The 72,089-nt window shown below is 36.1% G+C and overlaps 1 protein-coding gene, 1 non-coding gene and 4 pseudogenes across 3 annotated transcripts; 3 read left to right on the top strand and 3 right to left on the bottom strand.

Moving 5' to 3' along the window:
• The first annotated feature begins 3,313 nt into the window (after positions 1-3,313).
• On the top strand, positions 3,314-3,385 carry Trnah-gug. Its single transcript has one exon. It is a non-coding gene; the product is annotated as a tRNA-His (tRNA).
• A 5,116-nt stretch (positions 3,386-8,501) lies between these two features.
• On the bottom strand, positions 8,502-9,771 carry LOC6653625 (annotated as a pseudogene).
• Positions 9,772-39,573: 29,802 nt separating this feature from the next.
• Positions 39,574-41,604, top strand: LOC124461010 (annotated as a pseudogene).
• A 633-nt stretch (positions 41,605-42,237) lies between these two features.
• LOC6649364 lies at positions 42,238-44,112 on the bottom strand (annotated as a pseudogene).
• A 498-nt stretch (positions 44,113-44,610) lies between these two features.
• On the top strand, positions 44,611-49,266 carry LOC124459671 (annotated as a pseudogene).
• Positions 49,267-51,361: 2,095 nt separating this feature from the next.
• LOC124459661 (MAP/microtubule affinity-regulating kinase 3-like) lies at positions 51,362-55,092 on the bottom strand. 2 transcript variants are annotated; one of them, XM_047012599.1, is made up of 4 exons: positions 54,948-55,092; positions 52,487-52,636; positions 52,308-52,426; positions 51,362-52,238 (listed from the first exon to the last, which is right to left on the bottom strand). In XM_047012599.1, exon 4 carries the CDS (start codon positions 52,081-52,083, stop codon positions 51,421-51,423), a length of 663 nt encoding a protein of 220 aa, XP_046868555.1. In that variant the 5' UTR covers positions 52,084-52,238; positions 52,308-52,426; positions 52,487-52,636; positions 54,948-55,092; the 3' UTR covers positions 51,362-51,420. The 2 variants fall into 2 exon arrangements, with proteins under 2 accessions (XP_046868555.1, XP_046868556.1); XM_047012600.1 differs by lacking the exon at positions 54,948-55,092.
• Between the last annotated feature and the right edge of the window lie 16,997 nt (positions 55,093-72,089).

Raw genomic sequence — 72,089 nt, 5'->3', positions numbered from 1 at the left:
GAAAAAACGATTAATTTGTTTAAAGAAAAATATTATTTTCCCAATTTTCAAAACCTAATTCAAAACATTATTAATGAATGCTCAGTATGCAATATCGCAAAGACAGAAAATAGAAATACAAAACTAACTTTTGAAATAACACCAGAACTTTTTAATATCAGAGAAAAATACGTCATGGACTTTTACTCGAAATTTGCAACACTTGTAGAAGTAAAGTCTAGAGATTGGTTAGAAGCCAAGAGAGCATTATGAAAGTATTCACTGAAATGGGCAAACCGATAGAAATAAAATCAGACAAGATTCAGCATTTCTGTGTATAGCACTAAAAAATTGGCTACAAGAAGAAAATGTAAAGTTAGAAATCACATCAAGTAAAAACGGCATCTCAGATGTAGAAAGATTCCATAAAACAGTAAATGAAAAACTCAGAATTATAAATAGTGAAAATGACATCGAAGATAAATTACTTAAATTTGAAAAAATTCTCTACGTATACAACCATAAGACGAGACATAAAACAACTAACCGAACACCAGCGGACATTTTTATCTATGCAGGATCCCCGACTATAATACCCAAACAAGAAAAATACATCAAATAAACAATTTAAATGAAGATAGACACGACTTCGAAATCGACACTAGATTTAAACAAGCACCATTAGTAAAGTCAAAAACGACAAATCCATTCAAAAAGACCGGAGAAATAAATCAGTTAGACGACAAACATTTTGAAGAAAGAAATAGAGGACAAAAAGTTACACACTACAAATCAAAATTCAAGAAGAAAAAGAAAGTTAATAAAAGCAAATACGACAATTAATTAATTACAGGTCAACAACTCAAGATGACTTTTTTATGCATCATGCTATTCTTAACATTAAAATCAACATGCAGTCAATCCATTGACATAAACCCAGTAAAAGCACCAAACGGTTACTTAGTATTTAAAACAGGAACCATGGACTTACCGACAAACTTTGAATATCATTATTTAAAAGTGAATTTAACTCTAATAGACATTACATATAATAATTTAATGCAACAAGCACAAGAATTTAAAGACTTAATCCATATTCAATACTTAACAGAAAAACTAAGTAGGGAAATTAATGGAATACACATTGTAAAACGTAATAAACGAGGACTAATTAACGGAATCGGTTCAATATACAAATATCTTTTTGGTACTCTTGATCAGGAAGATAAAGATGAATTAGAAGAAAAAAAAATAATCTTGAAAGCAATAGCGTACAAACAAACGAACTAAATTACGTAATAGACACTGTTAATAAAGGTTTAGAAGTAATAAACAGCCTCAGGGAAGAAAAAGAAAAATCAGTAAGATTAGAAGTTCTAATCTTTAATTTTGAGCATTTCACAGAATACATTGAAGACATAGAAATGGGCATGCAGCTCACTAGATTAGGAATTTTCAACCCAAAACTTTTAAAACATAATCACTTAAGTCATGTTAATTCGGAAAAACTATTGAATACAAAAACTTCCACCTGGCTTAAACCAAGTTCAAACGAGATATTTATCATTTCAAACATTCCTCAAGAAGTAATAAAAACCCCTATCTTTGAGATACTTCCTTATCCAGACGAGAATAAAAATATTTTGACAGAAAATTCATACGATAAATACTATTTAATAACAACACTTTGTTCAATAAAAACACAAAACAAATAGAAACTAACGAATGTATAATAGGCATTTTAAATCAAATCCCAACCACTTGTAAATACACTAAGACATATAAGAATTTTCAAACTAATTACATTGAACCAAACATAATTGTAACATGGAATCTACCAAAAACTAAACTTAATCAAAATTGCGTAAACAACGAATTATAATAGAAGGCAATAACATAATAAAAATTTACGATTGTGCCTTACAACTAAACGAAATATCAATAATAAATTCATTGCTTGACTATAGCCAAAGCATTTATGTAACAAACAATATCACCAGGCTAGAACCTATTTCCTTTATCCAAACAAAAGAGATAATTAACGAACATACGAAATATTATACTGCATTTCAAACTATTACATTAACCACTTTTATACTTACTATAATAAGTTTGATTACATACTTAATCTATAAGTTTAAGGCAATGCCACAAAAATTAATAATTAAGCATTTTCGATCGAATAACAATCGTGGTCCCACAGACATAATCGAAACCCCAATTGTTGAAAAAATCGAGTCCCAAATTATAAACAAAATTGATACTCCAATATTTACAGCTGAGAAAAACCCCTCGCTATATCCCAATGTATCCGCCTGAGGACAGGGTATTTTCTTTAGGATGGGGGAGTCATATATCCGACTCCAATACCCAATAACATATAAATATTTCGGCCCCTCAAAACCAAAGCGTATGAACGCTAATCCATAAAAACTAACATAAACAATTGAACACTTGAAATAATAATTGTCCCCCTAACAACCAAAGGCGTGAGAACGCTAACTCAGCACTTAAAATCGGACCAATCAAATCGTCGAAATATCAACCACGCCACCAAAGGGCTCCCAAATTTAGCTATAAATATAACCATAAGACATTTTTGTAATCAGTTCTAAGTTTTCTTTCAAATAATAAAGTACGTTGCTTAACTCACGAAAAATATCTTTTTTTTCCTTATCGAGAAAATCGAATATTTAATTATATATAGAGAAGCTTATACTTGCTGTCGATTGTCACATTTAACTTAAAGGTTAAGGTTAATCTTTCAGAATTTACTATATATATTATTCTATTATTTCATATGTCATCATAAAGAACGAATATGTATAGAACACAGCAAATTTCATCTGTTCTCCCCCTCCCTCTAGTTGGTCGCTTTCGTTTGAGCTCGAGTTGTGTTTGCATAAATCGCTGCTGATAGCAAAATTAGTTGAAACCCCACCAGCACCGCTTACCCCTCGCCAGTCGTCAAACCGCATTGGTTTTTTTCATAAAGCAAAATCTTGTTTATTGGCTGGCTACCAGAGTTGGTCTATATTTATATTGTTAGCTTTGCTTGGGCGGTTTTTCTAGGATGCTTTTCACCGGTGAAGGGCTATTGCCATTACGAGGCTTTTGGCTGGCTGTGGCTCCAGTTTAATTGTTATTGTTTACTACAACTTTTGGGAGAAGTAGGACGAGGAGGAGGAGGATTAGGAGGTGGTACATACATAGTAACCTCCACAAAACAAGTCAAGTTGAGAAAGAGACCAAGAAATGCAATCAAGTTTGGGTGGGGCTGCTATACATTGCTTTCGTTCGATATTTTTAGACTGGCTAACAAGCGTCTTCAATAGCCGTGATCGTCTATTGGTTAGGACCCCATGCTGTGGCCGTGGTAACCCAGGTTCGAATCCTGGTCACGGCAATGCTCCATTATAAGGAGGCATTGTCACGGAGACGATTAATTTTTTTTTTAAATTGTATTTTTTATAGAAAATTTACATTTTCTTTACAATGGATGTGATCCAATCCCAATGAGGAAAAGGCTATATCAATGAAATCAAATTTTAAATATAGAATAGATTTAAATTATTTCATTTACGGAATTTTCATTTTCAAAATAATTTGATATGTTTAATTTATTTATTTACGATGTTAGATAAATTATTAATACTACACCTAAAGAAAACGTACTTCTACAAATTTTCAGTGTTTTTAAATTGCCGTTTTGTACCGTTTAGATTTTTTTCTAAAATTCCATACATTAAAAAGAAGTTTTTTACTTTAACCAAAAAAAAAATTGTATGTTTTTTGACCTAATTTTCGCTCAGATTCTTAGCAGCAGTAAAGACATTTTTTTGGATCCTTCAAAGACATTACTTACCTTGTCTTTTTCTCAAAAGTTACTTTTGAAAATTTTTATATTATATAGTTGAAGTATTCTTTTTGTGGTTAAAATTTAACAAATTTCATTTCACTTTAAAATTTTTTATACTTTTCTTTCAAAAAACGTTCTCAAAAATCATGCAAAGTTTCAATTCAAATTTCAAAAACATTTAAAGAATCCAAATTTTTCATATTTGTTAACTATGTATACAAACTTTAGATATATCCCTAAATAAAACATTTACAAATTCCAGGTTTTAATTATTTTTAGCATTATTAGTTCAAGCGCATCAAAAAAATTTCAATATCTGTCTCTTTTAACTCTAATTGTAAGACCGATATCTATATTTTATAAAATCAGTAATACGGACGATTCTTAAAATAATTTGAAATATTAATTGAGGTTAAAAAATTTCATATTTTTAACTCTAACTTAAAATTTCAAAATATTCAAAAAACCATAAATTTTTTTAATTTTTAATTAAACACTCAATAATCTAAAATATTCCTTCTGTATCTTTCTGCATCTTTAAAATGAGTACTACTAATTGAAGTTCCTCATATATCTTATAAAAACATTTCGTAATGATGGTGAAATTACATCCCATTTAATACGGTTTTTAAAAACATATGTATATTTTGAGTTATTATAAAATTTTATATACTTATATACTTAATAATAATAGCAGTATAGACATTCTTAACATGCAATAACATTCAATGATTTCTTTTTAAGAAATCTTTTTATGTTGCATAAGTAAAATAAGATAAGATTATTATTCTGTCATTGATTCAAGTCATTTCTTTATGAACTAATCACCCCCTTGAAACCTGCCCACCCCGCTCGAACCCACCACAAATTGTGGTATTCCCAATCCCTTTATATTGCCAAAACACCTTTGGGTCTTAAATTGGTTTGTGGTTTCTCATTAGGTCCTTCGTTTTGGCAGATCCGGGCTGTGACTTGAATTTTAATTTAATTGTAAGCAATTGACAGAAATACACAAAATCCACTTCGGAATCTCTGGCGAAACGATATTAAGACGCCAGCAGCTGGTGTTGACATAAAAATGCAATAAAAAATAAGGACGTTATTCTTAAAATTGATAAACGAATATGGAATACCTTACAAGGACAGCTTAATATATTGATTCCAATCTTAAAGAATAAAAAATGGTTACGAAAAGTCAATGAAAACCCAAGGTGAGGATTAAGTAACGTTTCTATGTAGTTTCTTAGGTCTTATAGTTTAAGATTCCTTCTCAAGAGCAATCTCTAGATCTGCGATAAGCCATCAGTATCCATCTGTTTTGCCAAGTATTGCAGGGTGCTCCTTAAGAAAAATCACTCAAAATCAATTGAATGTGGGCAGCCGTGTACCCATCGAGGCAAAATCAAGGTGGTGGTGGTCGCAGCGACAATGCGCTTTTCTCTAGATCTGCGATAAGCCATCAGTATCCATCTGTTTTGCCAAGTATTGCAGGGTGCTCCTTAAGAAAAATCACTCAAAATCAATTGAATGTGGGCAGCCGTGTACCATCGAGGCAAAATCAAGGTGGTGGTGGTCGCAGCGACAATGCGCTTTTCTCTAGATCTGCGATAAGCCATCAGTATCCATCTGTTTTGCCAAGTATTGCAGGGTGCTCCTTAAGAAAAATCACTCAAAATCAATTGAATGTGGGCAGCCGTGTACCCATCGAGGCAAAATCAAGGTGGCAATCGCAGCGACAATGCGCTTTGTTATCAAGCGGTTGCTTATTGGATTTTCCAGTGAAAAGCTATTGACAATATATGGCCATCATTTGATGGATTTAGAAGGCTTGTTTAGGGGGAGCATGGGGCGTGGCGCTTCTTAAGAAATGTTACAAGAATTTATTGTTCAACATATTCACAAGTTAGTGGATTCACTTGAAATACTTTTCAAATACTTACATTTGCACTGATGAGTGTGACATAATGTAACATATCGTAAATTTTGGTTAAATAAGTTTGTAATAAATTATTACTTGAACAAAGCAGCTAAAACAATTAAATAAATCCATTATTCTTGTTTATTTCTATATTTTCTTTGTTGAAATTGAACTCCGAAAGATAGAGAATTAAATTTCCCGTCGAATTATATATATATATTTTCAGAAATCGGAAATAGTTAGAAATATTTAGACTTTTTATATGCAAGCTTTGCCATTCTTTTTTCGCTTCATTTAGTTGGCAATGTAATTCCCAACTAGTTTTAGCGTTGAAGATATGGTATGGCCATTACAATTGTGGATTCTTTAGCGAAGTCTGCTGATGATAGAACTTGGTGGTTCTTGAAATAGCTATACAGACAACCTGCTCACCTTTTGTGCTGCCTATGATTTAAAATCTTACAAATAAACCAGTAAGATTGACCTGAAGCCCCGCTCAAACAAATTTTTTGATTAACTTCAATAAGGTCAAATTCTAGACAAATAAAAAAAAAAAATAAAAAAAAATAAATAAATATGATAATCTGATGCTATATGTACAACTGATTGAAACAATTTTGACATAAGAATGGATACATTTGTTAATTTTTCTATAACATTGAAAATTTATAATGTACATATATTGTGACACAGTAATTTTCTTTTCAAACTTTTTTTCAAACTTTTTAAGACATTTTGATTACCAAAATGCACTTTCTAGAAAAATATCTGATGCTTGAAGTATATAAGTACATGAATATGTTCCAATCAGGTGAATTTGTAGGTTCTACATTTCTTTAAATTTAAATCGAATCGACTGCAATGACTGCATGTCGTTTCATTGAAAATAAAGGAAAAAAAATTTACAAATATTAACCACAAAAGCGTTGCTCGCATGTTGCTGTCTATCCGTGTGTCCGTCCGTCTGTCTGTCCGTCTGTCTGTCTGTCTGTGTATAGGTCCCAGTCCTGGAACTGGGCCTGGTTCGGTGTCCGTGTCCTAGTGCGTATGTGTGCAATCGTCTGTATTTATGCATTTACATATATTCGTTTAAATGTATGCATATTGAATGGATAAAAGGGATTTTGCTATTTTTTTGTGTTGGCCAGCCTGAGTTGGGGGATGATGTGGAAGATGAGGAAGAAAAACTGGTGTAAAGTCTCCCACATACATTCACACTTAATGGTATCTGTCTGGAGGCCGTGAGTCATTTTTTTTTTTTTTTTTTTGAAAGCCAACGCTCCGGAATCTCAGTGTTAACTTTTAGCCATTGTTATACATTTTTGTTTAACACTCAATGAATTCATTATATGTTTTATAAATTGACAATTGTTTGAAATGGCTAAGCGGAATAGTCACTTGTCAGAGTTTATTCCAAAGGCGATCCTCTGCGAGAGACAATTTATCTGTCAGACATTTTAATGCCTGATGATGTCATTTAGTTGACTTTGGCATACTTTTAACCATTTTTTATAATACATTCTAATTATATTCAATTAAAGCACATAATCTTATCTGCTGACAGGATGCTTAATGTTTACATTTCTTTGACATGATTTTCGATATGACTGTTAGAAATATTTTACCAAAAGGACTAAAATGCTAGAAGGACTAATGAGATTTAAAGCCCGAGAATACATAAATTATAATTAGGTAATAAATGTACTATCCTGTAACAATCCAAAAAACTAAGTTAGAAAAAAAATATAAGTTAGATCACTTTCCAGTGGAGTTGTGATTTCACTTATTTTTCTCTATTTTCATTATAACTTTTTGCAAATATTGGCAAAATTATAATATTATAATCCAGATTGAATTTTTAGTTAACTTGAAAATAAAGACATGAATTTTTCAAATACTCAAAAAATTTACTAAACGAGAATTTGATAAAATTAAGGTTCATTAGAAAATTTTCCGGTACATTGTTATTTTTTGTCTCGATTGAAAAGATAATTAATAAAATCTATTCAAATTTACCAACAAAATTCGAAAAATTAAGAGATTTGAGGAATTGAATAGTGTCATTAAAAAGATAATCTTTAACATGCTAAGGAAAATATAAGGCATTAGTTATTAACAAGAATTATTCTTTTTTTATGTTAATAATTGTGTTTTAGTTTAAAATATTTATGTTATAGCTGGCACAAGATTTTTAAAACCCAAAACATAGTTTTACCTGCAATCTTTTGTCAATGTTTACAAATTGATTGAAAAGTCGAAAAACTTTTGCAACTAGCATAAAAATTTTATATCATTTGACATTGTATTTGTAATCGAAATTAAAAACTATGTGACACTGCTCTTAATTAACTTATAAATATGACTCGGAAAAGAAAATCCACTTAAAGTTTTACTTAATTTGAAATGGTCAGATTATAATTGCGTCTAGGGCAGCTTGGTTAATTTATTTACTATAACTATCTTAAATTATTCTTTTCTAACATATATTTGAAAAATTTGAGTACCGCCATGTACATAATTCAGATGTAGGCGCCCAACAGCACACAAATTGAAATAATATGGTCACCTTAATCCGCTGCCATTTGAATTTGAAACAGCTTTAAACGGTTTATTTAAATATCAATCCCATTGCAGTTAAAATCTATTATATGTCAATTTATTTCATTTTATTGTTAAGTTGTGCTACAAAATATTAATGATTTTCAATTTGCTTTGTTTTTTGCATTATTTTTTTTTTCAAACAATAGAGTATTTTGGGGGCGCGCCCGCACTCACCGGAAATACTAAATTGCAATCAAATTTATTAGCACGGAGAATGAGTGGCGTGGTGTTTGAACAATTATGCTCAATTTACAGATTCTACATTTGTTTAATTTAATTCGTGGCCTAATTCTGCTTAGTCTGCTTAGTTCCGAATTGTGTAAGCTTACTCAAGATTAGCCGAATAATAAAATGCACTAACTGACAGTGTTTTGTTGCTTAAATGACAACTTGACTATCTTCAGGGTCGCCGTTAACTGAATAATTTAAAACTAAAATAAAAACAACTATTAGCACGTAAAAACATGTAGGAGAAATGACTTTTGGTGGCCAGCTACTTGGTCTTTTTGCTCTCTGTCGTTACTGGGGCAACTGGCAGCCGTTCCACAGCCTGCTTATACAGCTGATTAAGGCCAAAGGTCGCACGCACATTGTCACTGGAGAAGAAGAACTTCTGCAGTTTGCCCTTCGCATCCACGCAAGGACGACGATCCACTTCCTTGCCCTGTTGGAAGAGAATCACAGTGGGCAATTGGCGTGAGAAGCTGCTATCGTTAATGCCATATTTTTGTGCAACATCCGGATGGCGTCCAAAATCGATTTTTCCGAACTTCAGATGGTCCGTTTTGTATTCCGCCGAATGCTCAGCAAATATGGGCGCAAAGTTCACACAGGTGGGATTCCAAACGGTATAGAAACATATTAGCCAACTGGTGCGCTTGTCACGAACCAATTCCTCCTCAAATGCTTGAGAGGTACGGAAATAGGTAATGTGTTCGGGTCCCTTGTATGACGGCTCCGGCAATATCAGACCCACCAGAACACACACCAAAAGAAAGCCAAGACCATAGCGAAAATCAGCATAGGCCCATAATATCATATTGGCCACTTTTGTGTAGAGGAACGATGACGACAGATAGTTAATCATGGTGACGCTGCCGATTTTGCGGGAACGTATCATCACAACGATTAGCAAGAAGAGAATCTCGGCCTCGCGGCTATCCAGATCGCATGTGTCCTCTTCCTCTCCGTTATCATGGCGAAAAATGCGAGTACAAACGAAGGTAGTCTTCTTGGATATCAGATATGAGATGGCTAATAATATGTATATGTATTCACCCAGTAGTAGGGCTTGGCAAGTATTGCCAATTGCTTCTGCCACGTCATTGCAACGACCCCAAATCGAGTATGATGTTGAAAATTTTGACTTTAATTAACAATTTCCCGTATCTTGACTTTTTACTTTATTTTTAGTTTTCTTTTTAACAGGGTGTCGCTAATTTTTTTGTTCTAATTAGAGATGAGCCATAAAACAGTGATTTTGTAAGAAATATATCGCTTGTTATCACAGTCACGGTTTTTGACTGTTGTGAATAATTTTATAATTACTTTGACTGAGAAATAATAAAAAATTTAATATAAATACTGTAAACACCTAATTATTGAGTAAAAATGATAAAGATTAGTTTGTATTGTTCGGATTTAATCTTTGGCTTTTGCGCAGATGCAACTTGCTCGTTGCGTCGCCGGAAGAGAAGAGAGACGCCGTCTCTCAACCTATCGATGACTTATCGCTAACAATCGATACATAGTACTAACAATCGATACTTATTACTAACAATCGATACTTATTACTAACAATCGATTTTTATTACTAACAATCGATACTACAATACCGGTTTCGGTATATACATGAGCATTTAACAGACTTTGTACATAATTGGAATCTTACAACTCGGCCATCCTGACGAGGAATCACCTCGATTCCAATTGTTAACAACGAAGGGGGTAAATAAGAATCTTAAGTGGCTGGTGTCGCCTTTGTTTGGCTATTAGAAGTGCAATCTTGATCAGGGGCAACCCATAGCTTTAATTTGGAGGCTTCTAGGACCCCATCATATGGTAGTTGGGTGATTTGGGAGCCCTCTACATCCCGGATAACATATCGGTCATTCGGAAGTTTTTTATGAACCACATACGGACCACGGTACCGCCTGATAAGCTTTTTGTTCGTGCCTGCCGAAGTATCCACATTCTTAATAACTACGAAATCCCCCTCCTCAAAACTAACGGCAGGGAGGTGATGCTTCGAATAATATTCCGAATTATATTCTTGGGAGTTAACAATGTTACGGAAGGCTAATCTCCGGACGTCTACCTCTGAGACATCGACCTCCTCCGTTCTCTCACCCAACCGTTCGGTTAGTTCATCTACTACCACACCTCGTTGTTCAACACCGAATAGAAGTACGGAAGCGGCAAATTTGGTTGTGGAGTGGACGGAGTTATTCAATGCAAACTCTATGTTCGGCAGTTGTTGGACCCTATCTGCGTGGTCCACAGGTTCCGTCAGTTTACCTAACATGGGGCCCAACACACGGTTAACCCGCTCGACTTGGCCGTTGGCCCGGGGTGAGGCAGTGGCATTCAGCACATGAATTATATTATTGGCCTTCAGAAATTCTTCAAACTCGGAGGAAGTAAAGCAGGTACTTCGATCGCTGATGATTCGCCGGGGTCTACTGTAATTTGCGAAATACTGAGATTCTAATGTCTGGCATACTTCACGTGAATTAGTCGTGGCGGCAGGGTACAGCTTCACAAATTTGGTGAAAGCGTCAATGACAACCAGGAGATACTTTTTCTTAGAACGTATGGACGGGAGGGGCCCAAATGGTCAATATGGACGGTATCAAACGGAAGGGCACTTCGATACTATGTAGGTGACACGGTGGTCCGAGCGGACGCGGAGGTAGATACACTGAGGCAATTTTAATGTAATGTTAACATAAGACTCATACACGGAACCAGTAATGCTTCTTGATCTGGCACAACATTTCTCCGGCCATATGCCAAGCTTCTCGTGCACTACTCGTATGACATGATTTATCATTCGGAAGGGACATAAAGTTGGGTACACTCGTCGAGGACAGGCGGTACACTACTCCATCTCGTAGTTCGAAATCCGCTATCTCATATTTCTCTAACTCATCTCGGAGTTTGACAATCTCAGGGTACCGGTTCTGGGTTAACTGCAGTTGGAAGTCGAGGTTTATATCGTCAACGTATGCGGCAGTTTCTATTCTGCTTAGAGCATCAGCATGGGGCATACCAACCCCAGAGCGGTGTACAATCGTGTAGTTATAGTTTTCCAACAGCAGGGCCCAACGAGCAATCTTGGCGGAATGTCCACCATTTCTCAGTGTCAGCGCAAGGGAATTACAATCGGTCACGATTTTGAACGGGATGAACTTAAGGTATGTCTCAAAACGTTTTAAGGAATACACTATAGCTAACGTCTCTAGCTCATAACTGTGTAGTTTCGATTCAGCGGCGGAGGCCATCTTAGAGAAGTAGGACACTGGGTGTAATTTACCGTCTGTTTGTTTCTGGAGGAGCACTGCTCCGAAACCAATTGAACTAGCATCGCAGTGTAACTCTGTTTCAGACTTCGGGTTGTAAATAGATAACACGGGGGATTCGATCAATTTCAACTTCAGTGTTCGGAAAGCTTCAAGGCATTCATCGGAGAAGACATAAGGGGTATCTTTTCTTAACAATCGGGACAGCGGACACGCAATCTTAGCGAAACCTGATACAAATCGGCGGAAGTATGAGAATAGGCCTAGGCAACGCTCTAATTCCTTGCTATCCCTTGGAATGGGCAAATCCCGTATCGCCTGAATATGAGCTGGTTTAGGCGTGATACCGGCGGAATTGGCTAAGTAGCCCAAGTACTCTAGTTCCCTATACGCAAAACGGCATTTCGTCAGCTTCAGGCATAGCCCGTTCACTCTTAACACATACAATATTTCCTTCAGAATCTCAAGGTGGGTTTCAAAGTCGACGCGACTAGAATGTCGTCCATATATATCACCAGTTGACCTCGGTTTATAAATTCCTTAAGGACAAAATAAACGAATCTAGCGAACACGGAAGGGCCATTACAAAGTCCGAAGGGCATGCGTACATATTCAAACTGGCCATCAGGGGTTACAAAGGCAGTATATTTGATGGAGTCTGGGTGCATTTTCACATGGTGGAAACCGTTCTTCAAGTCCAAGATAGTGAAGAATGATTTGCCACCCAGATGTTCAATGCAATCATCTAACAGAGGAATCGGAAAATGATCTCGAACTGTTATTTTGTTTAACGGCCGGTAATCATTTCCTCATTGTGTTGTCCTTTTTGCGTACAGGGACAATCGCGGCAGCGTAAGGGGAACTACTGTGGCGAATAATGCCAGCTTTCAAGAGATCGTCACAAATCTCACGCACCTCGATGCGTTCGTGGTGCGACAGACGGCGGGGGCGGCAGAAAATCGGAGTTTGGCTAGTCATTCTATTCTATTCTATTTTCATCTCATAGTTCATGGGCTTGATTAAATCTGGATCAACTTGTACATACGAAGTGGAAATAATAGACTTAAGGGCTGCGGTTTGCACTTCCCGTAACGCGGGCTCTATATCAAAGTCTAATTCACTGACAGCAGGGAGCTCAATGGCATTTATCGCCATAAGTGCATCGTTCTATGTTTCCGAAGGTACAGCAGAAGTTTTCGGAAGGGGAGAATCAGACAACAATTCGGCAGATATAATCTCATTCCTATCATACGGCAGTACCACTCTCTCTTCCATAAATATGTCAAAGGACTTCAGAACAGCAGTAAGTTTTGGATTTATACATTCAGTCGGTTTATTCATGAGTATCAACGATTCTATTTCATATTTCAGTTCTTTCAGTTTACCGAGTCTAATATTAATTTTATACAGAAGATCTCTACCTATAATCATCGGCAGTTCGGTTGCTTGGTTCGTCAGGACTTCAAACGTATGTATTGTATGTGTGTTGCGGAGGCGAACCCTACACTGGACTTGGCCTAAGGACAGAAGTTAGCTATTTCCTAAACCACGGCAGTTCAATGTACGGGGGCTAAGACGCCAGTTGGAGGGGACTTCAGATTGACGGATAAAACTCTTTGGACTGCCCGAATCAAGGAGAGAAAACATATCTATAAATCTCCTATCTTGCACTTCATCACAAACAAAAGCAACACTCACCAGTTGTAAATGGTCTAGTCGATCTCCCGCTTCATCAGCGGCGGCGGCAGCAGTGATTTTGGTGGCATTTCCAATTCGAGACGGGCAGTTTTTGTGGCTGTGGCCCACTATGCCACACTTGAAACATGAATTCGGAGGTCTCATTGGTTTCGGGCATTGACTCTTGTAATGCCCCCATCCTGAGCAATTGAAGCATCTGGTCTCACTCGTGACTGTGCCTGACGATTTGTTTCCAGCCGCCACGGCAGTTGTTGTTGGCTGCGCCTTCACACTATTGCGTTGCTCTGGAGGCAGCGGCCTGCATACGGAGGCGCTCGTAGCGTTCCAGTAGGGGCTTCAGTTCAGGCATTGTCCGAGCTGAGTACAGCATGCCGACTCGAGTAGAGTTGTCCCGCAATCCATCAATGATCAGGTCGACCAGCTCGTTCTCCGGAATCGGAGCATTCATGACAATCTCCTGCATCTCGATTGCGAATCTTAAACATCCCTCGCCTGCCTTGATGCGCCGGCCACGCAGAGCGTGGTACACTTCCTCGATGCTACACGAGCGTCCAAATTCTCTCAAGAGGATTGCCTTCAATTCTTCGTAGCTGTGCACCGATACCGTGCGCAGCAGCACCGCCGCCGTACCTTCCAGCATACGACGGCATGCGACCAACCGTAGGCGGTCGTTCAACTGCAGAATTTCAAATACGTCTTCCAGATCGTTCAGCCATTTCTTCACATCGTATGCGGTTTCCGCTGAAAATCGAGCCACCATGCTCTCAATGACATTCACGTCACTGACTTGCTGCCTCGGTGCTTGGGATTCGTCCATCCCCTGCTGCAGTTTGAGGATTTGATGCTGTAGCTGTAGCAACTCAGCGTCACCAGTTGCTCATCCAGGCTGGGGGAGGCGGAAGTGGCCGGTGTGATGGCGGCCGCGGCAGTCGATACGGAGGGCACTAAAGCGGGCATCTCTTCCCATGGGTCCGCGTCGGGACCAGTGGCGGGGGCGGCGAGCGAGGCCGCAGCCCGCATGGCAGACATATAGTCGGCGGGTACAGCAGTGGCAGCGGGTGCAGCGGTGGCAGCGGGTACAGCAGTGGCAGCGGGTGCAGAGGCGGCGGGTACAGCAGTGGCAGGTGCGGCGGCAGCGGTTACAGCGGGGGCGAATATAGCCGCAGCGGGGTCGGCAGGGGCGAATGTGGCATCAGTTAGCCCAGCAGAGGCTCGTATGGCGGCAGTTGGCCCAGCAGCGGCGGGCCCGGCAGGGGCGAGTATATCAGCAGTTGGCCCGGCAGGGGCAAGTGTGGCAGCGGTTGGCCCAGCAGGGGCGAGTGTGTCAGCGGTTGGCCCAGCAGCGGCGGGCCCGGCAGGGGCGAGTATGTCAGCAGTTGGCCCAGCAGCGGCGGGCCCGGCAGGGGCGAGTGTGTCAGCAGTTGTCCCAGCAGCGGCGGGCCCGGCAGGGGCTAGTATGTCAGCAGTTGGCCCAGCAGTGGCGGGCCCGGCAGGAGCGAGTGTGGCGGCAGTTGGCCCAGCAGCGGCGGGCCCGGCAGGGGCGAGTATGTCAGCAGTTGGCCCAGCAGCGGCGGGACCGGCAGGGGCGAGTGTGGCAGCAGTTGGCCCAGCAGCTCTCGGTACTGCAGCGGCAGGCGCAGCAGCGGCGGCTCCTAGATGTGGAACGTATGGCGTGCCGTGCCCCGAAATATGTATCCTTTCGGGTGGTCATCCCACTTCTGAGTTGTAAACACCCAATTATTGAGTAAAAATGATAAAGATTAGTTTGTATTGTTCGGGTTTAATCTTTGGCTTTTGCGCAGATGCAACTTGCTCGTTGCGTCGCCGGAAGAGAAGAGACGCTGTCTCTCACCTATCGATGACTTATCGCTAACAATCGATACTTAGTACTAACAATCGATACTTATTACTAACAATCGATACTTATTACTAACAATCGATACTACAATACCGGTTTCGGTATATACATGAGCATTTAACAGACTTTGTAAATAATTGGAATCTTACAATACAGTCAGTTTTTATTATTTGTTTATTGTAACTCAATAATAATATTCCAAAAAACGATATACAATTAATCGATTAACGTTTATGTATTTATCGAGTTAACATTGCGCCAAATTTAAATAGTTTGACTAGAATTAATATATGAAGAGAGCAACGACCTCTTAAGAAATATATGTATGAACGTAAATTTTAAAAGTGTGTGACAAAGAAAAATAAAAAATTTGAAAATGACGAACGGTAATTATGTAATATACCCACTAATATATATTAGACTGGTATTTTTTCGCCGCTGTTTGGGTATATTACATAATTACCGTTCGTCATTTTCAAATTTTTTATTATATACATATGTATGTATAAATCTATACGTATTTGTGGCATTGTATTTTATTGCTCTTATTGATTATGCAAATATAGATTAATGCACACAACAATTGCAGCATGACAACAAGTAAATATAAATATTTTCAATGCATAAATAAAATTGTTTATATGCAGTCCACAAAAAAATACAAACATAATTCCCCAGCATCAGTGACGCACATGGAAATTAACAACTAAAACGTGTACTTAGATCAGGTTTTATATTAACAAACATGATGCAGAAATTATACTATATATGTATGTACATATATATTCCTTTAAAAGATCAAGCAGATTATATTAATATTTTGTTGTCCAGAGTTGAAGGCGGCTCTGAGTAAACTTCGAGGCTTGATGATGAGAATCGAGAGTATTCGGTGACAACTGTTCGAGCAATTGCGCAGTTTTTAAATCTATCCTGCAACTGTTTGGGGCAATTATCAGGCCTTTTAATGCCGTTGAAATGAAATTCAGTGTGTCATTTAAACATACCTAGCATTACCTACAGATGTATGCAAAAATGTTTGGTGGTTAGTGATTAGTAGGTGAAATCTTATCACAAAATCAATATTTCTCAACTTACTCTTAAAAAAATTTTCTGTCACCCGATGTGGCCAGATGCCCTATGTATTGGGGAAAAAACCTTTTTAATTTTTTATAAGATTCTGTCTGGCGATAAGTTTCAAAAAATGTTGAAATAGATTAGCCGTATACATATTTCACAATAAAAAAAATTGTGTATATATTCTAGCGCGGGTCGTCCACCAGATACGAAGAATTCTAATATATTTCACCAAGAAAGGGGGGACTTATAATAAATTCCCCTCCCACCCTACGAAGCCTCAAGTTTTTGGTTTGAAAAATGTTTAGTATTATTATGTAAATACCTTAAATACTAAAAAATACCCACTGTCTCAGCGCACAAGTTATGCCATTAGCAACACTTCCCATAACAGCCGACCCAAGAGGTCTACACTCCACATTAATGTAAACATAAACAATACCATTCCATTAAACATAGAGTGTCACAAGATAAGTGACAGTTTCCCTAAACATAGAGTGTCACAAGATAAGTGACAGTTTCCCTAAACATAGAGTGTCACAAGAAAAGTGACCAGAAGAAAACATTATAAACACTTAGATGTAAGCCAAACCAGAATATGATTTGATTCAATAAAGCAGTCTTGATTTAACACTCAACCAGAACAGACTCAATCTTAATTGGCGCAGTCGGTACTCGAGTTCACAGCTAAAATATTGTGGAAACTTTGAATGCAATCAAAGATAACGAAACAATATAATACTGTGGAAAACAAAACATTTAGTGACAAAATAAAATATATATGTTGTGGAAACTTTGGAGAAAATCTAAGCCAACGAAACAATATAATATTATAAAAACATTTTGTGACAAATAACGAAACAATATAATATTGTAAAAACACTTTGTGCAAACAAACAGAATTATTGTGGAAACTTAAAAAAAAAAAAAAAAAAAAAAAGTTAACGAAACAATAAAACATACACCATTAAAATGGCACAAATTAACGAAATACAACAATGCATTCAAATGCTAACATCAATAATAATATCCAATCAAGAGATGCATTCTAATCCAACAAAACGCATCGAGACAACTTGCCGGTGTTCACTGGACAGGAGGGAACGTTACATGGTTTCATTTCGGCAGTCAACCAAATCATGGAGGAGTATGATGATAACGACCAGGTCTTCACTGTTATATTCAACACCAAAATTCAAGGTCAGGCTAGAACTATGCTTAATATTAACCCCCCTACATCTTGGGCTGATTGCAAAACTCGTCTTCGCCATCATTATCGCCCAAGAACGGATCAAATGGGTCTAACCAGAAAAATTAATAACTTAAGGGTAACTACCGTTCGAGATCTTCATTTTAAAGTAAGAGCAATTGTTGAGGAAATTACTGATTTTTCGGTCTTTGAAAACAATAGCAGATTAGTTGACATATTAAGTGGTCTCTTAATTCAAAGAGTAAAAGAATTATCTTGTGGTCCAATGGCCATTGCCTTAATGAATAAAACAACATTAACAGATATAAGAATTGAACTTGCAAATTATATTGGTCTGAATTATGGAAATTTAAATCAAAAAAGAGGGCGTCTAACGGCTAGACACGATAGAAGTGAAACCTTCCGTAAAACAAACTGAGAGAGAATGAGACGAAAGCAGCATTAGGAGCGGGATAATTATAGGTTCATTATAATATTGCTATAAAGGTCATGTTTTATTTTCTTCATTTTATTATTATTCATCCTCAATGTTTTCAATTTCAACAAATGATACGAGTGGCTTATGATAGCTAAAATATGATACAATGCAAAATTTACGTTAAAATCGCCACTTAAAATCATTGGAACTTTATAGTAATCTTTTCTAAGTACCGCGATACTTCTGGTGTATACTTTATTAAATTTTCATGAATGAATTCCGTGATGCTATTTATTGATTGATTGGGTGAAATATAAATTGCCACAATTAAAACTGTTTTTCCATTGCTCAATCTGGTTTCGCATGCACATATTTCTCCCACTTTAGAGAGCTGAACAGACAGTGATTCTAGTTGCTGTGCGTTCATTCATTATATATTTTGTGATACATTTTTATTTACTTTTTATACCCTTGCAGAGGGTATTGTAAAATTGGTCAGATGTTCGTAACGCACAGAAGGAGGCGTTTACGACCTGAGAAGCTGAGTTGATATAGCCATGTCCATCTGTCCGTCCGTCTGTGCGTATGCGTTTTACTCAGCCGTCTTAAGAGCTATCGGGATGAAATCTTTTTTTGGGGTTTTTTATTACCCGGGTAAGATAAAGTATGAAAATCCTTAGGATCGGACCACTATATCATATAGGTCTAGAAGAAAACATTTTGCGGACATAGCTATATCAACTCAGCTTCTCATGCTGATCAAGAATTTATATACTTTATGGGGTCGTAAACGCCTCCTTCTGTGCGTTACGAACATCTGACCAATTTTACAATACCCTCTGCAAGGGTATAAAAAGTAAATAAAAAGTAAATAAAAATGTATCACAAAAAAATATATAAATATATAAAAAGCATTATGAATAAAAATATTTGCATCTCATTCTCTCGCAGCGAGCACACTAACTACAGAACTTGAAGGCAATTTACAAAGTGTCGCGTGGCTCTGTTGTTAGTGTGCTCGCTTGGCGATCGGGCGGCCGGGGTTCGACTCCCAGCTTGGTCGAAGTTTTTCGTAATGCTTTTTATTCATAATGCTTTTTATATATTTGCATCTCATTATCTCGCAGCGAGCACACTAACTACAGACTCGACGGCAATTTACAAAGTGTCGACGTGGCTCTGTTGTTAGTGTGCTCGCTTGGCGATCGGGCGGCCGGGGTTCGACTCCCAGCAGCTTGGTCGAAGTTTTTTCATAATGCTTTTTATTTATAATGCTTTTATATATTTGCATCTCATTCTCTCGCAGGCTAAATACTATAAGATCTATATGTGTCTCTGTTTAGTGTCGCTTTTTCGTTTCATCGAGTCTGAAATCACTCCCAACGATTCTAAAGAAGTTTTCACTTCAAAAACTATTATTAACCAAAAATGACAATGACCATAGTACTTATAACAAACAGACAACTAATAAAAATACAAACCAAAATACTGAACCTAGTCAAAATGTAAAACAGTCTCAAAATCCCAATAGACAACAGAGTCAAAATACGAGACAGTATCAAAATCCGAATAGACAAGAGAGTCAGAACGTAAGACAAAATCAAAATTATCAGCAACCACAAAATTATCAGCAACCACCAGCAGAAGCAATGAGTGTAGATAATATAAATGAGGAAGTAGTAAACAGCACAGATAATCAAGAGTTTTTTACCAACTAGCCTGGATGAAAAAAAAATTTTTATAAAAGGAACAATAGAGGAAGATACTTATATTATTTTAGTAGATACAGGATCAACCATAAGCATTTTAAACAACTAATGTACATAATTCCAAATACAAAATAATTGAAAAATATTCAAAAACCATACATACAATAAAGGGAAAAATAGGAAGTGACAGTTACTTAGTGAAAACAAAAGTGCCATATGATTTTCTATTGGGCATGGACTTCATTCAAAGGAATTTTGCAAATATTGATTTTCAAAACAAAATTATTAAACTTAACAATGGGGTCGAAATTCCATTCCTTTCCAAACAATCAGAAGATGTTTGCGTAATGGAAGTAAGTGAAATTGATGATCTTAAGTTAAAAGAACTCAATACTGAGGAAGAACAAATAATAAGAAATCTTTCAAAAAAGTACGAAAAGTTATGTTTCAAAGAAGGGGATCACTTAACCAATACTAACACTATAGTTCATAGCATAAAAACTACTACAGACCAACCTATTAATTCAAAACTCTATCGGGTCTCCCCAAAATATGAAGAAGAAATAAAGAAACAAATAATTTATATGGAAAACAATGGAATTATAAGAAAAAGCAAAAGCAAATATAGTTCTCCAATATGTGTCATACCTAAAAAAAGAGATAGCTCTGGAATTCAAAAGTATCGTATTTGTGTAGACTATAGGCGTTTAAACCAAGTAACCGTTCCAGATGAGTACCCAATACCTATCATGGACGCTGTATTAGACAAACTCGGTAAAGCCCAATATTTTACTACATTAGATTTAGCAAAAGGCTATCACCAAATTTTAATGGCAGAAGAAGATATAGAGAAAACAGCATTCATTTCACCAATGGGTTTATATGAATATGTTAGAATGCCTTTGGGTTAAAAAATGCCCCAGCCACATTTCAACGTTTAATGAATGAAATACTGAGGGATTATATAAACAAAAGTTGTGTTGTATACATGGACGATATTTTGATATTTTCAACAACACTTGAGGAACTTAAGATTGCTCTAGAAAACATTTTCAAAATACTTAGAAATCATAACTTAAAAATTCAACCAGACAAATGTTCCTTCATGAAACAATATACTGAATATTTAGGACACATTCTCACAAAGGAAGGGATTAAACCCAATCCACATAAAATAGAAGCAATAAAAGCAATGCAGCTACCTAAAACAGAAAAGCAATTGAAAGGATTTCTTGGTATGACAGGATTTTACAGAAAATTTATTAAGGACTATTCCAAAATAGCTTACCCAATGATCAGATATTTACAAAAAGGCACACAAATTAATACAAATGACCCACAGTTTATAGATGCCTTTGAAAACCTTAAAACACTTATAAGCTCACATCTAATCTTAAAATATCCAGAGTTTGATAAACCATTTACCATTACAACAGATGCCAATGACTTCGCAATAGGTGCAGTATTGTCTCAACAAGGGCAACCAGTTGCATTCCTTTCAAGAACTCTAAATAAACACGAAAAAAACTACAGTACAATTGATAAAGAATTTTTATCCATTATACATGCAGTAAACTATTTTAGACACTATGTGATAGGTAATAAATTCCAAATTATAACAGATCATGCTCCGATAAAATATCTAAACGCAAAATACAAAGGGAAAGAAATGACAGCAAGACACCAAAGATGGATTTTAAAATTACAAGAATTCGATTATGACATAATATATTTGAAAGGAAAAGACAATAAAGTGGCAGATTTTTTAAGTAGACAGGAAACAGCTGAACTAATAAACAAGGATAAAACAAATGAGTCAAACTTTGAACTATCAGATACACAGCATTCAGCAGAGGAAGGAGGATTTACAAATTTCTATATAAAAGACGATATTGTAAACAAATATAAAACTCAGATAATAGTAACTTATACAACAACGGACAATATTAATATTCAGCATGGTAGAAAAATAATAGAAGTAAGCCCAGCAGAAACAGAAATTGAAATCGAAATCAAAATGCAAAATAATATAAATAAAGGAACAGTAGGAATTTTTTCAGAAGTTCCAGACTCAGAATATTATAAGATACAATGTATCTTAATGAACATTTTTTCACACTGTAATAATATAAAATTTTTTAAATGTACTAAGAGAGCTCAGGAAATTTCAAGCGAGGAAGAGTTACACAAACAAATAGCTATTTACCACACCAAAGATTCATTACATAGCGGAATAAATGAAGCTTTTAATTCGTTAAAGAACAAAATATATTTTCCAAAGCTAGGAGACCATATTCAGTTGATAATTTCAAATTGTAAAAATGTAAGGAAATTAAATATGACAGAAAACCATTCAAACCTAAGTTTCAATTCACAGAAACACCGGATGTCAAAAATCAAATTATACATTTGGATATATGTGGGACTAGGTTCGATTCCGTAGAAATAAGTAGTCCCGTTTGATTTATATTTAGTTATATGGAAATAGGTTTTATTATACCCTTGCAAAAAGGGTATATTAATTTTGGTCAGAAGTGTGCAACGCATAGAAGGAAGCATTTCCGACTATATAAAGTATATATATTCTTGATCAGCACGACGAGACGAGTTCATATAGCCATGTCCGTCCGTCCGTCCGTCTGTCCGTCCGTCTGGATCAACGCAAACTCCTCCTAGACCGTAAGAGCTACAGAGCTGAAATTTTGCATGTAGGCTTGTATATACTGCAGGCGTTGTATATCTCGGATTCAGCCGGATCGGATCACTATATCATATAGCTCCCATACAAATGGCAAAGTCACGAACAGTGACTTTTCTCAATAACTTCGTTATTTTCTGAGCTGTTGTCATGAAATTTAATATTGGTGAGTTAATTACACATATAAACGACTGTGCCAAATTTGATCAAGATCGGGTGACTATATCATATAGCTCCCATAGGAACGATCTTTCGAAAACAGTGACTTTTGTCAATAACTTCGTCACTTTTGACGCGATTGCTTTCAAATTAAACATTTGTTAGTTTAATATATCTGTTAATGACTGTGCCGAATTTGATAAAGATCAGGTTACTATATCATAAGGAAAGAGTTACCATAAAAGTTGCAAGGGTATTCAAACTTTGACGCGGTCGAAGTTAGCCCCGGCCCTCTGGTTTTAAATTATAATTAGGTTTTAGTAACTATAAAAATGTTTGAATTGAATGGTAATTGTTTCGTCTTTAGGTTTTTTACACGTCTTCGTCTTTAACACTTCTTTTAATACCCGTCTTTCGTCTTTTATACATCTTTTCCAAAAAACGTCTTCTTGTCGTTGGCTCGTCTTAAAAAGTTCTTCTTCGTCTTCTCGTAGCAGCATTGCCACATCGTCGTTTTCGTGGGTCGCTTGCCACCTCGTCTCATATGGATTGCTTGCCACACCGTCGTTAAACAGCTGATTTGAGATGGTCTGGCCATTCGGCGTTACCAGCCCAACCCCACATCCGGCCGTCCTGACTAAGCATTCGGCCCGAATGCGCCGTCGTCATCATCATCATAGTCTGTTGACCATGGCTTCATATATTCAGCACACGTTGACATATTCTTTGGACCATCTGATCTTCCCATCTTTAGTACATCATATGAATTGTTTTGCTTCACTTTAACAACTTGGTATGGGCCCAAAAACTTTGGCTTCAATTTTAGGCCGGCGCCAAATTGTGTTCGCTTTATGGCGACTAGATCACCAACGTCGTAATGTTTGGCTGGTTTACGTCTCAAATTGTATGACTTCTTATTCTCGTTTTGCATCTTCAGGATCTGCGTCTTGGCTTTACATCGTAGTTCGTTGCGGTCGTTGTTAAATGTAGCTATGGTTTCATCATTGATTAGTTTTATTAGCTGATCGTCGTTTTTGGTTCGCATCTTTACTCCTATTAGCAGCTCGAAAGGTGTGGAATTAATACTTCTAGCATATGTGGAATTAATTGCTTGTTGGACTCTGGATACGTGTTTGTACCATTTAGTTGGATCGTCGATGCTGAGCTTAGATAGTACTGATATTATAGTTGCATTCAACCTCTCAACTTGACCGTTTACTCGGGGTAGACCAGTTGTCGTCTTCACCAATTTAATGTTTTCATCTCGGCCATACTGAATAAAGATATCTGCGGTGAAAGCAGCACCTCTATCCGAAATAATTGTTGAAGGATTACCGAAAATTTAACTCTGTGCAGACAGCTTTGCTATAACTTCGTTTGCAGTTGTTGACTTCGTCGGATAAAGCCAACAGAATTTAGTGAATGAGTCAATTACGGCTAGGATATGCTTATAATTCTTATGCGTCGAATCAAGGGGACCCTTGACCAAAAAATTTACATGATATGTGTGCAACGGGACGTCTTCTTTTTGCAATGGATGTAGCAGACCCTCCTGCTTACCTCTTTTGCGATTACTCATGATACACGGTATACAGCAGCTTATGTATTTTTCGATTTTATCCTCTGTTTGGTATATAATAATCCTTGCAAATCAACTCCTTAGTTTTTTTGATTGCGAAGTGACCTCTGTCATGTGCTCGGCTAATTATTTGTTTCTGCATACTGTTTAGTACTACAATTAATTCGACGTCATTTACAAGCTTGTACAAAATATCTGACTTTAAAAAATAGTTGTCGCTCATAACTCGAATACTTGCGCTGAGCATCTGTAGTCTTCTTACTCATACAATAAACAGGGTGTAATTCGTCGTCTTCATCTGATTTTTGCAATAGGACTGCACCAAATCCATCTATTGAAGCATCTGTATGAACTTCGGTTTCGTACTTCTGGTTATATATCTTTAAAACTGGATTTTCGGTCAACTTCTTCTTTAATAAATTGATAGCATACTCTTCTGCTGCACCTAGATAGAATTTATTATTGGATTTCAACAAGTCTGTTAATGGCTTTGCAATGATTGCGTAGTTGGGTATAAATTTTCTGAAATACCCACTTAAACCCAAAAAACTTTGCAATTGCTTAGGTGTCTGAGGAATTTTGAATTTAGAAACGGCTTCAATCTTTTCGGTTGTCGGATACAACATCTGATTTTCAATAATATGTCCTAAGAATTGGATTCGTCTTTTCAAAAAATGACACTTCTTAATGTTGAGTTCCAGTCCATAATCTTTGCAGGTAGTAATGACTTCTTTTAAATTTAAAAGAGCTTCTTTTTCATCTTTTGCTGGAATTATTACGTCGTCTATGTAGGGCAGTGCAATACCTCGGCGAGTAAGGGGTCGAAATATTGCGTTAATGTGCCGTTGAAACACACCAGGCGAATTGGAGAGCCCAAAAGGTACTTTCTTAAATTGATATTGGCCATTCTGAGTCACAAACGATGTGTACTTCTTACTTGATTCGGCCACTGGTACGTGAAAAAATCCGTTTCTCAGATCTATTGTACTGAATACCTTTGCATCTTGGAGTCTATCAAGTTGGTCTTCAATAAGAGGCAGGGGAAAACGATCTTTTACAATTACCTTATTGATGCGTCTAAAATCAATACAAAGTCTCGGTGAGCCGTCACGCTTTTTGACAAGGACTACAGGACTTGTAAACTCTGAATTAGATTCTTCAATTATATCGTTGTTTATCCACTCTTCAATTAGTTCATCGACTATTTTTGTTTCTTGAAACGGTAGTCTGCGCGGACGCGAAAATATTGGGGTTTCGGCATTTAATGTTATGTTCATCTCGATTTGGGTTGACTTTGTTTTAACCGGCTTATAGTTTTCAATTAATTCTCGCACTTCAATTTTTGCTTTTTCACCCGCAGCTTGATCTATATTTATTTCGTCATTATTCGCGATAGCTTCAATTTTCATTATATTCAATTCCGAAATCTCGATCTCATTCTCGACATATTTACGCACTGTTAGACCATAACGATTAAAAATTAATTCGGCAAGAAGGCATATCTGTTCACCAATGATTATTTTAATATCCATACACTTCATCGGAACAACATAAAAGTCAAGAACATAGTCATCATTATCGATTTTAATTGATTTTTCGAAATGTCCAATTGGTCTAATTTTATTCTCATCACGATCACCGCCAAATCCAATAAGACTTACACTGCACGACAAAAGTTTTTGCTCACTTAGTTCTTTGAATAAGTCTTCGCGCATAACATTGATTTTGCTGCCTGTATCAAATAAAGCCGAACAATTTATATTCTCTATTAACACTGTTTTACTCGTAATTTTACTTTGACATTGTAGAGTATACGCATTCACTTTTTGTTCATCTTTTTGTTTAACTTGACTGCATTTATTGGCAATATGCCCAAATTGGTTACACTTAAAACATTTTCGACCTTTGTCTTTATTGCTGCAATCACTTGCTATATGGCCTTTATGTCCACAACTATAACAGCTGACTTCTTTATTTTTTGATATTCCGTTACTTGCCAAAAACACTGCGGTCGACAGCTTTGGATTTTTCACACATTGTTTCATAGCTTCTTAGTTTTGATTTAAAATTCTTTAAGTCATTTGCACCGTATAAAACCGATTTATTAGTTTCACGTTCATCTATTCCGTCGATTATATATTGAATTAGAGCTTGATCTTCGATTCTACCGCGCGATGCAATGTCTTTCATTTTATAAAAATATTCTTGCACATTTTCACTTTTGTTTCGCTTTCTTCGCTCAGTTGTTTATGTAATTCTTTGCTCGATACGGTCTGTCTAAACTCGCTTAATAGTGCATTTTTGAGTATTGACCAAGAATTAATACCTCTTTCACAAAATAGCTTGGCATTGCCTCTTAGCGACTTTTTTGCAAAAACTAATTTTTGAAGGTCATTAAAGTCCATCAAAAGAGCCTGATCTTCGAATTCTGAAAGCCATTCCTCAATTCCAATTGAATTTGTTCCATCGAATGTTCTAATTGTGTCCTCTATGTCACGAAAATTCATACCAAAACGCATAGAAATGTCACCATAACGTTTTTCGTCTCCACTGTTTCTCTTACATCTTTGTGAATTCTCTTTCTCTTTCTGTTCAACGTTATCTTCAGCATCATTGTACACACTACTGAGAGCGGCACTTTCGTCACCCTCTTGGTCGTCAGATTCGTCGCTGCTTTCGTCGTTACGCTCTTCGTTTTCACAAAACAAATTGCGAAGTTCGTGGAATATATGTGACTGCAAATTCTCTACTTCGTGCCCTATACCGAGTATGTTACATATAGACACGAGATCACGTTCGGACAAGTTCTGTTCAACGTATTTTTTCTTGCTTTCATATTGCGCGTCATTCTCATCGAAGCTGAATCCAGAAAATTCTCTTAACCGTTGCCGATTGGTTCTGTCTCCTCTCGGTCATATACATATTTATGCAAGCAGTAATGCTTGCTTTACTGGCACTAGCAATTTTAGCATTAATAAAATTTTTTAAACACGGCATTTTGGTTATGATGGGGGAAAACAAAATTGGGTTATTTTTTACAGCATTTATTGTTTTATATTAGTCACTTTTTCCTTTAACTTCTTTATACTTTTTTTTCAGCAATCTTTTCACCGTTTTCTTTTCACAATTCACTTTTCAGCATTCTCTTTTACCATTCTCTTTTAACCGATCGCGGACGAGCGCCCAATTTTGTGGGACTAGGTTCCGATTCCGTAGAAATAAGTAGTCCCGTTTGATTTATATTTAGTTATATGGAAATAGGTTTTATTTTAAATTATAATTAGGTTTTAGTAACTATAAAAATGTTTGAATTGAATGGTAATTGTTTCGTCTTTAGGTTTTTTACACGTCTTCGTCTTTAACACTTCTTTTAATACCCGTCTTTCGTCTTTTATACATCTTTTCCAAAAAACGTCTTCTTGTCGTTGGCTCGTCTTAAAAAGTTCTTCTTCGTCTTCTCGTAGCAGCATTGCCACATCGTCGTTTTCGTGGGTCGCTTGCCACCTCGTCTCATATGGATTGCTTGCCACACCGTCGTTAAACAGCTGATTTGAGATGGTCTGGCCATTCGGCGTTACCAGCCCAACCCCACATATATTTCATATAAAACACAAATCGTTTGTTACAATCATAGACAAGCTCACAAAATTCGCAGTCGCTTATAATATAACAGATAGAAACTGGAAAACTAAAATGGAAATTATGATTGAACACTTTGCCAAATTCAATAAGCCACATAAAATAATAATGGATAATGAATTTAGATCAGAACAGATAAAACAATACTTAAACCAAGAACAAATAGAAATCCATTATACAAAGCCAAATTCACATACAGGAAATGCAGACATAGAAAGACTACATTCTACTCTCATTGAAATAATAACAGGAATAGATGATGATTTATCAATTTCATCCAAAATGCAATTAGCAATAACAGCTTATAATAACCGTTATCACTCTACAATAAAATGTACACCAAATTATGCAAAAAACATAGAAGATGAGGAAAAACTAAAAAACACTATTATAAACACAAAGAAAAAATTTTAAGCAAACAAAATAAAACAAGAGAAGATTATGAGGAGGAAAGACAGGAAGGACCAATTAAAAACTATAAACGAGTTAGGTATAAGGATGAACCTTATTTTAGAATTACAACATTAAATAATATTCATCCATGTAATATAAAAAGACCGTCAAAGCAAGAAAAAATTAATTTCCAACAAAATACAGATTGACATCCTTGAAACAAAAATTTTTTTTCTCTTATCCTCAGATTTTCATAATTTTTTATGTTATAATGTGTGTTCAAGGCAGATTACAAATTGAACCAATTCAATCAAATGCAGGATATGCACCTATACAAACTTATTCCACGGAAATAGTTAATGAAACAGTAATTATACTACACATTATTAATATCGACCCTTTAAATAATATAATAAATAAAATGGAGACAAACATTAAAAATTTTAACATCACAGGAAAAAAGGAGCTATTAGCCGAAATAAATATAATTAGAGCTAAAATAAAATCCATAACCCCAAACAACAGAATAAAAAGAGGAATGTTAAATATTGTAGGAACAACATACAAATGGCTTTTTGGAATTATGGACGATGAAGATAGAACAGATATTTTAGACCACCTTAACAATATTGACCAAAACAACCATAATATTATACAAGACATTGTAACCTTCCTATTCGGTTTCTCGTTGCGCGCTATAATTTTTAAATAATCGGTTCTCCTATCACAGCGACGATAAAGCTATTGATAACCAAAAGAAGGCGGTAGGTGAATTGCAGCAGGTCGAGATCCTCTGGTTCCGTAGCTCTTGCGGGGTGGGGGGGTTGTTTGCTGAATCTCTACCTTTAATTATAAAACTTAATTTTTATTAGGATCTCTACTGAAACTAACTTTAAATGAAAATAGAAAGACTGTCAGAAAATACTTACGAAAACAGCAGTGAATTCATGTTAATAAAAAGGCGAAAGAAATGAAGGTGTATTCTTTTGTTCACAAGCTAGCGGTTACTGAGGTCAAGATGTAGATGGACCTTATCAGTTCTATACCCTCCCAACCATGAATCTTTATTGACATTTGTAAAGATTCCCAAAACAAACTGATAGATATCAACTCATGTACCCATATCACTAGGAAAATTAATTATAAAGCTTAAGCAATCATATTCAAATTCATTATAATTTCAGATAGAAGCATTTCTTGTTGTACACAATAAATTTTAAAGAAATATTTACAGACTAATTTTAAACAGCTGGTCTAGTATGACTCAACATTTTGAGATTCTGAACTTTCAGACTTGCCAAAACAATGGAACTCAAAGTTAATTAAACTATTGAATAAGAGGGACTAAAACTAGCAGTATAAAAGAGAGCTTACTAGTTATACATTGTTAATTATTGTAGAAGATTATGGAATAAAAAAATATAGAAGGAATATTAAAGGAATTCAGTTAACATTTTTTTTTTGTAATTATTCATTTTTTTTCAAGTTTTCTTTTATCTTTTTTTTTTTTTTTTGTTTTTAAATTCTTTAAAGTTATTTTAAATTTTCAAGTCGCACAAATTCACTCATTGCTTTTGATTGCTCTTCAAGTCAAACATTATTTACGGAAATCAATTTTTTTTTTAATTTAACTATCTGATTGATCACAAAATGCTGAAACAGAAATTACATCAACAAGTCAGAGTATCAATTGACTACCATCCTCCATAGTTCTCAAAAACTTGGTTGAAAGTCGCCGAATTGATACTACTTAATACACTAGGCACTTACCCCATAGTTATTCGCTGAAAGGCCTTCCATCGATGCACTGTGGGAGGGTGTTTATATGATGATTTCTCCTTCGCGCTTTATGACCACCATTAAACTCTGTTTTACGTTACTCGCGACTTGAATTATTTAATATAACCTTAACGAGACTTTTAATTGATTCAATATTGGACTTATTTACATTCTCTTTCTTTTCTTTTTTTTTGTTTAACTTGATTAGGAATTAAAATTTAAAAATAAGATCAGAAATGAAGATATCGGGACCTAAAGATTCCGTTCAAAACGAGGTTAATTTCAAAAAAAAATTTGTAGGAGCTTTCGAGGTGGTTACAGGAATGCGCTAAATAGGGCAACAGCAAGCAGTATCCAGAATTTGGCTAAAAGACACACTTTGTCTGGGTCAGCAACGTCAGAAGGTTAGGTAGGCCACTGCCTTTAAAACCTTGCCATACAAAAATCCGGTTCACCGAAGGTTAGGACACCTTTCGGAAATGAGACACTTTGGCCGCACCGTAAGCCTTAACTTAGAAACGTTGTGGCACTGCCGGTGTTTAGTTGGCGGTGTCCTTTTAATGTCCGAATGCCAATTCCAGAAGGCAACGACAACCGAAAATTCGGATTCACGTGCTCCGGCACCAGAAATGGGTATTTGAAAACTCGCCGGTTTTCCAGAAAATAATCTTCCCAAACGAAAGCTATCAGGAATATTGGCCAGAAAAAGTAATGTTTCCAATCTAGGATATAGAGTAAGATGCAGATGGCGGCGGGGTAAAAATTCTAATTAACCTACATACCTGCTATGATTTATAACCAAAGATTTGGACTACAGCTTTTTTCTTTTTACACACTTTTCTTCTCAGAATTAAAAATGAAAATGAAGCCTAGCAAAAAATATGAAGCGCGTTGCCACCTCAAGAAAAACGATAGATCATTTATCGCTATCCCCATATTATGCGTTTATCGATCGAGCGATACCAATATTTTGATTGATCGCTATTGGCAAAGTGGCGCTTAAAGACGTTAAGTTTAAAAATTTGAAAGTTTAAACTAGCGCACGCTACAACATGAACCAACAAATTGTTATAAATACACATTTTAATAAAACAATACACAACTTAGCAGAAACAATTAAACAAGACAGAACAATAATCAAGCACATACTTACAAGCATGGACAATCAAAATCAAGAAATAGAAATGAAAATACTTCATAATGACCAAAGGGGGAAATTAAAAAATATAGAATTCAAAATAAATTATATTCAGGAAAACATAGCATCAGCAAAAAATAATATAATCGTACCAGAAATTTTATCAGAAGAGGAAATAAATAAATTTGACATTGATTTTTATAAATTAAAGCTAATCCGTATGGGCATTTTAAAATATAAGAATAATTGCATCATAATCGCAATTAAAATCCCAAAATCATTTATAACCATAGATGTTAAGTTAATTATTCCTATACCAAATATAGATTATATACAAATAGACCAAGAAAATCAGTTAATTGCAGAAATAAATAATAAAACATTTACATATGAACCCAACAAAATTTTAAAAGAATTAAAATTAAGTAAAAGTTGTACCATTAATAATAATTGCAAATTTGTATTCAACAATATAACGAGTATCAAAGAAATTGACGATGATACAATTATAATCAAAAATGCCAAGAATACAAAAATATATCAAAATTGCGATAAAAAAAATATTATACTTAAGGGAAGTAACTTAATTCAATTCGGTAACTGTAAAATTCAAATTCTAAATGAAATATTTTTTAACGAAAAAACAGAATTTCACGAAAAATTTTTTTATCCAACAGAACTATTGAATCAAACCTATAAAAACACAATTAACTTTGATCATGTAACAATAGATAATTTTGACAATTTAAAAGAAATCACAGAACTTAAATATGAAAAGAAAATGACAAATGGCATATTTTTAACACTTTTATTATTATTATTATATGTTTATCCATTTATATACATATATACTGTAAAAAGAAAAATATAAACATTAATGTAAACAGAATTCAGGAGAATTCATACTCTCAGAGGGGAGAAGTTATGCCATTAGCAACACTTCCCATAACAGCCGACCCAAGAGGTCTACACTCCACATTAATGTAAACATAAACAATACCATTCCATTAAACATAGAGTGTCACAAGATAAGTGACAGTTTCCCTAAACATAGAGTGTCACAAGATAAGTGACAGTTTCCCTAAACATAGAGTGTCACAAGAAAAGTGACCAGAAGAAAACATTATAAACACTTGGATGTAAGCCAAACCAGAATATGATTTGATTCAATAAAGCAGTCTTGATTTAACACTCAACCAGAACAGACTCAATCTTAATTCACATGTCTTGAATCTATTTTTAGTACCTACTTCTACATTTATTATTATATTATTTTATATTTATTATATTAATCTAGTTTCAGTAATTTTCGATAAAGACCATTGTCAGTATCAGGAATTTATCGAAGACATCAAATTTATCGAAACATTCTGGGGTTAAAACCGAAGAAGTGAAAAATTAATCGAATAACTGACATTTTATGTGACTTTTTTTTTAACTTAAGGAAAATGGGTGTCCCGAGATGAGAATGTCTCATTGGGTCAGATGGTTATCTTAAAGTAGATATTATAGGTATAATTTGTATTTGATCGGAATCTGATTTGAGACCTGATCTCGCTTACGATTCTGAACCAAATAACTTGGTTTCAAATATTTTCTATTATTCTTCAATATATTGATAACAACGAGCTGAAAGGGAATAAATTCGATCTTTTCATTTATCCCTAAGAATTATTCTTAGCAAGCAATTAGAAAAGTGAGCAAGAAAAATACAAGACCGATTGAAATGGAATTGGAATTCTCGTTTTCAAATAATTTGGATGTAAAATATATTTAAAATGGTCTACAATTTCTATTAAATTTAGACTAGAACCATACTTTATTGAATTAAAACTGTATTATTTATGTAAGTTTTTTTAAAAATGTTTCAAAGCCGAAAACGATTGAAATTTATCACGGAATTGATTCAAAAATCGTTAATTGAAGAATTTAATCCAAAAGCTTGAGATTTCAGTCAACTAAATAAGGCAGATTTTCTAACATAAGATTCGAGATTTTTTATCTTAAATTAATGATCTACAAATTGTTAGCTTTAAAAACAACAAAATGGGCAAAATGTTTTCCATTTTTTGGCTGCCTTTGAAATAATTTTCTTCAGAAGACTCTGATCTGGTTTAAATGCAAAATTTGATTTAAATTTATTAAAATGTATGTACACAACATTTTTTTTTGATCTGAGACACCCTTGTTAAGGGGTTATTATAATTATTCGAGGCCAAAAAATGGTTTCGACTGTAGATCTTCAGACAGAGAAAATTTGCCCAAAAATATTTGACTTAACCTAATATAAAATGATGTTAAATTTTACATAAATTTTACATTTTACATAATTTTCCTACTTTTAGGCTTGTAAATAGATGTTCATATATACATACATAGTTACTCATATTTCATAGTCTCTGTAAGTTCATGTTTTTATACAACATATGAAAATTTTAATCCAAAAATAATTTCAAAACAAAGTTTGTGACAAGGACCATTAGTTAAAACTTTAAAGGACAAATTTCATACATTTTAAGTCCTTAGATTCTAGTTTTAAACAATGTTTACTCGTTTCCTTTTTTTAACTCGAGATTGATGATTCACATCCCTAAATACGTCAATTTAACGTTTTATTTTGTCTGGTAATTAAATCTTTCCTACCTGATTGTGCCAAACACTTATATGTACTTAGTATGAAATTATACTGCCAATTATTGTAATTACATTTAGAATTATCAATAAGTCCAAGTTTATTATTTTTCAATAATTATTTGTTTAAACGATTAATTGGCTAAAGTTGACTAGCTATACATATTTATACAGAATAAGTATGTCATTCTTTTATATAGGAAAACAACAACTTTTACATATATTTCCAGGTACAAATTGATTTACGTGTTGTCCTGTGTGTGATATTTTTTACCTACATAGATGACTGTCTGAACTGATTGTGAATTGTACATTATAAACAAAAATTTATAATTCTTTTGTTTGTTTTGCAAGTGCTTCAAAGAGTGTGGATTAATCTGACATTGTATTCCATTCCTTAGCATTCTGACCTTAATATACTCGATATAGTAGTTGCATAAGTTACTTTTCTACCCATAAGTGGAAGGGCAATAGGTCTTTGAAACTGCGTCAACTCTTTTTGAGAATCACTACAATAGACTAGACCGAATCACGCAAATGCGAAACAGAAAAATTTACATTCACATATCACCCACATGCAAATGAGCTGCCTTTACCTTTACGGCCTGGATAAACAAACGCACCAATCAAAAACATTCCATTCCCTTTCCAAATGTGTCTGATACAGAAAGAAATAAAGACTGGTCAGGAGCAAATAAAGCAAAATCACAACAAAAATCGCAATGAAGGCTCCAACCTAATCCACCCACACAATCCTAAAACTAACGCCGGAAATAGACAATGACACATTATTTGGTTCTTGTTGTTTTTAGGTGCCATCGTAGCCAACACTTGAAATAATTGAACACGCAGTTGAACAGTATACAGGATTCAAATAATTGCAACTAAGTACATATTCTGTATATATGTACATATATATGTGTATGTGACTAATTGAAGGTTACTGCCAATTTTTTTCAAGAACTTTTGGACGTCACCAAGTGAATTAAGAGCATTCTGGGGAGAGCAAATGTGGAACATTGGATATTGAAATTTTTAGATTTAAATCATTAAGGAGTAAAAGTCTTAGAGAAATGATTGATTTTGAAATAAAATTTTAATATATCTTTATAACTCTTATCTATTCTGGGTATACCTATTTCATTACCTTCAAAACAACCGTCAAAAAATTAAGCGTATAGCTAAGAAAGGAGAAGGGTTATAAAATTGTCATAAAGGAGGGGGGGTCATCCTTCATGGAAAATTTTCGTCACCTGGTCATAAATAATTTTTGATATACTTTTATACCTAAAAAACTAAGCGTGTGCAAGATTTAGAGAAATCTATTCCATTTTGGAGCTTGTGAAAAATACGCTTCAGAAATTTTGCCCTCCTAGACAGTTATAGAATTTACGATTTTAAGATTTTTTTCTAACCAATAGTAGCATAAGACCTTTAAGCCATTCATACATACATACATAGATAGTCTTAATATTGCTTTTAACTTATAATTACTGCACAGATATAGAATAAATCAATAAATATTAAAGGCATAATAGAAAAATAAAGAAGATTATGATCACTTATTTTACAACAATATTTCATCTTAGATCCTAACCCTCTCATGCCCGAATTAAATTGGGCGTGGCTAAAATTTTTTTGAATTGACATATAAGCTAGACTTGACCTTAATATCAGCTGAAAAAAATTTGAATGTCCTTGGTGTCCTGGTTCAAGAGCTACAGGATGTTGCGTATATGCAACATTGGGCAATTGTGTTACAGCTTGAAAATCCCGATCTGCATACTCTACATCTTCCTCTTGTTCCCCATTTCGGCCAATGATTATAACCATCAAGTCGTAGTGACTTTGCTGGGTCTGCAACATAAGCTCTTTTAGGGGGGTTTGACTTAGAGCCCGTAGAAGGAGCTGGTGAAGGTCATAATGGAGTTGGTGATAATGAGGATGAATTCTTTGTCAAAAGGAGTGATGATGGATATAACTTGTCATATTCAGGTGTTCCCTTATGAGGCTGATTAGAATTGTCGTTCAAATGGAAAAACTGTTTAATTTTTTCAAATCTGTAATGCATTTGCAACGGCCGCTAGTTTGAAATCCACCGCCCACGCCATTCTATAAGCTGGTATTTTCACAACTGCAAGGTAAAGAAGTATGCCAACAAACATTTCAGTGCATTTCAATTCTACGCTCTTCGTTTGAATGGCATATAAGTTCGTTTCCTCTCATATTTTCTGCCCCAGTTCATCCGCAAAAAAAATACTAAAATATTTGATGGGGTTTTTCACGGCATTGCTGCGTAATTCGCTTTTCCAAGTGGTCTCACTTTCCATAAACTTTGTACTCCTCCACTTCAAATTCCTCAAATCAATTAGTTCCACTACCTCCTGTACAACGTTTTCATTTTCATTCAATTCTCCATCATTTTCGCATCTAATAAGTTGGTCAATCAATCTAACTTGCACATTTTCAGCTCTGTTATCCAAATTTTGCAAAGTTACTTCTTTAATTTCCTCCATATTTCGATCTTCTTCTTCTTCATTTTCCTCATCACCCGAATCATCCCAATCAAAGTTGGCAAATTTTTCAATCTCAGCTTGAGTCAGACCTTTTGGAGAATCTGTATACAGAAAAAATTTTATTTTTCCAAAATTTCCACAGTAGCCCAATGTTGCATATACGCAACACTACATTTACAAAATTATTACAAACAAACTAAATAGTTTTTTCATTGGTTTTTTTTTTTATATACTCTCTTACCTTTCTTTAACAAGTTGTTGAACTTAGATTTACGATGAAGTAATTGTTTAAGTGATTTTAAACACTAATTTAAAACCACGTGTTTTTACAGATCTCATTTTTTCACTATGCTCTCGGGAGAATAGCTACAAACTGAACGCGTGTGCAGCTGACTGCCGAACAACTAGCTGTAAGCTCACTTAGCACATGCAGCTATATTTCAGCGAAAGTTTCAAAACAAAAAATTTAAAACAACGGTAGTTATAGGCTTATAAATCCAATGTTGCGTATATGCAACATCGGGCATGAGAGGGCTAAACTCCTTCATTTCGCATTTCACGACATGACAATTCAGTAATGTGATTAAAATAAAGTCATTTAAGGTGGAAATATAATCCTTATTGTTCGCCATAATATCTATATGAATACAGCTTGTCATGATGATCAGAAATATTAGTAATATATGTATATAGTTTACAATGGCGGAAGCGATTATACTAACTTTTTTAGGGAAAATCTAGGATGGTTTTCCAACGAGTGGGAACCTTCCCCGAAATTTGAAAATTCAGACTACGTGCAGGATGAATTCCTTTTTTCTAGATCGCTTATTCTTGAACATTTAAATCCACTAAATGACAAAATTCCCTACCCTAATAATAATACATTCATTTTTAACCATATTAGAACGGGGAAAGATAACTCTAAGCAATTTTAAGAGTATGCCTTTTATATAAACTATAAATTCAAAAACTTTGTATGGATTAGGAAATTCAAAACTCACAAAAAGTCGAAAGGAAAGGAGTTAAAATCAATGTTTTTTTATGAATTTGGAAACATCAATAGTGCCATTTACATTCGGTTTCCCAATATTCTATCTTTGTCCTACAAATTAATGGTTATTCGCCATTGCCAATGAAAATCCATCAACCATTCCCCCAGTAAAAAGTAATTACTAGTTTCTGGTAGTAATTAGTGCGAACCAAATTGTTCCTACTTTCTCTTGCCACAGTTTTATCGTGTAAGAAACTTGTTGGCTAATTATTAGTTAGACAACTAATTGCTTAAACGAACTTCATTAATTAAATTCGAATTCAAATTAGATAAACTTCTTAAATTTGCATACTTACAGTCCAACCAATTTTATCGCCACCGCAAAGGTATTCCATTTTGATGGGTAAGTCTCCGCGATCGAAATACATGCGAAACAATGTGCCACGCCCCAAATCATTGCCACGGAGTGTAATGCCACCATCAAGACCAGCACCCAAATTGAATGTGGAAATGGACTTTTGTTGTTTCTTTAAGCGTAATATACCAAACAAAAGTCAAAAAAACACAACAATTAGTAGTCATTATCCATTACAAGAAACAAATACATAAAAGCAAACTAACTATCTGAACTAACTTTCAAAGGGTCTACGCACTTTTGTTGAGGTTTCGTGTATTGGTCCGTTAATGACAACGGTATTCTTTTGCAGCGATTGTATGGAAAAGGGCGGCACATAACGGGGACACAAACGCCCACTAAATGGACGTAAATGCGGTGGATTTGCGGATTTGGAGCGTTGTTTTAGGGAAACGGAATTTGTATGGTAATCATGTGAGGGTCGGAAGCCATTGGCGTAGGCGGTCGGTGCACATTTTGCCGAATGAGACATTTTAGTTTCCGTCGTTTCTTTCCGTCTTTCGAACTAAAGTCACGTAGAGTAAACAACAAACTGCCGAGCTCAGGAATTTTCTAGCCTCCTGGACTTTAGTATTTGCTGCTGTTGGGTGTCGCGTCGGTGTTTTGGTTTCTATGGAGGCGTACAGTGGGTTGGAGTTCAATCCCAATTTCTTGTCAAGCAGAAGCGATACCTTTTCGTGACCAGTAAAACGAAATTGAATGATTTCAAAAATAGACATTTGATCAAATCATTAAAAAGAAAACAAAAAACAAAAACCCAAGAGAAGACTTTGGTATTTTTATTTCTTAAAATAATAATTGAAATTTAAAGGACATTATAATTTTGATACTTTCAACACTGTGCACCTCGTTGCTAGGCAGCCAAAGGCGCAGTGACTGATAAGCCATTCGTTGACAAACCAATTTAAAGGTTGCCTTATTCCCAAAAGTAACACCCACTGTGTATATTGCTAAAGAAACTGGTTTGGGTAGTTTGCTTTAAAACTATTGCCATGGTATGGGATTATAATATTAACGGCTTTGCTTTAAGCCTTCATATTTAAGTTAAACAGGCAAACAGCAGGTGTCCTGATGATTATTTGCCATTGCTGAAAATGAAAGTTTTTTTTGATGGTAACGTAAAATTTTATGAGTTTAGAAGTGAAACTTTTGTATATGAAATTGGAATAAACAAATATTGAATTTATTGCATTTTTTAAGTAAATCTAAGTGTGCTTTGCTACAAAGTTTCAGCTAAAATAGACAAAAATATTAATTTTTTTATTTATTATTTCCAATTTTTTAAATCTCATTAAGTGTTGGCATTCTTTAACTATCTACTTTACATGCATTTTTTTACTTTGTTTTTTTAAGCTTTATGAATTTTATCATAGATAATAGATAGTCATTAAATATTGAACGGCCTGGTCATGGCTATATTTCTTTGGTGTTTTTAAATTACATTGTTTCCGCGGTACCTCGCTTTTTTAAATTTACTAGTTATCGATTAATTGAAAATAATCGATCAATGCGAAACTGTGATTTTCTGTTTCTCAGTTACAAAGAACATTTATGTGTAAATAAAAAACTAACTGCAAGGTTTTATGGTTTTTTTAAATTCTATATGCTTTTTTCAAACAGCTTTATATAATGGCAAGGGAATGTAAAATAAAAAACGAAGCAGAGTTCTAAAATTTTTAGCCGCAACTGTTACCAGTGACTTTTGAATTTTTGAGTGCAAGTCACAGTTACTTAACTAACCATCATCTCTAATACAAAGAAAGAACAATTGTTGTATGAAAATTTATTTATGTATATTCGTGGTTAAATTGAAAGCCAAACAGCACAAAGTCATTGCCATTTGTTATTGTTTTGCTTGTATTACGCGTTTGTGGTGGGAAATCGATCCCAAAATAAGAATAATTCAAAATGAATGGCGAGTTAAAGAAATTGTGTGAGGAGTCGCTGCTGCAGCCGCCCGAAAAGGTATTTGACATTATGTACAAATTGGGCGAGGGCAGCTATGGTTCCGTCTATAAAGCTGTGCATAAGGAAAGCAGTTCCATTGTGGCAATTAAGCTGGTGCCGGTGGAGTCTGACTTGCACGAGATCATCAAGGAGATCTCAATTATGCAACAATGTGATTCTCCCTATGTGGTCCGATACTATGGATCCTACTTCAAGGAATATGATTTATGGATATGTATGGAATATTGTGGTGCCGCAGTGTATCGGATATAATGCGTCTGCGCAAAAAGACTCTAACGGAGGACGAAATAGCCACCATTATGTCTGATACCCTCAAGGGTTTGGTATATCTTCATCTGCCTCGAAAGATTCATCGTGATATTAAGGCAGCGAACATACTCCTCAACACGGAGGGATATGCCAAATTGGCCGACTTGGGTGTCGCCGGCCAGCTAACGGATACAATGGCCAAAAGAAACACTGTGATTGGGACACCCTACTGGATGGCCCCGGAGGTCATCAATTGGTTACGATTGTGTGGCAGATATTTGGTCACTGGGCATTACGGCTCTAGAAATGGCCGAGGGCAAGCCCCCCTATGGAGATATACATCCAGCCGCTATAATCGAGCCGCTGACATGGCTATGGTCATGAGTCAGGCCAAAAGTCTGGCCTGCCAAGATTCCAGCATGATGCTGCCCGAGCAAGAGGAGGAAACGGAATTCGGTGGCACAGTTAAAACCTTCATTGACGACCCGGGGACATTGGTGCCCGAGAAATTTGGCAACTATCAGCAGTCATCTGCATCGGATGCAACTATGATAGCACATACCGAACAGGATACTGATGAAGGCACACTAGGACCGGGGGGTCTAGGGCGTAAGGCTGGTGCTCTTGCGGCGGTACCATCGGGTCCATCTCCTGCTTCAGGTGAAGTGGCAGCTGTCGACTCTGGTACTATGGTTGAATTGGAATCCAATTTGGGTAAGCAAAAAAGAAAAAAAAACCCGAAGTAAAACCAAAATTATATGCATTTTCTTTGGCTTACAGGCACAATGGTTATCAATTCGGATTCCGATGATTCTACAACGGCGAAACGAAGTGACGACCAAAAGCCACGGTATCGTTATCGTCCACAGTTCTTGGATCATTTTGAACGCAAAAATGTCGGTGATAAATCAACAGAGTATTCTCCAGCCGCTGCCGAACAGCAGCAACAGCAACAACAATAACAACAACAGCAGCAGCAACAGCAAGACAAAATGAACCAGCATTTGGCAAGTGGAGCAAACGATGCCAATAATTGGGAACATAATATGGAATTACAATTCCAACAAATCTCTGCCATAAATCAATATTGATTGCAGCAACATCAGCAGCAACAACACCAACAGCACATGGTTATGGCATATCCGTTAATAAACGAACAGATAAATCCAGCTCCACCACCAGCCGCATATCAGAATCAGCATTTACACACCCAATCCCATGCCTATGTTGAGGGTGAATTCGAGTTCCTCAAATTTCTCACCTTTGACGATCTAAATCAACGTCTCAGTCACATAGATCATGAAATGGAATTGGAAATCGAACAGCTCAATAAGAAATATAATGCCAAGCGACAGCCCATTGTCACAAAACAAAATATCAATAATAATCTAATTAAGATATAAAACTAACTATAAAAAAAGTAACAAATCAAATGAGATCTATCTCAACACCCTTAATCCCTCCAAGAAACCACAAAACGCTAGAAGTGAAACGATAAAAACGAAAAGCTTTAATGTAAAATGCATTGAATGATGAAAAACGAAGCAGGAAATGTAAAAGTTGTTTTTTACACAAAACAAAAAACAGAAGATTTAGCCGTCTTATACATATATATACAAAACAAAAAAAAAGAAATAATATTCTAAAATGCACGACCATCGTTTCTTCCCTATAATCCCAATGATAATAATCCATCTGTATATATATATATATTGTTGACGTTATTATATATTGTAAAGCGTTTACAGTATGTTAATACAGTATCTGCTCGATAAATTTTATATTATATTACTTGGCCGCCGTTTTGTATTATCTAATCCACTGCCTAGATTTTGGCCAGTTCCCGGATAACTCGTGGTTTCCTTGTTGATATTTGAATATCGAATATTATTGATGGCAATATACATGTATATATAGAAACAAAAAATGACTGAAAAAACCAAAAATTGGTAATAACAATTGAAGTGAAACTTTTTAATTAATAACATGTAGAATTCGTTTGAGCCATCTTAATCAAAGTTTTTTTTAGAATTAACCTTTTTTTTATGTTCTTCCACAATCTTTTTTTAATTTTTTAATAAAGCACAAAACTACTCTGAGAAATAGAAAAAACAAAGTCAAGCAATATATACACAAATATATATATTTATATACATAGAAAGAAGATAAATTATATATTTGATGCATTCCAAATCCATATTTTTGGAAGTTTATTTATCATAGATAACACACACACACATATAAATATATGCCTAGTAATTTTAGAAATTATACATAATTTACATAATAAATATATATATACAAAAATTTGTATGTAACCTTATAATTAGAAAAACGTATCAAAAAAGTCAGTTGCACATATTATTTGGAATTGATATAGGACTACAAAAAAATGTTGTGCTAATTTCCCTACTGATTTTCAGTTGAGTTGAGTTCCATATCATGTAGTTGTGCTCGTAGATCTTCTGGTAAACTATGCTCATTCAATGCACTGGGATCCTCGCCATCAATCACAATCTCCTCTGGATCGGGTGCACGTGGTAGAAACACTTCAGTTGGATAAAGTTCCATAAAAATACGATGAGCCTCAGAAATAGCAGCATCATAATCTATTTCATAAATTGGTCCACTAGTGCAATGTATAGAAAGTGGCAGTGCGTTGGCCTCCAAAGATTGAGGCGAATAAAGCGTAAAATGGGAACTAAAAACAATTTGGGAAATACTTTGAAAGATTTGAGATGTAAATGGTGCCAAGTCAGCAATGGGATCTTCGCTTTGAGCGGGTGTGGTTATGTGGAAGATATCTGAAAATGATTCGTTTAAATAAATATGCAAAATATAAAGCAAAATCCTCAGTTTCTTACATAATCCCTCTGGACATGCACCAGAATAGTGTGAGAGTTGAATAACAATGGCTTCGCGAGCTCCTCCATCGGCCAGCAGACGCAACAGATTAACACCACCGCCTCCTTTATTTATTTCTTCATTTCCCAGTGGGCTACACGATATAAACAATCCTCGAGAGATGTTTGGACGCATTGGCGTCACTGGATTAATGGGTACTTGGCCAGGTGCCGAGACCAAATGTTTGGCACGCAGAGTCTTTCCGTCACAGCTAACCAAAAGTTCTTGGGATTGACTGTCCATGTTAACAGCGTCCACAGAGCGTTCAAGGCAATAGATTCCACCGAAAACCGCACAAAGACGACAGAAGCATTGCGGCAATTCACCACAACCGTACATGGGAAACAGAAAAGGTGTATTGCCATACCGACCCAGGCTACTTAGGAATCGTTGTGTACGTTGCATGCCCTTCTCGAATGTGGAATTTGGACCACACATGGCAATCGACTGATTTTACACATGAGGCAATCTTCTCGGTTACACGTTGCGCTTGCAGATACTCGACAAACGAGCGTCCTCGGAACGCCAAAGAGTCTTCATTGCACTTGTCCTCGCCATAGTCATTGCAAGCCATTAGGAATTTCATTAGCAATCGTTTCTCCACCATTGTAAGGATTTTAGTATTGAAGACATCACTTCGTGAACAAGGCACAGATAAAATTTCTCCATTGTTATTCATGCAGACATGATCTACGGCACGAAACTCTGCATAACGACAAATATTTGATCGGATCAGCAATTGAACGAGTTCTCCTGCGGCATATAGAACACGGGGGCAGAGATCGAGATTAAAACGTCGTGACTTGGCCAGTATGGCTTCGCGCGTCCAGACTGCGGGCGCATCGGTATCCCCATCAACTGCAGCTACATTATGCCAAGTATAACTACCATTTCGCAAAGCAGAACTTTCGCTTACTTCCTTCTCCAACAGCGAACACAGGGCATCCAAACTAAAGTATCCCCAAGAGTCACCACCATAGTATTCATTTTTATCCAGATGCAGCACAGTCTTTCCAATGCGACTTGCAGCAGCGGCTATACAGGATTCAGTGAAGCTTTTCAAAAGAATTAGAAATCAATCAATATTTAGGTACTAAGACTCATCGAGCTACTATTTGTCGTAACGCCCATGGTGTATGGATTAGTCAGATGACCTTACCTGTGCCCATCACCACCAAGTCGAATGCTTCCGGCAATTCATCCGTCATGTTTCTAAATTATTCCAATTGTTGTTAATTCTTTCCAAACGAAATTCGTAAATTCATTTGTGATACAGTGACACTACTTGTTTAGCGATGTGCAGTAGGTCTATCAAATATATCGAAATAACAGCTGTAAGTAATGAAATATATCGATAAATTTAGTGGCAACCTGTGGCATGCACACAAACTCAAATGCCATAAAACAAAGAATTTCATTTATTATGATGGTTTGTATTCGTCGAATAAAACATTAAATTTAAACATAAAAATATAAAATTACAATCTTTGTAACAATGTTGCTGATTTTGAACTCGATAATTCATGACATGGGCTGTTATCGATAAAATAAAGCTCTCAATTTGGACTCTCAATTTTGGCTCCCCCAACTTGTTGCTGCTATAGCAACGCAAAAAATTGTAAACAAAACCCGAAAGATAGTGAAAATGTAGAATGAGAAAAATAACGTATTGCAAGGATAACTCTCTGACTCCATAGTTGGAAAAAATGTCGTTCGAGAAGATACTCTACAAATATGATGATCCCCATGGAATTGGCGATGTTTACTTTATTTGGCAAAAAGGAGCAGGAGCCTTACTGGCTACCACTGGAACCGATGGATCCGTCGTATTGTATAATCGTCAGGGTCAAATGGTCCAGCGCCTTATACTTGCCGGGTATGCTAATTCCCAACTAATCCACTAAACAACGAAGATGGAGATACTGTGCGGGTTGTCCAATTGCGAGATGTTCCAACCGATATATACTTCGCCGAGATGGCCAGTGATGAACGGATTTCTGGTGATAATGCCATTAGCATGATAATAGGAAAACGTACATTGTTCTTGTACTATTTGCCGAAACCGGAGAATCCCACTGAGCTTGGTTTTCAGAGTCGTTATGGTTCACTGCTGCAGCATACATAAGTGGTTCGGCGATGGTTACATATTGCTAGGCTTTTCCAATGGACATGTGGTGGCAATTTCCACGCATCCCAAGGATGTGGGCCAAGAACTGTGACAGGTCTTCACCTGTCACAAAGACACGTTGACCGGCTTAGCCTATTGCCCATCATTGGATATAGTGGTATCCTGTGGAGACGATAAGTATGTAGTGTAAATGATAAGATTATAGAACGTTTTTAAAATAATTAATTTCCAAAATCTCAGCATAAAAGTTCATTCGATTACAAATCTTCAAGAAACAGAACGAATAATTACGGTACCAGATCATGCAAATGTCCAAATGATTGACTGGTCACCAGATGGACAACTCCTCGCAGTGACCACAAGCGGAGGAACGGTCTATACTTATGTAACCAAGTTACCACATATGTTTGCTGTTTTCGCACCTCGAATTGTGATGCTCAGCAGTCTGGCCGAAGTCTCCATATACATATATTCGCCGGATAAGGCGAGATCTATACCATTTCGCCTGCCTCTGGAAGGAGAACCCACCTTTCTAGCTGTCGGCCCATATAATCTTGCAGCTGGTATCGATAAACATGTTTGGTTCTACGATCTGGGTAAAAGTCTTGGCGAGGAGCCACGTCCCTTGAGTGAACGAGACATGCCCTCAAATATAAGCATCATGCACTTGAATGCCGATTATTGTGCAGCTTTATGTGCACCCCAATTGATCCTTCAGGCAATTGCAACAGATAATCCGAATTGCAAGGATAAGCTACTCGCCACTTTTCCAAGTGCCTTACCCACCATTTAAAACGATGCGGTGATAACTTGCTTTGCCCTTACCCAAGAGCTGCTTATCTTTGCCACTGATGTAGGTAGTCCAAAATTTTTTTCTTCTATCATTTAAAATATTCATGTATCATTTTTCTTTAGGATCATAAAAAACATCTTAAATTTAATTCTTATTGATTTTTTTTGTAGCCATTCGTGCCTATAGACAACTGTGGGATGCCGCCATGGTTAATGCTTTGGATGAGCTTCGCTATATGGAGGATCTAGCCATGCTTATTGGCTGTTGCTGCAAGCTTTTATCCCAATTTGAGCAGGCCAAGGATTACCTCCTAAAGGGAGTCTACACAAAAGCCGCCTTAGAGTTATGTCGTGATCTTTTGCAAAAGGGTCAAGCTTTGCTATTGGCTTATAAACATGAACCACAAGAAGTTCCTTTCATAGCAAGAGAATATGGCCAGCAATTGGAGTTCACGTAAGACAATCTGACTTGGTTTTTATTCATAATTATAACTGAACCTGATGTACCCTCTAGGGGAAACTATGAAGACTTAATCAACAATGATGAAGGGTTGAAGCCAACATTATTGCAAAAGAGCCCAGAGTACGAGGAGCATGTGCGTTTCTGCAAAATGGGTATTGCAAGGACATCTATACGAACAGGAGACTTTCGTCGAGGCGTAAGTTTGATTGTCGTCTAATTTATATCTCTGAATACTATTAAAAATATTCCCTCTAATACACAGATACAATATGCCGTGGAGCTGCAGGATACTTACGATTGTGCTGAGCTCCTGGCAACTGTTGGCCACATTACTGAAGCAGCCGGACTGTACGAACGTGGCGGTTACTTTGATGAGGCATGTGGCCATTATATTGCCTTAAAGATGTGGAATAAGGCAAACACGGTGCTCTCGAAAGTAAAAAGTAGTAAATTACATGCAGCCTATGCCAAGGCCAAGGAATCGGATGGACATTTTGAAGAGGCCATTCGTAGCTATAAAATTGCTGGTGACTTAGATGCCTGTGTTAGAATATATCTGGAGCATTTATGCGATCCGCATGCAGCTTCTGAGATTGTACTAGAATCTCGTTCGGTGGATTCAGCCAAATTGTTGGCCAAGTTCTATCAGAAAATTGGTGACATTGAGCAAGCGTTGCAATTTCTTATAATTTGCGGATGCGTTGAAGAAGCCTTCGCCTTGGCTCAGCTTCACAACAAACTACGTCGTCATGGCGAGCTTCTGGAACGCTTGGAGAATGTGAAATCTGCTGATTATCTGGCTTTGGCTCACTACTTTGAAAGTGAGAAATATACATTGCTGGCGGGGAAAGTATTATTTCTTGGCCAGAGATTTCACAAAGGCATTGAGGTTCCTGCTTAAAGCCTCGGCATTTAGCAATGAAGAGGTGCAGGCTTTGTCTTTGGCTATAGATTGTGTGGCCACCTCTAACAACGAGCAGTTGGCATCGCAATTAATTGAATTTCTGCTGGGGGAACTTGATGGAGCACCCAAGGATCCGCGTTATCTATTCCGTTTGTATATGGCACGCAAACACTATAAGGATGCTGCCAAGACGGCCGTAATTATTGCCAATCAAGAGCAATTAGCAGGCAACTATAAATCAGCCAGAGATCTACTCTACTCCATGTATCAAGAATTACGTCGTAATAATCTTTCGGTGACTGCTGAAATGCGTCATAATTTAATATTACTCCATCGCTATACATTGGTTCGCATCCATGTCAAGTTGGGCAATCATCTGCTAGCCGCTAAGCTGGTAGTCCAAGTGGCCACTTGCATTTCTCAGTTTCCCGAACGTAAGAATTCTCTATAAACCAAATTGCTATGATTTCCTCTAATTTTATTATTCTCTTAGATATCCCATTCCCATTCTAACGTCCACGGTTATTGAATGCCATCGAGCAGGTCTCAAGAAATCGGCCTTTGTCTTTGCCTCAATGCTAATGCGTCCAGATTATCGCAATCAACTGGATACACGATATGTAAAGAAAATCGAATCAATTGTCCGCAAGGCTCCAAAGGGTATCAAAAATCTCCGCGACGAGATCGATGACGAGACAATGGAGTGTCCCATTTGCGATGCTAATTTGGCCAACATGGAGGTTACTTGCTATAGCTGCAAAACCACTTTGCCCATCTGCATAGCCACAGGTCAACAAGGGTATGAAAGCTTTGCCGTTCTTTTTTCGCTTCATGTAGTTTGCATTCCCAACTACTTTTAGCGTTGAAGATATGGTATGGCCATTACAACTGTGGATTCTTTAGCGAAGTCTGCTGATGGTAGAACTTGGTGGTTTTTGAAATAGCTATACAGAAGACCTGCTCACCTTTTGTGCTGCCTATGATTTAAAATCTTACAAATAAATTAGTAAGATTTATTGACCTGAAGCCCCGCTAAAACCCAGTTTTTGATTAACTTCAATAAGGTCGAAATCTAGACAAATATTGAGAAATGTTTTAATATTAAACAACAAACAAACAAGCATCTTTTTTCTTATTTTTACTACCAAATTAAAAATCAATTTTAGTTTTCAAATTAAAAGAAACCGTTACTTTTGCAATAAGAAATAAGTACCCAGCTGACAATTTTTTTAATCTAGTTCTCCTTGTTTGTGAATCTGTTCGATAACCGATAGAGTAATCGAAAAGAAAACGATAGTTGCCTGGCAATATTAATCAACAAATATCATTCACACTTAAACAAAGCTCAAATGTCGGAATTGATTAGTAAATCAGATTTTATAAGCGCCATTGTGCCATTCGAACAACGATGCGGTGTCCTTTGAGATGAAGTTTGCCAAGGACCTGAAAGTGTCCCAACTCAAGGTATGCATATCTTTTTGCGATTCCCGCTGCCGCTGCAAATTTCACGACAGATGTTCTCATAGTTTTTATTTTTGTTTGTGACTCACAGAACAAATTGGAGAGTGGAATTATATGAAGGAAAGAATCGGCTGGCAATCGGCTGACGATGCGCAGCTTGGATTCTACATCGATTCCGATGGATTGCGCCTGCATGTGATCGATAGTTTCCTTACCTTAAGCTTTGATAATAACACAGTGGAGAAATTCGAACTTACTAATGATTAGTAAGATACAATGGCAGCCTGGATGGCAAAACGGGAATCTTTATTGGTGTTGAGTACGATGAACCATTGGGCAAGAATAATGGAAGGTAATGGACACGAATTCAGTTAACTATTTTGTATATTAACATCGCTTTCTTCTTCTAGTGTTAACGGCAAAGTATATTTCAAATGTGGTCCCAACTATGGAGGATTTGTCTCACCATTGTCATTCGAAGTGGGTGATTTCCTTCAGAAGATGTTAATCTTGATGATGAGCTTTAGATCTTTTTGAGTTGCACAGCACAAAGAAAAACTCGTTTTCCCTAAATGCGAAATACAAAATTTTATTATGTAGTTATGCCATTTTTATTTATTAATTAAAACATCTATGTATGTATATCAGATATTCTTACAACATGTTTTTTTGTTTCAACTTTCCATACTTTTTTGTGTGTGTTTATCGTATTTCTGATTTATAGATAATTTATAATGAATAATAATGGTGTTTTAAATAATGCTCCGTTTATTTTTTTAAATTAACCTTTTGCGTTTAGTCTCTCTCTTCAATCTGTTGAAAACTCATTTATCAGTTTACAATCTAAAGTGGAAAATCCATTTTTTATGTCACAAATAAGTTTATTATTATACTCATTTATGCTAAAATAAATTAAACTTTGCGTGCAAAAGAATATATGTATTTTGATAGCAAATAAGAAATATATTTAAAAAAAAATCGCGCGCACTACTTACAATAGGTTTTTTTTTACTGTCATTGGGTTTATTTGGGTATCGGTTTATTGATATATATATATATATAGTACTTCTTATTGTGTGGTGTTGTTGTTGTTGTTGTAATGAGCGATGTACCTGTATATATATATGTATATATATAGAATTGTACCATGTCTGTGTACCCATCATAGCTAGAACTAACTTGTTTATATTTGTTTGTTTTGTTTTATAAAGTTTCATTAGTTGTTCGTTTAACATTGAATATAAAATGGTGAAAACTCTCGATATTAGCAATAGCAATAAAAATTATAGCACACATATTCTCAAATCTGCATGATATGTATAACTTTAAGTGTTTATTATCATTATATGTAGATATACAATATAGGTATTTAAAGACTGATTTTGTTTTTTTCTTGTTTTTTTTTAACAACCACAATCCTGTTGAATAAGCTAGGATCAATGATCGTCTTTTAGTTCTTAAATTGAGATCAGTGTGTAATTTGTTTGTGTTTTTGTGGGAGAGAATCGAAATGGATTTTTCATGCAACAACTGATCCAAGATTTTCTTGGGTTTTTGTTTTTCTATTGATATATAATAACTATTCATGCATAGCGACGACTCCATCTATATGTATATATGTAGGTCTGGGAACAACTGATACAAAGCACAGAGTTTTGTGTACAAATTACAAAACGATACATTTTGGTTTGGCATATTACTAGAATTGTTTGGTGTTTGTTTTTGGGTTTCTTTCTCTCTGATTTGTCTGACAATTGAGAGTTGATTCCAAATATATTGAAGCTCCTTTACTGAAGCTCACATTGTATCTGCCTCTTCTCCATCCAATCCGTGTATGCTTCTAAATGCGCATGTTTTCTTGTTTCATATTATTATATTTATCATCATCCTTCAAAAATTGAATCAATGATAAGCTTGGGTTTTTTTTTTTTTGATTATCTTGTTTCATTTACAAAACAAGCGCAAAAAACAAAAGGAAACAACAGAAAAAAAAAACAATTTCACTGGATAAATGCAGTTTATAGAGCATTGATTTGTTTCCGTTATATATTTATTATTATTATTATAATTAATATTTCTTATGATCGTTATTATTAAATGAATTTGAATTTTGTGTGTTTAAAGGGTTTATTTTTTTCTTGCATTCCAAAATCATCTCTGTCAATATACTGACTGAATGAACAAACCTGGGGTTCGATCTTTTAGGGCAGTATATATAGTAGGGATTATGTCTATGTTCCTATCAAAATATGTATAATGTATGTTTGTCTGTATGTATGTTTGTTTGTTTGTCTGTCTGTGCGTTTTGGTTGAAGAGTGTTGTGGGTGCCATTTTTGTTGTTGTTTGTGCATGCGTGAACATATTGGTAGATAGAGAAGTTCATCTGATTGATCGATCCGAGCGATCAATCTATTTATATATGTATATATATATGTATATGTTCGTATGTATGTATGTGGGTGTAGATGTGTGTGTATATTCAACGTTTTTAGAGATGCTAGCAATTAAGCAAAATTTTCTTTTACTTGAGATTCTGTCTGTCAGTTGTCTGTGCTTTTGGGCATCCAGGCGCGTTATCCATGTACATACATATACATATGAGCAACCACCCCTCCCCACCAACTAATCGGTTCCCGGTACCCACCAACCCAACCCAACCCCAATCTCCCCCCATTCTACGATCCCTATAATTATTATATATATGTATATAATTATTAAATTTTTGCTTTCTGTTTTTTTGCAATGCTATGTCCATGTTCCATTATAATTAGAGAGTTGTGGTGCGTAGCATTGGTGTTGTTGTATTCTGTGTGGTGTTTGGTTTCTCGTTATCGTTATCCATGGCATTGCCACTGTTATCCATGGCATTGCCACTGGGGCCGGCCGACTCGTTTGTATTGGTAGATCTAGCATCCTTTTTGCCTGCATCTCCTCCTCCATTTCGTGAGGCTCGAAATTTACGCACGGTATGTTTGGTGTTTCTTTTTAATCGGTTGCCACCGCCTCCATCACTGTCGCTGCCACTTTTATCCTTTTTTGCCGTGCTCATTGCCTTATGTTGGATGGGTGGACCAGCGCCGTCGCCTTCCTCCTGCAAAATGGCATTTATCGGATTTAGATCAACATAGAGAGGTGGTGGTGGTGGTGGTAGCTCTCTTGCTGATGGTTTACTGGCCGGCAACTGTTGCTGCATATCAACAGTTTGTGGGGAAGCCGGATCGCATGGCAGCACCTCGCGTGACTTCACATTCTCCTTGGAGCTGAATAGCGAGTACATATGAAAAGCTGATAATAACGATCGTGATTTCTTTTGATCATCATTGACACCGGTTGACAATCTGCTCTTCTTACGCCTTTGAGATCCCTGCTGACTGGTTAATGAGCGGCATAATAGTGATAGCTCAGACAGCTTTGAGCTGCTTCTGGCCATTTGTGAGTCGGCAGTAGATATGGTATCAGCTTGAGTGGTATCAGCGACAGTGTCAGTGGCGGCATCGGTGCTTCCCTCGTTGTTTGTTTGGTTAAGTCACAGCCGTAGGTCAAAAGCAATGCGGGACGCAATGTTCTTGAAGCCAATGCTGGTGCCTAAAAACAAAATGGATTCATCATTAAATGTTCTCTTTCTCTTTTAAAATCCTTCTGCCTCTCACTTACCGGAGATTCGCTTAAAGCGCACTCCATTCAAAGAAAGTCGTGGCAATTTACAGACTTCTATTTCCCATTGCACAAGTGAGTCTGTATTCGGGTCACCATGAACGCAACAAAGTACAAATCTACATAAAAGAGGATATTTCGTATAATCTTTCATTTAGTTTTGTCCCTCATTTACTTACCTTTCACGCTGCTCATAGTCACAATTGTTCTGATCAAGGACTTCACGTATCTTTTGCATTATTTGATCCGGCATCAATGGTGATGTTGTCTTCATGGACCATGTGAAACGCAATACACGTGGTTTTGCTGCCTCTTCCGTGGTGGAAGTACTGTAAGAATGTAATTGATTCAAAAACATAAGAGAGAACGCACTGCAAAAAGTCAACTAAATAAAACCAAAGCATTAACTATTTATTCCTTTTTACTAAAAAAAAAAAACTAACAAAATAATCTTCACGCCTAAAAAAAAAACCCTTGTCCGGTCGATAATTGTTGCCATGAATAATGAATGATTTGTTAGTACACAAAAACTTAAAATTGCCAACAAACAATTCTTATTCAGAATTTTAAGTATGGAAAAACATTATTCCCTTTAATGTACATATCAAAATTACTTTCGCATTCCTTTTTAAAAAATTGTTTTCAACTAAAGTATTAAATAGCAAATGAATAAAATTCTAAAGCTCTAAGATTCAGTTAAAAACTCAACTATTGATGAATTTACAGATTTTAAGAAGAAAAAAGTTTTAAAAATTCTAGACTGCTAAAAACAAAAAATTTTAACTATGAAAAGTATTTATCGGAATAGAGTTACCAATATTTACAGCTGTGTTCAAAAAAATAGGATTGTAGTTGACTAGGGATTAAAAACTTAATGAAAAAGAAAAATATTTCTATATTATAGTATTTTTTTGTTGTTAACTATATTTAAAATCTATCCAGACTTGGACAATAATTAAATTTGATGAAAAACTTATATAACATGGCATTAGCAAAGGTATGAAAATAAAAATCTGTCTATAAGTACATTCGACTCTCTTTAATTGGAAATTCTAGGGACTCTTAAAATATTACGACTTAACGTTTAGTGTAATAAGTGGTTTAAAATTTTTAGGAGAAAATTAACTGCTAATGTTTATAAGGCTCTTGCTATCTTAACCGACATCTCTTTCAAATGTTTTGATGTATCATCTTTATCTTCATCTTGATCGTTGCAAAATTTCACCATTGGTTAATGATCCTGAGACAGCAACATCTTCATCCACTTGAACATGGTCAGAAAAACTCACTCCGTTGATGTCAACTACTAGTACCATTGATGGTTCTTCATAATCCATAATTATTTGCAAATTATCCTGATAAAATTTAAATTGTCGACTGTTTGACTATATGAGTTCGAATTACCGCTTCGTAGCAATTTTTTTTGTTCCTATTACCGAGTGCCGAGTAACAATTGGTATTATTGAGGGAGTCGACTGTATCAGTTATAATATTTGAATTTTTTTTTTTAATTATTAGTATGTTTCTTTTAAGTGCCGTAAAATCGAAGAACCATCGTATTATATTGATAAATAGAATCAAAATGTCTACTTAAACCATTAAAAAATCTTCAAAAACGCAGTCAAAGCTATTCCGAATTCAATTTTAATCTGTTTCATAATACTTTTCATTTGAAGTAGATCCTTTGATGCTTAAAATAATGAGCCATTAGTATGCCATTGAGGCGATAAGATCAGACAAACGCACTAGGGAATTACTCAGTACTCTCAGTTTGTCAAAAATTATTGAAAAAAGTTGAAGAGATGATCAACCACCGAGTTTTTCCGTGCTATTTTGTTTGCTTTTAATAAGTTCTACAAAACATTTGGAATTATGTCAAATTTCAAGGTCCGATAATGTGAAAAATGGCTTTACGTTGTATGAATGTTAAATTTTCATTCCTATTTTTTAAAACACAGCTGTAAGTAATAAAATTCAATTCAAAATGACTTGCAAAATTTTTGGTATGCATTCAAGATTAGTTGCTGCTGCTGCTGCTGCTTTCTTGACCACAAAATTTATGATTTTTACATAATTTATTTATGCCTTTATTAAATTACTAATTTATTTAATAATGTATTAATTATTTCTTTGAAACTTAATATGTATATATATATATATATTTATATGTGTATATATAATAACTACTAATCGATCCACTGAAGGTGGTGCTCGATGGATAACACGATTTATAGATAATCATCTGTACAAATAAAATGGTCACATGCACAAGTTTTTGTTTTGTTTTTGTTTTTTTTCTAATACATTATTTCATCCTTGATTTTAGTTTAGATTAAGTTTAATTTCTGTTTCAGTGACTACTTGGTATATTGATGGTAATTTTTTTGTTTTCTTAAAAATGCTACTTGTTGACGCTCTTTGTTTTTATGCGCTTAGACTTCAGCTTCATTTTTTGTTTTATTTTTAGTTTAGTTTTTAGTTTAGTTGTAGAGTATGTCATTTGATTGATCAACTGCAAAAGTAAGTTTCATTTTTGATTGTATGAATCGATATCTATCGAGCTATCTAGCTCTCTCTCTCACTCACTCTCTCTACATTTTATCTCAAAACATATATTTATACATACATACAAATACATACAATATATAAAGTGAAGCGAAATTGCTAAATCAAATATGTATATAAGATCATTTCTTGTTACAATAGCTGCAAATCCGGGCCATTTTTTAGAGTGTGTTTAGATTAATTCCATCTTCCATCTCGTTTGCTCTTAGAGCAATTTCGTTAAATAGTTTTTAATTTCCATAACATTTGTGTTTTTTTGTTTTGTTTTTGTTGTTTATAAACTAAAATTGCCATACACAATATTAACATAAAATTCTATGCATTTATTGTTTGTAGATAGTACGCGTGGGTGTCAAATATATTTACTAATAATGTATTTATGTATGTTTAATCCATAATAGTGACAGTGATAGCAAAAAGTGCTCTGATTGGAGGATTGGGTTCAAGTTTGGGTGTCGTTTACTTCACACAAGTTTAGCATTAGGCTTTAGCTTTAGTTAGTTTTAACTTTCTTTCTTCCTTTCTTCGTTTCTCATTCTCTTTTACACAAACAATGAAAACACAGAATTTTGGCGATTCCTGTTTGTTGTTCATTTACTTTTTAAATACATGTATTTTTTTGTTGTTTATTATTTATATAAATGTAAGTGTATAATTAGTTAATAATTTTAAAAAAACATAGGCGCATGTGTGAATTGTTTTGGATATACGCAACGGAACTCAACGTTGTCGCTTTCATTTTTGTATTTTTTTTTTGTTTTCTGTGTTTTTGGAGGGTTAATCGCGCTGGATTTTGAAAATGGAAATATTACATATAATAATAATTATAATTATATAGTTAAATCGTATATAAAGCAAACGTGGCTATATTTTATAAAATAAAAAAAAATAGTATACAAACAAAAAATATATATACATAATTATATGTAGAAAGACAAAATAAAATGTGACGGAGAATTTTTTTATTTTTTTTTTGGAGAGCGCAGAGAGGAAGCGACTAATTTCATATATATATTTTTTTTAATCTTGATAACTAAGAGCACTAACCATAGAACACATAGATGGGACAAACTCATGATTTCTTGATTGCAAACGCTAGCCTAGTCATGAAACCCCAGAGAACTTCGGGAAAACCCGAACGCTCGTACTCTCAATGAGAGCGTAAAGTGGGGAGAGGGCCAAGCAGCTACGAAAAAATTTCAGTCTAGCACAGACCATGGCAAAACGAGTGCTTTCGTAAGGTAGTCTACTCGGCTGCCTTTGACTTCGGGTTTACTAGCTCTTTTGCCAGTGCACGTTTGCTTGTCAAAGCAAACGCACTCATACAATTATACAAAAGCTAGTTTGGCAGCCGAGTAGACTACCTTACACTTATTTTGCCATGGCACAGACTACAGAACGACGAAGGCAGGCCTATGTCCACTCCAGTACCAAATGTCCCCGGTCGACAATGTCGCCACATCGTCGACTATACCGCCGTCGGCAGAATTAAATTCTGCCGGCGTCGACAAGCAAAGACCAGCCGACGGTGCCCGAACTATCCAATGTCGTCGTCGAAACACTTCGTCGTTCGAAAAGAATTGAGCAAATACAATTTCTTGAAAAAAATTGACACAAAAAAAAAGGCAAGAATAGGAAAAATGCAGCATCAAGTAATATTTATTTTCATGACGGCTTTTCCATACCCTTGTTACTTATGGATGAGGAAAAAATTTGAACATTATTACCATATATGTAAATATTATTTTTATATATATGTACATAATTTGTCAATAACTTGTTACTTATAAATTGATCATTAAATAAGCATGTTCTTTTGATGTGAAACATATGTAAATTTTACATAATTTTACATGCATCGTCGGTTATGGCCAATCATACTCTGTGTTTTCGGCCCGCGACAAGAAGGAAGACAAAAAGAACAAAGTTAAAACGGGACATTGCATTGTTTTTTTTATTTACCATTTCGGCACGCGTCGCGTTGTAATTTTCGTTTCTCTTTGCATTTGATTTAGAATTGGGTACAAGACAGTTGTCAAAGATTACAGTGAGAAAGATTACAGTAAGAAAGATTACAGTGAAAATATTTAAATTATTAAAAATTTATAAAGGTAAGTTTGCATGCATTTCAAAATAAATCAAATGAAGTTTAATGAAAATAAATTGTAACAATAGAAGTGACAAATTTTAATTTTTTATGTTGCAGAGGGTATTATAAAATTGGTCAGATGTTTGTAACGCACAGAAGGAGACGTTTTCGACCATATAAAGTATATATGTACATATATTCTTGATCAGCATGACAAGACGAGTTGGAATCCGTCTGTCCGTCTGTCTGTCTGGATCAACGGCTTATTGTAAATAAATAAAATTAGTTAAAAATTAAGAATAAATATATAAATAAATATAAATAAAAAATATAATATAATAAATTGCTGTGAAATAAAAATTTAATAAAAGAATAAATTAATCAAAAGAACATTTTGTATTTTGTTTTTTATTTTTGTATGGACAACACTATCGACATTCAACGCAATTGACAGGCTTCGTAGTGTGTGTGTGACGTGAAGTTGTACAACATTGCATTTCAACAGCTCGCTCGACCAAAATGTTTAATTTTTGATAAAACAGCGTCAATGCGAATAGGATATGCCCCTGTGGAAAGAATATCAAGAAATATTGGCATCAGCTTTGTATGTACCTTGGTGGCTGTACCGATAGAGTGCTCGCTTCGTGATGTGTCTTAGGGAATATCCCTGGTTCGATTCCCAACTCGAAACCGACCAATAAGGTTTTTTTTTATTATAATTTTGTTTTTTTTTGTTCATTTTTTTGTTTCTTTATTTTTTGTTTATTTTTCTTTTTATTCTATTTTTATTATAAAATAAAAAAAAGCTTATTGGGCTGTTTGTTTAACAGAGTACTATTAAGATCGAGTGGGCGCTGTTGTATAGTGTATGTATTGTATAGTGCCTGTTGTGGAATTTGGACCCATTGGTAGAGGTACAGCAAATCGCTTGTTGTTGTTGTTAGGTTTGCTTGTAGTAATTTTTCTTTTTTGTTTGCTAGGCAAATCAGAATTAATTATGTCCTCTTTAGGCTCCGGAGTAGTTACATCGCCTCTTATAGCCTTGATAGGCCTTTTTGGTGTGATATTCCGGTTCTCGTTTCGATTGATAGGCAGCAGCTCATCATTTTCCTCACCAATCTCCATAGGTGGCAGATTAGTTTTATGGTTGCTTTCCATTACAGTCAAATCATGTGTTGGGCCATAGGCAGCAGGAGAAAGATCAGCATTTGGCATTTTAAAATTAGACGAACACGAACTATACTCTTCATCAGTATATTGCGTAATGAGGGAGCTAGAGCAAATCGGTTTAAAAAAGTTTGGAAGTAACGGCTTGCATTCCATTTTATTCGCAGAGCATTGTCCAAAATTGGGAGAGATTTCCACAGATTTAATCGTTCCAATTGGTAAAGGGGAGCAAGCATTTTCTATGCGTGCGTGTGTGGCACTAGTCTTTATAGGCGGTTCGCAGCTACATATGTGCTGGGGGAGCACTTGTCAAGGCATTGGAAGTTGTACCGCCTTCAATTGTGTTAAGCACTTCTATCAGAACTCATACCATAACATAGAAGCCATAAACCCAAGTCCGTCAACACATGCCCATTAACCGCATGCCCATTGGCCGACCCTATTTCATCATCACATGCAATACCCATTGGTCAACCCCACTCAATCGTCACATGCCCATTTGTCGCATGATCGCCAATCTCAAGTAACAGTCCGATCGCTAGGATAAACAATAAGCCTGCACCCCATTTTCCCAGGCCCTAGAAGAATGGTGTCGGGTTCGGTGCATACGCAGAATCACGCCACAAATTTCGGCAATAAACAAAGAGTGGTCCTGAACACTTGTGTAAACAAAGAATGGTCCCACGCACTTAAAGTGGACTATTGGACTCAGCCAACGCCGCCGCCTGCGACGACGTCGATTACCCAAGCCTTCATCCAACATACTTGAACCATAGCAAATCAGTCTTGAGCCTAAGTACAAACCAACCGGTAATTTCGCTTAAACTCCGCCGAATTCGCTCACCATAGTCAGCATCTTTCAGTTATAATTAAAACATACTGTATTGTAATAAAAGTGACTTTATAAATAAAAATTCATTTTTTTAACCCGTGAGTGAAGGAAGTGTTTAATTGGCGCCCGAGCAGGGACCCTGCTAAATACAACGTGATCGTGAGTTAGTGAAAGATACCAGTGATTCGTGACCAAAAAACGCGTTAAAGGCCTTTAGAGTCAGTGAAACAAAAACACTATATCGAACTATACCACGAATCAGACAGGGTCATTTTAATCGCTGCGAATTCTTTTAAGACCAGTTCGGAGGAAAACTGAAAACCCAAAAGTGTTTGCCCAGGAGCGTTAGTACCTTCAACGTTGGAAAAGCGAGACCTCCTACAAACCAATCAGTAAAAAGCACCGAGGATGATAGCATTAACGTAAGTTAAGTGAAATAAATTTAAGCAAAAGAAAACCAAAATAAAATTTTTATTGTGAAAACACAGTGGGTGAAAAAAATTTTGTGAATCAATATCAAGAAGCAAAAAATTTTTTTTTTATATAAAATCCTTAATTAAATTTTTTCCCCACTCGAAAAAGAAAAAGAAAATAATGAAAAATTAAGAAAGAAAATAATAATAAGTAATATTCAAAAAAGAAAAAGAAAATAATGAAAAGTTAACAAAGAAAATAATAATAAGTAATATTGGAAAAAAAAGTAGAGAAAATAATTTTGAAATTTTGAAAAAAATATTTTTATAAAAGATAACCACATAATATTGAAAATTTTGTATAATACCACAAGCCATTTCCATCCAAGATTAGCGGACATACCGCTATATTTCTATCAATCCAAGATTAGCGGACATACCGCTATATTTTTATCAATACAAGATTAGCGGACATACCGCTATATTTTTATCAATATAAGCAAAAAATTTAATTTTCGCGGATTATATTTTTCGTATTCGCGATACCGTAACACCTTGAATTAATTTTTATCAATATAAACAAAAAATTTAATTTTCGCGGATTATATTTTTCGTATTCGCGATACCGTAACACCTTGAATTAACCCTAATTAAAAAAACAATCCATTTCCAAAATGACTAAAGACAACTGGGTTAAAGCCGCAGTCCTTCAGCAGGGTGGTATTCATGCAGCAGGTTCTGATTCCCAGACAGCATCCACCTCAAGTGCATCAACCGCAAATAGAATCGAAGCACTGTCAATTCAGGGACTAGATCTAGCTATCCAGACAATAATACAGAAATAGTGAAACAATTAAATCATTCTCAGTCAGGACATATACCCTTTAGGGACCAGGCAGCTGGCGTTCGGGATGATTGGCATGAACTAGATAAAGTGCCAGACATTGTAAAGAATCTTGACAAATTCTCAGGTAGCCGTGAGGATTTCTCAACATGGTTTACTACCGCCACAAAATTGATGGAATTGTATGCCCCCATTCAGGGAACACCCAAATACTATGCAATTCTTATGACCATTCGAGGAAAAATTACAGGCCATGCCAATACATTGTTGAAAGTCTATCGCACCGCATTACATTGGGGCGCAATCTCGCAGTGTTTGTTATCTGAGTACACGGACAGACGAGTTTTAAGCACTTTAGAATATCAGCTGTTTACCATGACCCAGAAGGGCACCTCCATTCATGACTTCTACTTCGCAGTTCACCAACAGATGTCGCTAATACTAGACCAAATCGAAACAATGGGTTATTCTCCCGAGACTATGGAAGCCATGGCTAAACAGGTCAGAGATAGGGCTCTAGATACCTTCATCAGAGGTCTGAACGGAGATCTCTCAGACAGAATGAGCTTAGCTGAACCCAAAGATCTGAGGCATGCATTGCAATTGTGCAATATGTTGGATAATAAGAGGGCTAGAAACATTATCGGCCATCGTGACACTCGTCCACCTGTAGGACCAAAACCCCCACAGTATGCTAAAATTAATGTGCAACCTCAACGATCGTTCATACCAGCAATTCCACTCAAACCTTACAACAACAATAACAACTATTATAATCAGAAACCCATGCAAAACGTGTTCATTCCCCAAAATAGATTCCCTCAATCTAATAACCCCGTATTTTTCAACGCACCACCGAGGCCATTTGCCCGAAACCTCAGCCGGCACCAACTCCAATGGATGTCGACGGCTCTATTTTAACCAAAAAAGTTAACTACATGAATAAACCGAATGTTAATTTACCACAACAATTTGCTCTCAAGAGAGTCAACCAGTCCACCACAAATTTTCCCAATAAAGTGCAGAGGCAATTCCATATCGAAACCGGTCCGTCAGGTGAACAATATATCACCATACCGCCTCAAGAACAGCATTATTCCGATATGTCCGATTATCAGGCTGCTTATCAGGGCCAAGAAGACCCTTTTGAATTAGTCCCATATTCTGAGGTTCAACAATATCAACAGCAGGAGCAATATTTTACCTCACGAGGAGACAACTCAGAGTTAGTCCCACAGAACAAAGAGGAAACCACACCACAATCGCAGGAGCCTCAACAACCACAAATCGAGGACACCGTTAATTTTTATACCTTGCAAAAAGGTATATTAATTTTGGTCAGAAGTGTGCAACGCATAGAAGGAAGCATTTCCGACCATATAAAGTATATATATTCTTGATCAGCATGACGAGACGAGTTCATATAGCCATGTCCGTCCGTCCGTCCGTCCGTCCGTCTGTCCGTCTGTCCGTCCGTCTGGATCAACGCAAACTCCTCCTAGACCGTTGGAGCTACAGAGCTGAAATTTTGCATGTAGGCTTGTATATACTGCAGGCGTTGTATATCTCGGATTCAGCCGGATCGGATCACTATATCATATAGCTCCCATACAAATGACAAAGTCACGAACAGTGACTTTTCTCAATAACTTCGTTATTTTCTGAGCTATTGTCATGAAATTTAGTATTAGTGAGTTAATTACATATATAAACGACTGTGCCAAATTTGATCAAGATCGGGTGTCTATATCATATAGCTCCCATAGGAACGATCTTTCGAAAACAGTGACTTTTGTCAATAACTTCGTCACTTTTGACGCGATTGCTTTCAAATTAGACATTTGTTAGTTTAATATATCTGTTAATGACTGTGCCGAATTTGATAAAGATCGGGCGACTATATCATATAGCTCCCATAGGAACGATCGGTCGAAAACCAGTGACTTTTGTCAATAACTTCGTTATTTCCTATGCTAAGATTGTAGGCCGTTCTTTCGGACACATTAGCCCTTTAGCTTAAACGTTTTTCCACTTTGATGGCTATAAAGGTAAGGAAAGAGTTACCAAAAAAGTTGCAAGGGTATACAAACTTTGACGCGGTCGAAGTTAGCCCCGGCCCTCTGGTTTAGGTTAAAGTGTTCCTCTTTGCCGTACTTTGTTGTCCGGGACAAAGACGGAACCTCATACAATTTCTTAATAGATACCGGCTCGAACAAGAACTATGTCAACCAGAAATAGCAAAAATATCAAAACGAATGAACACAAGTTTTACGCGAACACCGTAAGTGGTCGCATTTTAATAACCAGCCATATCCATTTGGGTTTATTTAACGAACCCAATAAACCAATAACGTTCTTCCTATTACCTAATCTGAATCCGTTCCATGGAATTCTAGGTAACGACTCACTAAGAGAGTTAAACGCTATCATTGATGTAGGGAAAGATCTACTATACGTCAACAACGAGTACAAATCGCTATTCGCGGACCCAAATAAAAATTGACTTATGCTACTAATGTCCAAGGAGAAATCCGAACGACAACAGACACTCCAGTCTACACCAGCATTACCCATATCCAGCCTCTCTAAGAGAAGTAGTAGAAGACCAGCTACAAGAATTGTTACGAGATGGTATAATAGACCCTCACGGTCGCCTATAATTCCCTGTGTGGGATAGTCCTAAAAAGAGTGACAGCCTTGGGAATAAGCAATATAGGATGGTCATAGATTATAGAAAGCTCAATGCAGTTACAGTTTCGGATAGGTATCCTATCCCCAAAATCGGAGAAATGGTTGCGAGTTGGGCAACAATAAGTATTTCTCTGTTTTGATCTAAAGAGCGGATTTCATCAGATTTCCCTTAAGGAATCTGATATTGAAAAAACGGATTCGCCGTGAATGAGGGAAATACGAGTTCACGAGACTCCCCTTCGGCCTAAAGAATTCCCCATCAAGCTCTCGATGATATTTTGAGAGATCTCATTGGAAAGATCTGTTACGTCTACATCGACGACATAATAATATTCAGTAAATCAGAGGAAGAGCATTTCCGACATCTAGCTTTGGTATTTTCTACCTTGTCCAAGGCAAATATGAAGGTCCAAGTAGATAATGCAAATTCCTAAGACATAGCGTTGACTTCCTAGGCGTAGTAATTTCTAGGGAAGGAGTTAAAACCAATACAGAGAAAATCCAAGCCATTAAAAAGTTCCTATACCAAAGAACTAAAACCACTAAGGTCCTTCCTGGGATTAGCTAGTTATTACAGAAGATTTATCAAAGATTTTGCTAAATTAGCTAGACCTTGACTGCGTTATTGAGAGGAGAACATGGCAGAGAGAAAATGTCTCAAGTAAGATCGAAACCCGATTCGGTGAAGCCGAAACCGATGCCTTTGAGAAAGTGAAATTTATTAGTGTCACAAGACGTTATACTAGCATACCCTGACTTTAAACAAGAGTTCCATCTAACCACCGATGCCTCAAACATCGCACTAGGAGCTTCTCTAGAACAGAATGGGAGACCCATTACCTTTCTTTCCCGTGCGTTATCCAAAGCTGAAGAAAACTATGCCACAAATGAAAGAGAAATGCTAGCAATAGTATGGGCATTGGATAAGCTAAGAATGTATGTATACGGCAAATCCAAGGTGATCATTTACACCGACCACCAGACTCTCACTTATGCTCTCAGCCAAAAAATAACAACATAAAGCTGAAGAAATGGAAAAGTTACCTGGAGGAATACAACTACGAGTTGAAATATAAACCGGGTAGCTCAAATGTCGTAGCAGACGCACTCTCTAGAAACCCTACTAACATAAATGCTAGTAGTACGTCAGCTACAGTCCACAGTGATGAAAGCTCAGGGCATGAACTCATTCAGCAATGGAAGTACCCATCAATGTCTTTAAAAACCAATTGTTTATCCTCACTGGTGATAACAAATCCACCACCTTCAAAATACCATTCCCCACATACCACAGACACACAATAGTGAGAAGTAATTATTCCGAAAACGATCTTGTAACTATTTTAAAAGAAAAAATGGATCCGAGGATAGTAAATGCTATTTTCACTTCCGAAAGTATCATGGGTAAAATTCAACAAATATTTCCGGAGCATTTTAGGAATTACAAGGCAAGATTCACACAAACCCAAACTGTAGATGTCCATGATCAAACCCAAGAACAAGAAATCATAATTAAAGAACACCTTAGAGCACATAGAAATTCCATCGAAAATAAAAAACAATTTTATCTGAGTATTTTTCCCAGGTATGAAGAAAAAGTAGAAGCAATAGTAAACTCTTGCCAAACATGTAAACTCTCAAAGTATCAAAGACACCCTCCGAATCAAGAAATACAACCAACCCCTATTCCGACATATCCAGGCGAAATAATCCATATAGATTTATATTCCACCCAAAATAAGATAATTTTAACAGCCATAGACAAATTTTCTAAGTATGCGCAAGTTAAACTTGTAAACTCAAAGCAGCAGAACATCTTAAAGTACCCTTACGTGAGTTATTGATAGCCTTCGGTATGACGAAAACCGTGGTAATGGATAAGAAAAGCTTTAAATTCTGCATCAATAAAATTCTTTTAAATAATCAGTTAGGGATACAAGTCCACACTACCCACCTTATACTTCATCCAGCAACGCCCAAATAGAAAGATTCCATTCACATATACGGAAATAATGAGATGCTTGAAGTTAGAGCACCCAGAAATGGAATTTGAGGATTTAATATTCAAGGCTGTAGATGAATACAATAAAACAATCCACAGTACAACCAATAAAAAGCCAATAGAAGCATTTTTCGCAACAAATTTAATCCATACACCAGAAAAATTAGCACTCGAAAGGGAAAGATTTCAGAAAACATCTTAAAGAAACAAAACAAAGACCTAGGGTACCATAACAAACAAAAAAAACCCATAAAAATTTACGATCCAGGTGAAATCATCTACGTTAGGATTAATAAACGATTAGGTTCGAAACTAACGTCTAGATATAAAAAAGAAATAGTAGCCGAAGATCTTAATACCAAAGTTAAAACCAGGTCAGGCAGGATAGTTCATAAAAACACTTGAAATATTGATAAACATTCTTTTTCGACAGATTGCTTATGTTACCACTTTGCTGGGTCACACAACCATATTAGACTACACTAAGTCAAGAGTGGTCATGTTGGAAACTGGGTAGCCGCGCGCCAGAAGGAACCTTTAAAATCGTCCATGTCATCGAACTAGAAAAATATCAAATGTCCATATCCAAAGATCGCTTGATATACTTGGCACGGCGTGGAAATGGTTAGCGGGCACACCTGATCACGAAGATCATATGATTGTGGTAAATAAGATCAATGAACAATTGGTAAACAATAATCGGCAGGTCGTAATTAATAATCTAATAGAAAATAAGATAAACGATTTAATTAAAATAACTAATACCATATTAATTAGAAGTAAACCCGAATCTAACAATAAGTCAAAAGAAATTGAAATAACCAAATTTAAATTGAGTCTCCTAAGAGAAGAATAACAAATATTATCTATGCAATCGATTGGGCCAAGGCCAATACAGTAAATTCACTAATATTATCCTCTACCGAAATAGATTTCATCGAAACAATTAAAGAAGAAAGTTTAACATTTATAAACATTGAAGAATTAATAGAGTTTGCTGAGGTCAGTGTAGCCTCAGATGGTAAATCATTCCTTTATATTGTTAGCCTTCCAGAGTAATTAATGAAATTGTAAACAAATCCTAGCAATACCAATTAAATATCAAAAATTTATAGAAGAAATAGACTATGAAAACATCATGAAATGTAACAAGAAATATTTCGGGTTAACCAATAAGAGTAATTGTAAAATTCATAATGGTAAGACAATTCGTAAACTGGAAGATCTGACTAATTTAGAAAACAGTAAATGTACTACTTGCAAAGAAGGAATCCCCAATGTAAGGTCATCAACAACCAGCACGTAAAATCTCATTCGGAAATATGCCCGGTACCTTGCTGCTGAACCAATTCCAAGGGACATCAGCATCAATGGAGAAAACATCACCCTAGAAGGCACCTTCATAATCCAAGCGAAAAACGCGACAGTCATTATAGAAGACTCCTGGTATATTGTGAAGACACGCTTTGAAGCCGAGTTCAACCACCGCTGTTACAATACTATCAAATAAGCAGCAGAGAGGTGAAAAGCTATCGCTGGAAATGATCAAGGAGTTACACATCAATAATACTAATAATCTGGAGCGTATCCAAAGAAACAACTTGATTATGTCTTCATCAAACTGGATTATTCTAACTCTTCTAGCAGCTGCGATGATAACATATTGCATCATAAAAAATACTGCAGCCACGGAACAGGCAACCATGGTCCACCAATGGAAGTCTCAATCGGGCCTGTCCAATATGTTGTTGCGACCGAGGACGTCCGCACTTAAAGGGGGAGGAGTTAAGCACTTCTATCACAACTCATACCATAACATAGAAGCCAAAAACCCAAGTCCGTCAACACATGCCCATTAACCGCATGCCCATTGGCCGACCCTATTTCATCATCACATGCAATACCCATTGGTCAACCCCACTCAATCGTCACATGCCCATTTGTCGCATGATCGCCAATCTCAAGTAACAGTCCGATCGCTAGGATAAACAATAAGCCTGCACCCCATTTTCCCAGGCCCTAGAAGAATGGTGTCGGGTTCGGTGCATACGCAGAATCACGCCACAAATTTCGGCAATAAACAAAGAGTGTCCTGAACACTTGTGTAAACAAAGAATGGTCCCACGCACTTAAAGTGGACTATTGGACTCAGCCAACGCCGCGCCTGCGACGACGTCGATTACCCCAAGCTTCATCCAACATAATTGAACCACAGCAAATCAGTCTTGAGCCTAAGTACAAACCAACCGGTAACTTCGCTTAAACTCCGCCGAATTGCTCACCAAAGTCAGCATCTTTCAGTTATAATTAAAACATACTGTATTGTAATAAAAGTGACTTTATAATAAAAATTCATTTTTTAACCCGTGAGTGAAGGAAGTGTTTAATTTGTATAAAAGGGCTGAGAGAGAACTTAGGTGTATGTATATACACTAATACATACCCAAGTGAAACAATTTTTTCGCTTGCCAGCCTCTTACATAAATGTAGACATGGATAAAATTTTACGATTAAAACATTAACATATATGACATTTACATACATATAATAAACACATATTTAAAAAAAAAATTTTAATTAAAATTGTTCACTTGTTTGGTTTTATGGGGTTTTGATGCGATCTTTTATATGATTTTTATGTTTGAGCACTCATTCATTTTAGGTTATAACAACACCAAAAAATATTAAATTGTCATTTATTTAAATAATTAGCTAGGAAATTGGCAATTTTCCGTAGCACACTAGTAAAGAGCCTTGAAACACTATTTTAAGATTTATTTGGGCAATTAATTCCCACTATTACTATATTTTTAACAATTTATAGCGGAGCTTTTTCTTTGTGTTTTTCTTTGTGTTGAGGCGAATACTCAAACTAGCACCAGTGGCGACAGGCTGCACTGTAACTGGAGGCAGAGAGATGTCCAAATGAAACTAACAGTGAGATACAAAAGTCCAATAGGAATATTTATGGACGTGATTGAAAATTATAGGATATTTTTAGGCATAATTATCATCTATTAATTTGTGTCATCACAAAAATTGATTAAATGGGCCAGCAAGATTAGACCAGTCGTCATCTGTTCCCTCATTGGAGATCAGATCAGGGGGCCAAGAGGTAATAGCGTAATAAGACCAGTGGCCAGCAAGATGGGCAGTGTGAGCGCTTTCGCCTGGAGTAAGCCGTGTGGGACTCATAAGAAGGCGACATCTTCAGGCGGCTGCGCGCATAGTATCTGTAAGATCGTCGAAGAGTAATAGAATCTTCCTCAGACCTTTGTAATTTGCATCAAATTTACATTTAGAGCCAAGCAAAGGATTAGGTAACAGTCTTGCCTGTGAAAGAGAAAGTTTTTTAGTTTTTGCGGCTACGATTTGTAGCTGTTCTTTTGTCTTGTTGATTTTATCGTTTTGCAGCTGCCCATCTTTGCTTTTGCTAGCTTCTTTGCATTTGCAATTTGGGTCATTAGAACTTTCTGCCCATATTTTGGCAAGATTAAGGTTGTCATTATTAAGCAGCATAGGTGTAGGATTTTGTAACCTGATGGAGGGCACGTCATTGTCATCAAAATCAAAAGAGAGATCAATGATGTTTAGCCCCATTTGCTCAGTTAGAAAGAGTTTCTATATTTTTGATGCTGCAGCCAATAATGGTCATCAGTTAGTACGGATTCCAATTTCTTTTCCTCCTCAGTAGGGGGGCGGTAAATTTTCTGTTGAATATGCAATGGTGATCAGCAAGGGATCTTTTAACTGTTTCTCTGGTCTCAGTGCTTCTTTTAGGCCGATTTTTAGCATTTTCATATACCATCTGGGGGATTATTGGAGCTGGCCCATTTTTAAGTCTCGCTTGCCTCGCCAGTTCATTTTTCCTTTCTTCTTTCACGCATTAGTTGGTCATCTTCTGCTTTTGAATTTTAATTAAAGTTGGAATATTGGGTATTTTATCTTCAGCAAGTTTTAACAACATCCCCCAATATAGGAAGCTGAAGATTTTTGTGTGTTGTTAATTGCGGATCCAGAAAAAGTTCCAATTGTTTGCTGTATCTAGGTTTAGAATACGAGTAGTCTAAACGGCTTCAGAAAAGTATAGAGGCCAACCGGATTTTCATGACAACAGAGAGAAGAGAATATCGTTCACTAGCAATGGAATAAACCTCCTCTACAGATTTGATGTTAAAGTTGTCCATAAGTATTTGATTGGTAGTATATCTGGATGCACCAGGAATACGTCGAATAGCTGTGTTTTGAGGCAGCACAAATAGTCCAAAAAGGGTGTCCGAGGCTAAGGCTCCCAAATAGGCAGCGCATATTGCCAGATTGAGGCAACCAATTGTTTAAAAAAAGGATTTTACATTCCGTAGGTAGCTTGCTGGATTTACCTATGAGCCAGTTTAACTTACACTCCACGCCTCTAGTTCGTGTTTTGAGGTATTTAACATGTGCAGTCATACCCAATTTGCGGTCCAAATGAAGGCCTAGATATCTGTAAGATGACTCATTGGGGATTTTCTGCGAATTAATTTTGGGCGCTAGAGATTCAATAGATTTTGTAATTGCTTTCCTAGTATAGAGAACATGAACAGTTTTCTTACATTTATTGAGACACACCATTTGTTAGCCCAATTCATAAATTTTCCAAGATAAGTTGTATTAGAATTAACAGCATACATGGCGATTTTATGTTCTGATAAAATGACAGTATCATCAGCATAACTGGATAGCAGTAAATCACGCGCGCCTTGTTGAATGTTTGGTTCATTATTAAAGGGCTGGCAGTCCACCATAGATGGATTTGGTATATCTGATGAGTAGATAGAATAAATCACAGACACTACTTGGGGCACCCCGGCGTTAATGCTTCGTAATCTAGAGATGGTTCCATCGGTGCAACAAACCTCAAAAGTCCTGTCCTTAAGATATGAGTCCAGAATATTGAAGAGAGGAATTGGTAATAGCTTAATGAGTTTATGGCGAAGTCCATCGTGCCAGACGCGATCAAACGCTTCACTGATATCAATGAAGACAGCAGAACAGTAACGATTATTATCTTGTGCTTCCATAATGTATTGAACAACTCTGGACATTTATTGCTCAGCACTATGCTCCTTGCGAAATCCGAATTGTTCGTCCGGTATAGCATTGGCAAACGATTCACAATCGAACAGTCGTTTCATTAGTAGCGATTCAAAGATTTTTGAGAAGCCTGCCAGAAGGCTAATTGGTCGATACGAAGAGACCTCGCTAGAGGGTTTACTCGGTTTGAGTATCATTTTAATAGTAGCGAGTTTCCATTGTTTTGGGAAGTGGCCAGTTCTCAGCATACAATTATAGATATTTGTGAGAAGTAAGACAGCTTTAGATGGTATGTACTTAATTACTTGATTGCAAATTCTATCTTTAGCTGCAGCTTTAGTAAGATCGAGGTTTTTAATTTCAGCCAGCACTTCGTTAAAAGTGATGTGCTTAAAGATTGGAGGGGGAAGTTCATTTGGGCTGAACATAAAGCGCGCATCTTCTCTCCACATGAGCGAAGACGTCATCTGCAAAGTCTTCTGCCGAATGAGAGAATTAGTTGCTGCATTAACTTCATCCCGAAATTCACCAGTGTTTGTGAGTCTGGGTGTAAAGCGAGCTTCAAGATGTGAGACGTAGACTTCAGCTTTCTCTTCATTAGTTTTGGTCCAGATACGGGGTGCTGTAGCGTTTTGATTAACCGGTTTTCGAATTTTAAGGGGTGATTAGGCTCAACCTGCCTCTTGAAGTGATTAGCAAGTTTCCAGAGTTTTGCGTACCGATATCTGTCATTCGTGTTAATTTGATTGAAGAGATCAGCTTCTAATGCTTTTTTTTAATCTTTTGTAGACCATATTGTATTCGTTAATGGCTAACGGAGTCCTTAATCTGATGTGGTGGATTTCCTTAAATTGCGTTTTTCTCTCAACAGCCTTCGAGTACTGCTAGAGATTGGATATTTGCTGCTGGGTAATTGATTATTGTTGCGTGCTGGCGGAGTTGCCTTCGCAGCAGCAATGTATATATTGTGAGTAAGTAGGTCAATAATATCTTCGATGTCTTGGCCCGATTTCATTTCTACATTTAACTGCTTGATTTTTCCAGTTCCTTTTAAAAACGATTGATATTTGAACGTTTGGAAAAGAGAGCCTTTTTCGGTTTTTTATAGAACGGATAACCACCGATGCCAATTTCAATAATCATTGCAAGGTGATCTGAGTGCATGTCAGCATTGGAGCTAGTAATAAGACGATTAGTGTCAATTCCCGAATAAATTGCAAAATCAATTGCAGATGGGTTTTTTCTCCTATCAAATGGATAATGTGTAGCAGAGCCAGTGGCCAAAACGCTGCCTTTTTTATTTATGTGTATCGCTTCAAGAAGCGATCTACCACGAATGCATGAGCGTGCGTTGCCCCACCAGTTATGTTTAGCATTCCAATCGCCACAAATGATGTATTTAGGATTTGAATTTAAGTCGCTTATAGTATTCAATAATTCTGTAAATTGCTCTGTGTCCCATTTAACAACTGGTGGACAATAGACAGGAGCAATTACAATTTGCTCATTAGCACCTAGATCAATTGAGACTGGAGCACATTGGACATGATCTTCAGAAATGATTTGTAATGAACAGTGTTTAATGCCTTCTTTTATGAGAATGGCTACCCCTCCCTTTCTATGAGTAGTTGGATGATGAGCATAATATGTAACGAAGCCTTGAAATTGCAAAGGGTGCTGATTGTTGCCACCTGTAAAGTTAACAGAGTCAAATCTGGTTTCAATTACCATCATAATATCTATGTTCTTATCATTGACGAATTGGGAAAGTTCTAGTTTTTTGTTTCCTATTCCATAAGCGTTCCAATAGGATAGTTTGAGTGTGTTGGCAGGCATAGCATATTGACTGCCAAAAGGAAGATTATATACATTCGTGCCCATGGCAGAGGGCAACGACTGAGTGTTTACATTGGTAGATGAACTAGACATATTTATTATCATTAACGTTATTGATTGCAATTTGCATACATAGACAAGAAAGAGATGATGGGTTGTAATTGTTTGGCCAGACTATTGACCATTGAAATTATGTATTGCAGTTCGCTAGCTGTTGGGTATCCGCTGGGCATATGCAAAGAATTAGCAGTGGCAGTCCCTCGTTGCGAG

This window comes from Drosophila willistoni, unplaced genomic scaffold, assembly GCF_018902025.1.
Source record: "Drosophila willistoni isolate 14030-0811.24 unplaced genomic scaffold, UCI_dwil_1.1 Seg173, whole genome shotgun sequence".
Classification (NCBI taxonomy): domain Eukaryota; kingdom Metazoa; phylum Arthropoda; class Insecta; order Diptera; family Drosophilidae; genus Drosophila; species Drosophila willistoni.
Note: the sequence above shows the minus strand (reverse complement) of the source record. Positions and strands in the feature narration are given on the sequence as shown.

Excerpts from the sequence above, each read along its gene's own strand:
- LOC124459661 (XM_047012599.1), bottom strand. The coding sequence starts at position 52,083 with ATGGCCAGAAGCAGCTCAAAGCTGTCTGAGCTATCACTATTATGCCGC.